We start from the raw sequence: 70,166 nt of genomic DNA, 5'->3' as shown, positions 1-70,166 counted from the left end.
CTCCTCTCTCTCTCTCACTTTTAATGGCCCCGCTGCTCCTCTCTCGCTCTCTCACTATTAATGGCCCCGCTGCTCCTCTCTCTCTCTTACTGATAAAGGCCACGCTGCACTTCGCTCTCTCACTGTCAATTGCCCCGCTGCTCTTCTCTCTCTCTCACTGTTTTTGGCCCCGCTGCTCTTCCCACTCACTCACTGTTAATGGACCCGATGCTACTGACGCTCTCTCACTATTAATGGCCCGACTGCTCCTCTCACACTCTCATGTTAATGTCCGCGCTGCTCCTCTCTCTCTCCTACTGTTAATGTCCCCGCTGCTCCTCTCTCTCTCACTGTTAATGTCCCCGCTGCTCCTCTCTCTCTCTCTCGCTGTTAATGTCCCCGCTGCTCCTCTCTCTCTCTCACTGTTAATGTCCCCGCTGCTCCTCTCACTCTCTCACTGTTAATGTCCCCGCTGCTCGTCTCTCTCTCTCACTGTTAATGTCCCCGCTGCTCCTCTCTCTCTCTCTCACTGTTAATGTCCCCGCTGCTCCCCTCTCTCTCTCTCACTGTTAATGTTCGCGCTGCTCCTCTCACTCTAACCGTTAATGTCCCCGCTACGTCTCTCCCTCTCTCACTGTTAATGTCCCCGCTGCCCCTCTCTCACTCTCATTGTTAATGGCCCCGCTGCTCCTCTCTCTCTCTCATGTAAATGGCCCCTCTGCTCCTATCTCACTCTCACTGTTAATGTACCCGCTGCTCCTCTCTCTCTCTCACTGTTAATGGCCCCGCTGCTCCTCTCTCGCTCTCTCACTGTTAATGTCCCCGCTGCTCCTCTCTCTCTCTCTCACTGTTAATAGCCCCGCTGATCCTCTCTCTCTGTCTAACTGATAAAGGCCCCGCTGCACCTCTCTCTCTCACTGTCAATTGCCCCGCTGCTCTTCACAGTCTCTCACTGTTAATGTCCCCGCTGCCCCTCTCTCTCTCTCACTGTATATGGCCCCGCTGCTCCTCTCACTCACTCACTGTTAATGGACCCGCTGCTACTGACGCTCTCTCACTATTAATGGCCCGACTGCTCCTCTCACACTCTCATGTTAATGTCCGCGCTGCTCCTCTCTCTCTCCTACTGTTAATGTCCCCGCTGCTCCTCTCTCTCTCTCTCACTGTTCATGTCCCCGCTGCTCCTCTCTCTCTCTCTCTCACTGTTAATGTCCTCGCTGCTGCTCACTCTCTCTCTCACTGTTAATGTCCCCGCTGCTCCTCTCTCTATCTCACTGTTAATGTCCCCGCTGCTCCTCTCTCTCTCTCACTGTATATGGCCCCGCTGCTCTTCTCACTCACTCACGGTTAATGGACCGGCTGCTACTGACGCTCTCTCACTGTTAATGTCCCTGCTGCTCCTCTCTCTCTCTCTAACTGTTAATGTCCCCGCTGCTCCTCTCTCTCTCTCTCACTGTTAATGTCCCCGCTGCTCCTCTCTCTCTCTCACTGTTAATGTCCCCGCTGCTCCTCCCTCTCTCTCACTGTTAATGTCCCTGCTGCTCCTCTCTCTCTGTCTCACTGTTAATGTCCCCGCTGCTCCTCTCTCTCTCTCACTGCTAATGTTCCCGCTGCTCCTCTCTCTCTCTCACTGTTAATGACCCCGCTGCTCCTCTCTCTCTCTCACTGTTAATGTCCCTGCTGCTCCTCTCTCTCTGTCTCACTGTTAATGTCCCCGCTGCTCCTCTCTCTCTCTCACTGCTAATGTTCGCGCTGCTCCTCTCACTTTAACCGTTAATGTCCCCGCTACGCCTCTCCCTCTCTCACTGTGAATGTCCCCGCTGCGCCTCTCTCACTCTCCTTGTTAATGGCCCCGCTGCTCCTCTCTCTCTCTCACTGTTATAGGCCCCGACGCTCCTATCTCACTCTCACTGTTAATGTCCCCGCTGCTCCTCTATCTCTCTCTCTGTTAATGTCCCCCCTGCTCCTCTCACGCTCACCGTTAATGTACCCGCTGCTCCTTTCTCTCTCTCTCACTGTTAATGTCCCCGCTGCTCCTCTCTCTCTCTCACTTTTAATGGCCCCGCTGCTCCTCTCTCGCTCTCTCACTGTTAATGTCCCCGCTGCTCCTCTCTCTCTCTCACTTTTAATGGCCCCGCTGCTCCTCTCTCGCTCTCTCACTGTAAATGGCCCCGCTGCTCCTCTCTCTCTCTTACTGATAAAGGCCACGCTGCACGTCTCTCTCTCACTGTCAATTGCCCCGCTGCTCTTCTCTCTCTCTCACTGTTTATGGCCCCGCTGCTCTTCTCACTCACTCACTGTTAATGGACCCGCTGCTACTGACGCTCTCTCACTATTAATGGCCCGACTGCTCCTCTCACACTCTCATGTTAATGTCCGCGCTGCTCCTCTCTCTCTCCTACTGTTAATGTCCCCGCTGCTCCTCTCACGCTCACTGTTAATGCCCCCGCTGCTCCTCTCTCTCTCACTGTTAATGTCCCCGCTGCTCCTCTCTCTCTCTCTCGCTGTTAAAATCCCCGCTGCTCCTCTCTCTCTCTCTCACTGTTAATGTCCCCGCTGCTCCTCTCACTCTCTCACTGTTAATGTCCCCGCTGCTCCTCTCTCTCTCTCACTGTTAATGTCCCCGCTGCTCCTCTCTCTCTCTCTCACTGTTAATGTCCCCGCTGCTCCTCTCTCTCTCACTGTTAATGTTCGCGCTGCTCCTCTCACTCTAACCGTTAATGTCCCCGATACGCCTCTCCCTCTCTCACTGTTAATGTCCCCGCTGCGCCTCTCTCACACTCATTGTTAATGGCCCCGCTGCTCCTCTCTCTCTCTCATGTAAATGGCCCCGCTGCTCCTATCTCACTCTCACTGTTAATGTCCCCGCTGCTCCTCTCTCTCTCTCACTGTTAATGGCCCCGCTGCTCCTCTCTCGCTCTCTCACTGTTAATGTCCCCGCTGCTCCTCACTCTCTCTCACTGTTAACGGCCCCACTGCTCCTCTCACTTTCTCACTGTTAATGTCCCCGCTGCTCCTCTCGCACTCTCACTGTTAATGTCACCGCTGCTCCTCTCTCTCTCTCACTGTTAATGGCGCCACTGCTCCTCTCACTCTCTCACTGTTAATGTCCCCACTGCTCCTCTCTCTCTCTCACTCATAATGGCCCCGCTGTTCCTCTATCTCTCTCTCTGTTAATGTCCCCCCTGCTCCTCTCACGCTCACCGTTAATGTACCCGCTGCTCCTTTCTCTCTCCAGCTGTTAATGGCCCCGCTGCTCCTCTCTCGCTATCTCACTGTTAATGTCCCCGCTGCTCCTCTCTCTCTCTCACTTTTAATGGCCCCGCTGCTCCTCTCTCGCTCTCTCACTATTAATGGCCCCGCTGCTCCTCTCTCTCTCTTACTGATAAAGGCCACGCTGCACTTCGCTCTCTCACTGTCAATTGCCCCGCTGCTCTTCTCTCTCTCTCACTGTTTTTGGCCCCGCTGCTCTTCCCACTCACTCACTGTTAATGGACCCGATGCTACTGACGCTCTCTCACTATTAATGGCCCGACTGCTCCTCTCACACTCTCATGTTAATGTCCGCGCTGCTCCTCTCTCTCTCCTACTGTTAATGTCCCCGCTGCTCCTCTCTCTCTCACTGTTAATGTCCCCGCTGCTCCTCTCTCTCTCTCTCGCTGTTAATGTCCCCGCTGCTCCTCTCTCTCTCTCACTGTTAATGTCCCCGCTGCTCCTCTCACTCTCTCACTGTTAATGTCCCCGCTGCTCGTCTCTCTCTCTCACTGTTAATGTCCCCGCTGCTCCTCTCTCTCTCTCTCACTGTTAATGTCCCCGCTGCTCCCCTCTCTCTCTCTCACTGTTAATGTTCGCGCTGCTCCTCTCACTCTAACCGTTAATGTCCCCGCTACGTCTCTCCCTCTCTCACTGTTAATGTCCCCGCTGCCCCTCTCTCACTCTCATTGTTAATGGCCCCGCTGCTCCTCTCTCTCTCTCATGTAAATGGCCCCGCTGCTCCTCTCTCGCTCTCTCACTGTTAATGTCCCCGCTGCTCCTCTCTCTCTCTCTCACTGTTAATAGCCCCGCTGATCCTCTCTCTCTGTCTAACTGATAAAGGCCCCGCTGCACCTCTCTCTCTCACTGTCAATTGCCCCGCTGCTCTTCACAGTCTCTCACTGTTAATGTCCCCGCTGCTCCTCTCTCTCTCTCACTGTATATGGCCCCGCTGCTCCTCTCACTCACTCACTGTTAATGGACCCGCTGCTACTGACGCTCTCTCACTATTAATGGCCCGACTGCTCCTCTCACACTCTCATGTTAATGTCCGCGCTGCTCCTCTCTCTCTCCTACTGTTAATGTCCCCGCTGCTCCTCTCTCTCTCTCTCACTGTTCATGTCCCCGCTGCTCCTCTCTCTCTCTCTCTCACTGTTAATGTCCTCGCTGCTGCTCACTCTCTCTCTCACTGTTAATGTCCCCGCTGCTCCTCTCTCTATCTCACTGTTAATGTCCCCGCTGCTCCTCTCTCTCTCTCACTGTATATGGCCCCGCTGCTCTTCTCACTCACTCACGGTTAATGGACCGGCTGCTACTGACGCTCTCTCACTGTTAATGTCCCTGCTGCTCCTCTCTCTCTCTCTAACTGTTAATGTCCCGCTGCTCCTCTCTCTCTCTCTCACTGTTAATGTCCCGCTGCTCCTCTCTCTCTCTCACTGTTAATGTCCCCGCTGCTCCTCCCTCTCTCTCACTGTTAATGTCCCTGCTGCTCCTCTCTCTCTGTCTCACTGTTAATGTCCCCGCTGCTCCTCTCTCTCTCTCACTGCTAATGTTCCCGCTGCTCCTCTCTCTCTCTCACTGTTAATGACCCCGCTGCTCCTCTCTCTCTCTCACTGTTAATGTCCCTGCTGCTCCTCTCTCTCTGTCTCACTGTTAATGTCCCCGCTGCTCCTCTCTCTCTCTCACTGCTAATGTTCGCGCTGCTCCTCTCACTTTAACCGTTAATGTCCCCGCTACGCCTCTCCCTCTCTCACTGTTAATGTCCCCGCTGCGCCTCTCTCACTCTCCTTGTTAATGGCCCCGCTGCTCCTCTCTCTCTCTCACTGTTATAGGCCCCGACGCTCCTATCTCACTCTCACTGTTAATGTCCCCGCTGCTCCTCTATCTCTCTCTCTGTTAATGTCTCCCCCCTGCTCCTCTCACGCTCACCGTTAATGTACCCGCTGCTCCTTTCTCTCTCTCTCACTGTTAATGTCCCCGCTGCTCCTCTCTCTCTCTCACTTTTAATGGCCCCGCTGCTCCTCTCTCGCTCTCTCACTGTTAATGTCCCCGCTGCTCCTCTCTCTCTCTCACTTTTAATGGCCCCGCTGCTCCTCTCTCGCTCTCTCACTGTTAATGGCCCCGCTGCTCCTCTCTCTCTCTTACTGATAAAGGCCACGCTGCACGTCTCTCTCTCACTGTCAATTGCCCCGCTGCTCTTCTCTCTCTCTCACTGTTTATGGCCCCGCTGCTCTTCTCACTCACTCACTGTTAATGGACCCGCTGCTACTGACGCTCTCTCACTATTACTGGCCCGACTGCTCCTCTCACACTCTCATGTTAATGTCCGCGCTGCTCCTCTCTCTCTCCTACTGTTAATGTCCCCGCTGCTCCTCTCACGCTCACTGTTAATGCCCCCGCTGCTCCTCTCTCTCTCACTGTTAATGTCCCCGCTGCTCCTCTCTCTCTCTCTCGCTGTTAAAATCCCCGCTGCTCCTCTCTCTCTCTCTCACTGTTAATGTCCCCGCTGCTCCTCTCACTCTCTCACTGTTAATGTCCCCGCTGCTCCTCTCTCTCTCTCACTGTTAATGTCCCCGCTGCTCCTCTCTCTCTCTCTCACTGTTAATGTTCGCGCTGCTCCTCTCACTCTAACCGTTAATGTCCCCGCTACGCCTCTCCCTCTCTCACTGTTAATGTCCCCGCTGCGCCTCTCTCACACTCATTGTTAATGGCCCCGCTGCTCCTCTCTCTCTCTCATGTAAATGGCCCCGCTGCTCCTATCTCACTCTCACTGTTAATGTCCCCGCTGCTCCTCTCTCTCTCTCACTGTTAATGGCCCCGCTGCTCCTCTCTCGCTCTCTCACTGTTAATGTCCCCACAGCTCCTCTCTCTCTCTCTCACTGTTAATAGCCCCGCTGCTCCTCTCTCTCTCTCTTACTGATAAAGGCCCCGCTGCACCTCTCTCTCTCACTGTCAATTGCCCCGCTGCTCTTCACAGTCTCTCACTGTTAATGTCCCCGCTGCTCCACTCTCTCTCTCACTGTATATAGCCCCGCTGCACTTCTCACTCACTCACTGTTAATGGGCCCGCTGCTACTGACGCTCTCTCACTATTAATGGCCCGACTGCTCCTCTCACACTCTCATGTTAATGTCCGCGCTGCTCCTCTCTCTCTCCCACTGTTAATGGCCCCGCTGGACTTCTCAGTCTCTCACTGTTAATGGACCCGCTGCTCCTCTCGCTCTCTCAATGTTAATGGCCCCACTTCTCCACTCACACTCTCACTGTTAATGTCCCCGCTGCTCCTCTCTCTCTCCTACATCTAATGTCCCGGCTGCACCTCTCTCTCTCTCACTGTTAATGGCCCCGCTGCTCCACACTCTCTCTCACTGTTAATGTCCCGGCTGCTCCTCTCTCTCTCACTGCAAATGTGACCGCAGCTTCTCTCTCTCTCTCACTGTTAATGTACCCGCTGCTCCTCTCTCTCACTGTTAATGTCCCCGCTGCTCCTCTCTCTCTCTCTCACTGTTAATGTCACCACTGCTCCTCTCTCTTTCTCACTGTAAATGTCCCAGCTGCTCCTCCCTCTCCCTCACTGTTAATGGCCCCGCTGCTCCTCTCTCCCTCTCACTGTTATTGGCCCCGCTGCTACTCTCTCTCTCTCACTGTTAATGTACCCGCTGATCCTCTCTCACTCTCACTCATAATGGCCCCGCTGCTCCTCACACACTCTCATTGTTAATGTCCCCGCTGCTCCTCTCTCTCTCTCACTGTTAATGTCCCCGCTTCTCCTCTCACTCTCTCACTGTTATGGCCCCGCTGCTCCTCTCACTCTCTCACTGTTAATGTCCCCACTGCTCCTCTCTCTCTCTCACTGTTAATGTGCCCGCTGCTCCTCTCACTCTCTCACTGTTTACGGCCCCGCTGCTACTCTCTCCCTCTCACTTTTATGGCCACGCTGCTCCTCTCTCTCTCTCACTGTTAATGTACCCGCTGCTCCTCTCTCACTCTCACTCTTAATGGCCCCGCTGCTCCTCTCACACTCTCATTGTTAATGTCCCCGCTGCTCCTCTCTCTCTCTCACTGTTAATGTCCCCACTGCTCCTCTCACTCTCTCATTGTTAATGTCCCCGCTGCTCCTCTCACTCTCTCACTGATAATGTCCCCACTGCTCCTCTCTCTCTCTCACTGTTAATCTCCCCGCTGCTCCTCTCTCTCTCTCACTGATATGGCCCCGCTGCTCCTCTCACTCTCTCACTGTTAATGTCCCCACTGCTCCTCTCTCTCTCTCACTGTTAATGTCCCCGCTGCTCCTCTCACTCTCTCACTGTTAATGGCCCCGCTGCTCCTCTCTCCCTCTCACTGTTAATGGCCCCGCTGCTCCTCTCTCTCTCTCACTGTTAATGTACCCGCTGCTCCTCTCTCACTCTCACTCTTAATGGCCCCGCTGCTCCTCTCACACTCTCATTGTTAATGTCCCCGCTGCTCCTCTCTCTCTCTCACTGTTAATGTCCCCGCTGCTCCTCTCTCTCTCTCACTGTAAATGTCCCAGCTGCTCCTCTCTCTCCCTCACTGTTAAAGGCCCCGCTGCTCCTCTCTCTCTCCCTCTCACTGTTAATGGCCCTTCTACTCCTCTCTCTCTCTCACTGTTAATGTACCCGCTGCTCCTCTCTCACTCTCACTCTTAATGACCCCGCTGCTCCTCGCTCACTCTCACTGTTAATGGCCCCGCTGCTACTCTCTCTCTCCCACTGTTATTGGCCCCGCTGCTACTCTCTCTCTCTCTCTGTTAATGGCCCGGCTACTCCTCGCTCTTTCTCTCACTGTTACTGGCCCCACTCCTCCTCTCACAACCTCATTGTTAATGTCCCCGCTGCTCCTCTAACTCTCTCACTGTTAATGTCCCCACTGCTCCTCTCTTTCTTTCACTGTTAATGTCCCCGCTGCTACTCTCACTCTCTCACTGTTAATTTCCCCGCTGCTTCTCTCACTCTCTCACTGTTAATGGCCCCGCTGCTCCTCTCTCTCTCTCGCTGATAATGTCCCCGCAGCTCCTCAATATCACTCTCACTGTTAATGGCTCCGCTGCTCCTCTCTCTCTCTCACTGTTAATGGCCCCGCTGCTCCTCTCTCTCTCTCACTGTTAATGGCCCGGCTGCTCCTCTCTCTCTCTCTCACTGTAAATGTCCCCGCTGCTCCTGTCTCTCTCTCTCACTGTTAATGGCCCCGCTGCTCCTCTCTCTCTCTCACTGTTAATGGCCCCGCTGCTCCTCTCACTCTCTCACTATTAATCGCCGCGCTGCTACGCTCACTCTCTCGATATTAATGGCCCCGCTGCTCCTCTCAGTCTCTCACTGTTAATGTCCCCGCTGCTCCTCTCTCTCTCTCACTGTTAATGGCCCCACTGCTCCTCTCACATTCCCACTGTTAATGTCCCCGCTGCTCCTCTCTCTCTCTCACTGTTAATGGCCCCGCTGCTCCTCTTACATTCTCACTGTTAATGTCCCCGCTGCGCCTCTCTCACTCTCACACTGTTAATGTCCCCCTGCTCCTCTCTCTCTCTCACTCTTAATGTCCCCGCTGCACCTCTCTCTATCTCACTGTTAATGTCCCCGCTGCTCCTCTCACTCTCTCTCTCTCACTGTTAATGGCCCCGCTGCTCCTCTCTCTCTCTCTCTCACCGTTAATGGCCCCGCTGGTCCTCTCTCACTCTGTCTGTTAATGGCCCCACTGCTCCTCTGTCTCTCAGTGTTATTGGCCTCGCTGCTCCTATCTCTCTCACTGTTAATGGCCCCACTGCTCCTCTGTCTCACAGTTTTAATGGCCGCGCTGCTCTTCTCTCTCTCTCACTGTTAATGGCCCCGCTGCTCCTCTCTCTCACTGTTAATATCCCCGCTGCTCCTTCTCTCTCACTGTTAATGGCCCCACTAATTCTCTCTCTCTCTCACTGTTAATGTCGCCGATGCTCCTCTCTCTCTCTCACTGTTAATGGCTCCGCTGCTCCTCTCTCTCACTGTTAATGTCCCCGATGCCCATCTCTCTCTCTCAATGTTAATGGCCCCGCTGCTCCTCTCTCTCTGTCTCTCACTGTTAATGGCACAACTGCTCCTCTCTCTCTCTCACTGTTAATGGCCCCGCTGCTCCTCTCTCTCTCTCTCACTGTTAATGTCCCCGCTGCTCCTATCTCTCTCTCACTGTTAATGGCCCCACTGGTCCTCTCAATCTCTCACTGTTAATAGCCCGGCTGCTCCTCTCTCTCTCTCACACTGTTAATGGACCCGCTGCTCCTCTCTCTCTCTCCCACTCACTGTTAATGGCCCCGCGGCTCCTCTCTCCCTCTCACTGTCAATGGCCCCGCTGCTCATTTCTCTCTCTCACTGTTAATGGCCCCGCTGCTCCTCTCTCTCTCTAACTGTTAATGGCCCAACTGCCCCTCTCACTCTCTCACTGTTAGTGGCCCCGCTGCTCGTCTCTCTCTCTCACTGTTAATGGCCCCGCTGCTCCTCTCTCTCTCTCGCAGTTACTGGCCCTGCTGCTGCTCTCTCTCTCTCACTGTTAATGGCCCCGCTGCTCCTCTCTCTCTTTCAGTGTTAATGTCCCCGCTGCTCCTCTCACTCTCTCACTGTTAATGGCCCCGCTGCTCCTCTCTCTCCCTCACTGTTAATGGCCCCGCTGCTCCTCTCTCTCTCTCACTGTTAGTGGCCCCGATGTTCCTCCCTCTCTCTCACTGTTAATGTCCCCGCTGCTCCTCTCTCTCTCTCACTGTTAATGGCCCTGGTTCTCCTCTGTGCCTCACTGTGAATGGTCCCGCTGCTCTCTCTCTCTCTCTGACTGTTAACGGCCCCACTGCTCCTCTCTCTATCTCGCTGTTAATGGCCCCGCTGCTCCTCTCTCTCTCTCTCTCACTGTTAATGGCCCCGCTGCTCCTCTCTGTCTCTCTCTCTGTTAATGGCCCCGCTGCTCCTCTCTCCCTCTCACTGTTAATGGCCCCACTGCTCCTCTCTCTCTCTCACTGTTAATGGCGACGCTACTCCTCTCTCTCACTGTTAATATCCCCGCTGCTCCTCTCTCTCTCACTGTTAATGGCCCCACTAATTCTCTCTCTCTCTCACTGTTAATGGCCCCTCTGCTCCTCTCTCTCTCTCTCACTGTTAATGTCCCCGCTGCTCCTATCTCTCTCTCACTGTTAATGGCCCCACTAATTCTCTCTATCTCTCACTGTTAATGGCACAACTGCTCCTCTCTCTCTCTCACTGTTAATGGCCCCGCTGCTCCTCTCTCTCTCTCTCACTGTTAATGGCCCCGCTGCTCCTCTCTCTCTCTCTCACTGTTAATGTCCCCGCTGCTCCTATCTCTCTCTCACTGTTAATGGCCCCACTGATCCTCTCAATCTCTCACTGTAAATGGCCCGGCTGCTCCTCTCTCTCTCTCACACTGTTAATGGACCCGCTGCTCCTCTCTCTCTCTCCCACTCACTGTTAATGGCCCCGCTGCTCCTCTCTCTCTCTCACTGTCAATGGCCCCGCTGCTCATTTCTCTCTCTCACTGTTAATGGCCCCGCTGCTCGTCTCTCTCTCTCACTGTTAATGGCCCCGCTGCTCCTCTCTCTCTCTCGCAGTTACTGGCCCTGCTGCTGCTCTCTCTCTCTCACTGTTAATGTCCCCGCATCTCCTCTTACTCTCACTGTTAATTGCACCGCTGCTCCTCACTTTCTCTCTGTTATTGACCCCGCTACTACTCTCTCTCACTTACTGTTAGTGGCCACCCTGCTCCTCTCTCTCTCTCACTGTTAATGGCCCCGCTGCTCCTCTCTCTCTTTCAGTGTTAATGTCCCCGATGCTCCTCTCACTCTCTCACTGTTAATGGCCCCGCTGCTCCTCTCTCTGCCTCACTGTTAATGGCCCCGCTGCTCCTCTCTCTCTCTCACTGTTCGTGGCCCCGATGCTCCTCTCTCTCTCTCACTGTTAATGTCCCCGCTGCTCCTCTCTCTCTATCACTGTTAATGGCCCTGGTTCTCCTCTGTGCCTCACTGTGAATGGTCCCGCTTCTCCTCTCTCTCTCTCTGACTGTTAACGGCCCCACTGCTCCACTCTCTATCTCGCTGTTAATGGCCCCGCTGCTCCTCTCTCTCTCTCTCTCACTGTTAATGGCCCCGCTGCTCCTCTCTGTCTCTCTCTCTGTTAATGGCCCCGCTCTCCTCTCTCTCTCTCACTGTTAATGGCCCCACTGCTCCTCTCTCTCTCTCACTGTTAATGGACCCGCTGCTCCTCTCTCTCTATCTCACTGTTAATGGCCCCACTGCTCCTCTCCCTCTCTCTCTCTGTTAATGGCCCCACTGCTCCTCTCTCTCTCTCACTGTTAATGGACCCGCTGCTCCTCTCTCTCTATCTCACTGTTAATGGCCCTAGTGCTCCTCTCCCTCTCTCTCTCTGTTAATGGCCCCGCTGCTCCTCTCTCTCTCTCACTGTTAATGGCCCCGCTGCACCTCTCTCTCTCACTGTTAATGGCCCCTCTGCTCCTCTGTCTCACTCACACTGTTAATGGCCCCGCTGCACCTCTCTCTTTCTCACTGTTAATGGCCCCTCTGCTCCTCTCTATCTCTCTCACTGTTAATGGACCCGCTGCTCCTCTCTCTCTCTCACTGTTTATGTCCCCACTGCTCCTCTCTCTCTCACTGTAAATGTCCCCGCTGCTCCTCTCTCTCTCCCACTGTTAATGGCCCCACTGCTCGACTCTCTTTCTCTCGCTGTTAATGGCCCCGCTGCTCCTCTGTCTCTCTCAGTGTTAATGGCCCCGCTGCTCCTCTCTCTCTCTCTCTGTTAATGTCCACGCTGCTCCTCGCTCTCTCTTTCACTGTTAATGGCCCCGATGCTCCTCTCTCTCACTCTCACTGTTAATGGCCCCGAAATCCTATCTCTCTCTCACTGTTAATGTCCACGCTGCTCCTCTCTCTCTCTCACTGTTAATGCCCCCGCTGCTCCTCTCTCACTCCCACTGTTAATGGCCCCGCTGCACTTCTCAGTTTCTCACTGATAATGGACCCGCTGCTACTCTCGCTCTCTCAATGTTAATGTCCCCACTTCTCCTCTCACACTCTCACTGTTAATGTCCCCGCTGCTCCTCTCTCTCTCCTACAGTTAATGTCCCAGATGCTCCTCTCTCTCTCACTGTTAATGGCCCCGCTGCTCCTCTCTCTCTCTCACTGTTAATGTCCGCGATGCTCCTCTCTCTCTCTCACTGTTATTGTCCCCGCTGCTCCTCTCACTCTCTCACTGTTAATGTCCCCACTGTTCCTCTCTCTCTCTCTCACTGTTAAAGTCCCGGCTGCTCCTCTCTCTCTCTCACTGTAAATGTCCCCGCTGCTTCTCTCTCTCTCTCACTGTTAATGTACCCGCTGCTCCTCTCTCACTCTCACTCTTAATAGCCCCAATGCTCCTCTCTCTCTGTCCCTGTTAATGGCCCAGCTGCTCTTCTCACTCTCTCACTGTTAATAGCCCCGCTGCTCATCACGCTCTCTAACAGTTAATGTCCCCGCTGCAACTCTCTCTCTCTCAACGTTAAGGGCCCCGCTGCTCCTCCCTCTCTCTCACTGTTAATGTCCCCGCTGCTCCTCTCGCTGTCTCACTGTTAATGTCCCCGCTGCTCCTATCTCTCTCTCACTGTTAATGGCCCCACTGCTCCTCTCACATTCTCACTGTTAATGTCGCCGCTGCTCCCCTCGCACTCTCACTGTTAATGTCCCCGCTGCTCCTCTCTCTCTCTCAAAGTTAATGGCCCCACTGCTACTCTCACATTCTCACTGTTAATTTCCCCGCTGCTCCTCTCTCTCTCTCACTCTTAATGGCCCCGCTGTTCCTCTCTCTCTCTCTCTGTAAATGTCCCCCCTGCTCCTCTCACGCTCACCGTTAATGTACCCGCTGCTCCTTTATCTCTCTAGCTGTTAATGGCCCCGCTGCTCCTTTCTCTCTCTCTCACTGTTAATGGTCCCGCTGCTCCTCTCTCTCTCCCTCACTGTTAATGCCCCCGCTGCTCCGCCCTCTCTCTCACTGTTAATGTTCGCGCTGCTCCTCTCACTCTAACCGTTAATGTCCCCGCTACGCTTCTCCCTCTCTCACGGTTAACGTCCCCGCTGCGCCTATATCACTCTCATTGTTAATGGCCACGCTGCTCCTCTCTCTCTCTCACTGTTAATGGCCCCGCTGCTCCAACTCACTCTCACTGTTAATGTCCCCGCTGCTCCTATCTCACTCTCACTGTGAATGGCCCCGCTGCTCCTCTCTCTCTCTCTCACTTTTAATGGCCCCGCTGCTCCTTTCTCGCTCTCTCACTGTTAATGGCCGCGCTGCTCCTCTCTCTCTCTCACTGTCAATTGCCCCGCTGCTCTTCTCAGTCTCTCACTGTTAATGTCCCCGCTGTACCTCTCTCCCTCCTACTGTTAATGTCCACGCTGCTCCTCTCACGCTCACTGTTAATGCCCCCGCTGCTCCTCTCTCTCTCTCACTGTTAATTTCCCCGCTGCTCTTCTCAGTCTCTCACTGTTAATGTCCCCGCTGTACCTCTCTCCCTCCTACTGTTAATGTCCACGCTGCTCCTCTCACGCTCACTGTTAATGCCCCCGCTGCTCCTCTCTCTCTCTCACTGTCAATTGCCCCGCTGCTCTTCTCAGTCTCTCACTGTTAATGTCCCCGCTGTACCTCTCTCCCTCCTACTGTTAATGTCCACGCTGCTCCTCTCACGCTCACTGTTAATGCCCCCGCTGCTCCTCTCTCTCTCTCACTGTTAATTTCCCCGCTGCTCCTCTCTCTCTCTCACTGTTAATGCCACGCTGCTCCTCTCTCTCTCTCACTGTTAATGGCCCCGCTGCTCCTCTCTCCCTCTCACTGTTAATGGCCCCGCTGCTCCTCTTTCTCTCTCACTGTTAATGTACCCGCTGCTCCTCTCTCACTCTCACACTTAATTGCCCCGCTGCTTCTTGCTCACACTCACTGTTAATAGCCCCGCTGTTCCTCCCTCTCTCTCACTGTTAATGTTCGCGCTGCTCCTCTCACTCTAACCGTTAATGTCCCCGCTACGCTTCTCCCTCTCTCACGGTTAACGTCCCCGCTGCGCCTATATCACTCTCATTGTTAATGGCCACGCTGCTCCTCTCTCTCTCTCACTGTTAATGGCCCCGCTGCTCCTATCTCACTCTCACTGTTAATGTCCCCGCTGCTCCTATCTCACTCTCACTGTGAATGGCCCCGCTGCTCCTCTCTCGCTCTCTCACTGTTAATGTCCCCGCTGCTCCTCTCTCTCTCACTTTTAATGGTCCCGCTGCTCCTTTCTCGCTCTCTCACTGTTAATGGCCGCGCTGCTCCTCTCTCTCTCTTACTGATAAGGGCCCCGCTGCACCTCTCTCTCTCATTGTCAATTGCCCCGCTGCTCCTCTCTCTCACTCACTGTTAATTTCCCCGCTGCTCCTCTGTCTCTCTCTCACTGTTAATGCCCCGCTGCTCCTCTCTCTCTCTCACTGTAAATGTCCCAGCTGCTCCTCTCTCTCCCTCACTTTTAATGGCCCCGCTGATCCTCTCTCCCTCTCACTGTTAATGGCCCCGCTGCTCCTCTTTCTCTCTCACTGTTAATGTACCCGCTGCTCCTCTCTCACTCTCACACTTAATTGCCCCGCTGCTTCTTGCTCACACTCACTGTTAATGGCCCCGCTGCTCCACACGCTGACTCACTGTTAATGGCCCCGCTGCTCCTCTCGCTCTCTCACTGTTACTGGCCCCACTGCTCCTCTCACACTCTCATTGTTAATGTCCCCGCTGCTCCTCTCACTCTCTCACTGTTAATGTCCCGAATGCTCCTCTCTCTCTCTCACTGTTAATGTCCCCGCTGCTCCTCTCACTCTAACTGTTACTGGCCCCGCTGCTCCTCTCTCTCTCTCACTGTTAATTTCCCCGCTGCACCTCTCATTCTCTCACTGTTAATGGCCCCGCTGCTCCTCTCATTCTCTCTCTGTTAATGGCCCCGCTGCGCCTCTCTCTCTTTCACTGATAAAGGCCCCGCTAAACCTCTCTCTCTTTCACTGATAAAGGCCCCGCTGCACCTCTCTCTCTCACTGTCAATTGCCCCGCTGCTCTTCTCAGTCACTCACTGTTAATGGCCCCGATGCTCCTCTCTCTCTCTCACTGTTAATGGCCCCGATGCTCCTTTCTCTCTCACTGTTAATGGCCCCGCTGCTCCTCTCTCTCTCTCTCACTGTTAATGGCCCCGCTGCTCCTTCTCTCTCTCACTGTATATGGCCCCGCTGCTCTTCTCAGTCTCTCACTGTTAATGGACACCCTGCTACTGTCGCTCTCTCACTATTAATGGCCTGACTGCTCCTCTCATAATCTCACTGTAAATGTCCCCGCAGCTCCTCTCTCTCTCTCACTGTTAATGGCCCCGCTGCTCCTCTCACTCTCTCACTGTTAATGTCCCCGCTGCTCCTCTCTCTCTCTCTCACTGTTAATGCCCCCGCTGCTCCTCTCTCACTCCCACTGTTAATGGCCCCGCTGTACTTCTCAGTCTCTCACTGTTAATGGACCCGCTGCTCCTTTCGCTCTCTCAATGTTAATGGCCCCACTTCTCCACTCACACTCCCACTGTTAATGTCCCCGCTGCTCCTCTCTCTCTCCTACATTTAATGTCCCGGCTGCTCCTCTCTCTCTCTCACTGTTAATGGCCCCGCTGCTCCTCTCTCTCTCTCACTGTTAATGTCCCGGCTGCTCCTCTCTCTCTCTCACTGTTAATGTCCCCGCTGCTCCTCTCTCACTCACACTCTTAATAGCCCCAATGCTCCACTCTCTCTGTTCCTGTTAATGGCCCAGCTGCTCTTCTCAATCTCTCACTGTTAATGGCCCCGCTGCTCCTCTCTCTCTCTCACTGTTAATGTCCCCGCTGCTCCTCTCGCTCTCTCACTGTTAATGTCCCCTCTGCTCCTCACTCTCTCTCACTGTTAATGGCCCCACTGCTCCTCTCACTTTCTCACTGTTAATGTGCCCGCTGATCCTCTCGCACTCTCACTGTTAATGTACCCGCTGCTCCTCTCTCTCTCTCTCACTGTTAATGGCGCCACTGCTCCTCTCAATCTCTCACTGTTAATGTCCCCACTGCTCCTCTCTCTCTCTCACTCATAATGGCCCCGCTGTTCCTCTATCTCTCTCTCTGTTAATGTCCCCCCTGCTCCTCTCACGCTCACCGTTAATGTACCCGCTGCTCCTTTCTCTCTCTAGCTGTTAATGGCCCCGCTGCTCCTCTCTCGCTCTCTCACTGTTAATGTCCCCGCTGCTCCTCTCTCTCTCTCACTTTTAATGGCCCCGCTGCTCCTCTCTCGCTCTCTCACTGTTAATGGCCCCGCTGCTCCTCTCTCTCTTGCTGATAAAGGCCACGCTGCACCTCTCTCTCTCACTGTCAATTGCCCCGCTGCTCTTCTCTCTCTCTCACTGTTTATGGCCCCGCTGCTCTTCTCACTCACTCACTGTTAATGGACCCGCTGCTACTGACGCTCTCTCACTATTAATGGCCCGACTGCTCCTCTCACACTCTCATGTTAATGTCCGCGCTGCCCCTCTCTCTCTCCTACTGTTAATGTCCCCGCTGCTCCTCTCACGCTCACTGTTAATGCCCCCGCTGCTCCTCTCTCTCTCACTGTTAATGTCCCCGCTGCTCCTCTCTCTCTCTCAATATTAATCTCCCCGCTGCTCCTCTCTCTCTCTCACTGTTAATGTCCCCGCTGCTCCTCTCACTCTCTCACTGTTAATGTCCCCGCTGCTCCTCTCTCTCTCTCACTGTTAATGTCCCCGCTGCTCCTCTCTCTATCTCACTGTTAATGTCCCCGCTGCTCCTCACTCTCTCTCACTGTTTATGGCCCCGCTGCTATTCTCACTCACTCACTGTTAATGGACCGGCTGCTACTGACGCTCTCTCACTGTTAATGTCCCTGCTGCTCCTCTCTCTCTCTCACTGTTAATGTCCCCGCTGCTCCTCTCTCTCTCTCACTGTTAATGGACCCGCTGCTACTGACGGTCTCTCACTATTAATTGCCCGACTGCTCCTCTCACACTCTCATGTTAATGTCCCCGCTGCTCCTCTCACGCTCACTGCTAATGCCCCAGCTGCTCCTCTCTCTCTCTCACTATTAATCTCCCCGCTGCTCCTCTCTCTCTCTCTCACTGTTAATGTCCCCGCTGATCCTCTCTCTCTCTCACTGTTAATGTCCCCGCTGCTCCTCTCTCTCTCTCACTGTAAATGTCCCAGCTGCTCCTCTCTCTCCCTCACTGTTAATGGCCCCGCTGCTCCTCTCTCCCTCTCACTGTTAATGGCCCCGTTGCTCCTCTCTCTCTCTCACTGTTAATGTACCCGCTGCTCATCTCTCATTCTTAATGGCCCCGCTGCTCCTCGCTCAAAATCACTGTTAATGGCCCCGCTGCTCCCCTCTCTCTCTCACTGTTAACGGCCCCGCTGCTCCTCTCTCTCTCTCACTTGTAATGGCCCGACTGCTCCTCTCACACTCTCATGTTAATGTCCGCGCTGCTCCTCTCTCTCTCTCCTACTGTTAATGTCCCCGCTGCTCCTCTCTCTCTCTCTCTCACTGTGAATGTACCCGCTGCTCATCTCTCACTCTCACTCTTAATGGCCCCGTTGCTCCTCGCTCAAAATCACTGTTAATGGCCCCGCTGCTCCCCTCTCTCTCTCACTGATAACGGCCCCGCTGAAGATCTCTCTCTCTCACTGTTAATGTCCCCGCTGCTCCTCTCGCTCTCTCACTGTTAATGGCCCCACTGCTCCTCTCACACGCTCATTGTTAATGTCCCTGCTGCTCCTCTCTCTCTCTTACTGATAAAGGCCCCACTGCACCTCTCTCTCTCACTGTCAATTGCCCCGCTGCTACTTTCTCTCTCTAGCTGTTAATGGCCCCGCTGCTGATCTCTCTCTCTCACTGTTAATGTCCCCGCTGCTCCTCTCTCTCTCTCACTGTTTATCGCCCCGCTGCTCTTCTCAGTCTCTCACTATTAATGGACCCGCTGCTACTGACGCTCTCTCACTATTAATGGCCCGACTGCTCCTCTCACACTCTGACTGTTAATGTCCCCGCTGCTCCTCTCTCTCTCCTACTGTTAATGTCCCCGCTGCTCCTCTCTCTCTCCTACTGTTAATGTCCCCCCTGCTCCTCTCACGCTCACCGTTAATGTACCCGCTGCTCCTTTCTCTCTCTCACTGTTAATGGCCCCGCTGCTCCTCTCTCTCTCTCTCTCACTGTTAATGGTCCCGCTGCTCCTCTCTCTCTCCCTCACTGTTAATGTCCCCGCTGCTCCTCTCTCTCACTATTAATGTTCGCGCTGCTCCTCTCACTCTAACCGTAAATGTCCCCGCTACGCATCTCCCTCTCTCACTGTTAATGTCCCCGCTGCGCCTCTGACACTCTCATTGTTAATGGCCCCGCTTGCTCCTTCTCTCTCTCTCACTGTTAATGGCCCCGCTGCTCCTATCTGACTCTCACTGTTAATGTCATCGCTGCTCCTCTCTCACTCTAAATGTCAATTGCCCCGCTGCTCTTCACAGTCTCTCACTGTTAATGGCACCGATGCTCCACCCTCTCTCTCACTGTTAATGTCTCCGCTGCTCTCTATCTCTCTCACTGTTAATGGCCCTGCTGCTCTTCTCACTCTCTCACTGTTAATGGACCCGCTGCTACTGACGCTCTCTCACTATTAATGGCCCGACTGCTCCTCTCACACTCTCATGTTAATGTCCGCGCTGCTCCTCTCTCTCTCTCTCACTGTTAATGTCCCCGCTGCTCCTCTCACGCTCACTGTTAATGCCCCAGCTGCTCCTATCTCTCTCTCACTATTAATCACCCCGCTGTTCCTCTCTCTCTCTCACTGTTAATGTTCCCGCTGATCCTCTCTCTCTCTCACTGTTAGTGTCCCCGCTGCTTCTCGCTCTCTCTCTCACTGTTAATGTCCCCGCTGCTCCTCTCTCTCTCTCACTGTAAATGTCCCAGCTGCTCCTCTCTCTCCCTCACTGTTATTGGCCCCGCTGCTCCTCTCTCCCTCTCACTGTTAATGGCCCCGCTGCTCCTCTCTCTCTCTCACTGTTAATGTACCCGCTGCTCATCTCTCACTCTTAATGGCCCCGCTGCTCCTCGCTCAAAATCACTGTTAATGGCCCCGCTGCTCCCCTCTCTCTCTCACTGTTAACGGCCCCGCTGCTCCTCTCTCTCTCTCACTATTAATGGCCCGACTGCTCCTCTCACACTCTCATGTTAATGTCCGCGCTGCTCCTCTCTCTCTCCTACTGTTAATGTCCCCGCTGCTCCTCTCACGCTCACTGTTAATGTCCCCGCTGCTCCTCTCTCTCTCTCACTGTAAATGTACCCGCTGCTCATCTCTCACTCTTAATGGCCCCGCTGCTCCTCGCTCAAAATCACTGTTAATGGCCCAGCTGCTCCCCTCTCTCTCTCACTGATAACGGCCCCGCTGAAGCTCTCTCTCTCTCACTGTTAATGTCCCCGCTGCTCCTCTCGCTCTCTCACTGCTAATGGCCCCACTGCTCCTCTCACACGCTCATTGTTAATGGCCCCGCTGCTCCTTTCTCGCTCTCTCGCTGTTAATGGCCGCGCTGCTCCTCTCTCTCTCTTACTGATAAAGGCCCCGCTGCACCTCTCTCTCTCTCATTGTTTATCGCCCCGCTGCTCTTCTCAGTCTCTCACTATTAATGGACCCGCTGCTACTGACGCTCTCTCACTATTAATGTACCCGATGCTCCTCTCTCCCTCTCACTGTTAATGTCCCCGCTGCTCCTCTCTCTATCTCACTGTTAATGTCCCCGCTGCTCTTCTCACTCTCTCACTGTTAATGTCCCCGCTGCACCTCTCTCTCTCACTGTTAATGTCCCCGCTGCTCCTCTCGCTCTCTCACTGTTAATGTCCCCGCTGCTCCTCTCTCTCTCTCACTGTTAATGGCCCCACTGCTCCTCTCACATTCTCACTGTAATTGTCCCCGCTGCTCCTCTCACTCTCTCACTGTTAATGTCCCCACTGCTACTCTCTCTCTCTCACTCTTAATGCCCCCGCTGTTCCTCTAGCTCTCGCTCTGTTAATGTCCCCCCTGCTCCTCTCACGCTCACCGTTAATGTAGCCGCTGCTCCTTTCTCTCTCTCACTGTTAATGGCCCCGCTGCTCCTCTCTCTCTCTCTCACTGTTAATGTCCTCGCTGCTGCTCACTCTCTCTCTCACTGTTAATGTCCCCGCTGCTCCTCTCTCTATCTCACTGTTAATGTCCCCGCTGCTCCTCACTCTCTCTCACTGATTATGGCCCCGCTGCTATTCTCACTCACTCACTGTTAATGGACCGGCTGCTACTGACGCTCTCTCACTGTTAATGTCCCTGCTGCTCCTCTCTCTCTCACTGTTAATGTCCCCGCTGCTCCTCTCTCTCTCTCACTGTTAATGGACCCGCTGCTACTGACGGTCTCTCAATATTAATTGCCCGACTGCTCCTTTCACACTCTCATGTTAATGTCCCCGCTGCTCCTCTCACGCTCACTGTTAATGCCCCAGCTGCTCCTCTCTCTCTCTCACTATTAATCTCCCCGCTGCTCCTCTCTCTCTCTCACTGTTAATGTCCCCGCTGATCCTCTCTCTCTCTCACTGTTAATGTCCCCGCTGCTTCTCGCTCTCTCTCTCACTGTTAATGTCCCCGCTGCTCCTCTCTCTCTCTCACTGTAAATGTCCCAGCTGCTCCTCTCTCTCCCTCACTGTTAATGGCCCCGCTGCTCCTCTCTCCCTCTCACTGTTAATGGCCCCGTTGCTCCTCTCTCTCTCTCACTGTTAATGTACCCGCTGCTCATCTCTCACTCTTAATGGCCCCGCTGCTCCTCGCTCAAAATCACTGTTAATGGCCCCGCTGCTCCCCTCTCTCTCTCACTGTTAACGGCCCCGCTGCTCCTCTCTCTCTCTCACTAGTAATGGCCCGACTGCTCCTCTCACACTCTCATGTTAATGTCCGCGCTGCTCCTCTCTCTCTCCTACTGTTAATGTCCCCGCTGCTCCTCTCTCTCTCTCTCACTGTGAATGTACCCGCTGCTCATCTCTCACTCTCACTCTTAATGGCCCCGTTGCTCCTCGCTCAAAATCACTGTTAATGGCCCCGCTGCTCCCCTCTCTCTCTCACTGATAACGGCCCCGCTGAAGCTCTCTCTCTCTCACTGTTAATGTCCCCGCTGCTCCTCTCGCTCTCTCATTGTTAATGGCCCCACTGCTCCTCTCACACGCTCATTGTTAATGTCCCTGCTGCTCCTCTCACTCTCTTACTGATAAAGGCCCCGCTGCACCTCTCTCTCTCACTGTCAATTGCCCCGCTGCTCCTTTCTCTCTCTCTCACTGTTAATGTCCCCGATGCTCCTCCCTCTCTCTCACTGTTAATGGCCCCGCTGCTCCTCTCTCTCTCTCTCACTGTTAATGTCCCCGATGCTCCTCCCTCTCTCTCACTGTTAATGTCCCCGCTGCTCCTCTCTCTCTCTCACTGTTTATCGCCCCGCTGCTCTTCTCAGTCTCTCACTATTAATGGACCCGCTGCTACTGACGCTCTCTCACTATTAATGGCCCGACTGCTCCTCTCACACTCTGACTGTTAATGTCCCCGCTGCTCCTCTCTCTCTCCTACTGTTAATGTCCCCGCTGCTCCTCTCTCTCTCCTACTGTTAATGTCCCCCCTGCTCCTCTCACGCTCACCGTTAATGTACCCGCTGCTCCTTTCTCTCTCTCACTGTTAATGGCCCCGCTGCTCCTCTCTCTCTCTCTCTCACTGTTAATGGTCCCGCTGCTCCTCTCTCTCTCCCTCACTGTTAATGTCCCCGCTGCTCCTCTCTCTCACTATTAATGTTCGCGCTGCTCCTCTCACTCTAACCGTAAATGTCCCCGCTACGCATCTCCCTCTCTCACTGTTAATGTCCCCGCTGCGCCTCTGACACTCTCATTGTTAATGGCCCCGCTTGCTCCTTCTCTCTCTCTCACTGTTAATGGCCCCGCTGCTCCTATCTGACTCTCACTGTTAATGTCATCGCTGCTCCTCTCTCACTCTAAATGTCAATTGCCCCGCTGCTCTTCACAGTCTCTCACTGTTAATGGCACCGATGCTCCACCCTCTCTCTCACTGTTAATGTCTCCGCTGCTCTCTATCTCTCTCACTGTTAATGGCCCTGCTGCTCTTCTCACTCTCTCACTGTTAATGGACCCGCTGCTACTGACGCTCTCTCACTATTAATGGCCCGACTGCTCCTCTCACACTCTCATGTTAATGTCCGCGCTGCTCCTCTCTCTCTCTCTCACTGTTAATGTCCCCGCTGCTCCTCTCACGCTCACTGTTAATGCCCCAGCTGCTCCTATCTCTCTCTCACTATTAATCTCCCCGCTGTTCCTCTCTCTCTCTCACTGTTAATGTTCCCGCTGATCCTCTCTCTCTCTCACTGTTAGTGTCCCCGCTGCTTCTCGCTCTCTCTCTCACTGTTAATGTCCCCGCTGCTCCTCTCTCTCTCTCACTGTAAATGTCCCAGCTGCTCCTCTCTCTCCCTCACTGTTATTGGCCCCGCTGCTCCTCTCTCCCTCTCACTGTTAATGGCCCCGCTGCTCCTCTCTCTCTCTCACTGTTAATGTACCCGCTGCTCATCTCTCACTCTTAATGGCCCCGCTGCTCCTCGCTCAAAATCACTGTTAATGGCCCCGCTGCTCCCCTCTCTCTCTCACTGTTAACGGCCCCGCTGCTCCTCTCTCTCTCTCACTATTAATGGCCCGACTGCTCCTCTCACACTCTCATGTTAATGTCCGCGCTGCTCCTCTCTCTCTCCTACTGTTAATGTCCCCGCTGCTCCTCTCACGCTCACTGTTAATGTCCCCGCTGCTCCTCTCTCTCTCTCACTGTAAATGTACCCGCTGCTCATCTCTCACTCTTAATGGCCCCGCTGCTCCTCGCTCAAAATCACTGTTAATGGCCCAGCTGCTCCCCTCTCTCTCTCACTGATAACGGCCCCGCTGAAGCTCTCTCTCTCTCACTGTTAATGTCCCCGCTGCTCCTCTCGCTCTCTCACTGCTAATGGCCCCACTGCTCCTCTCACACGCTCATTGTTAATGGCCCCGCTGCTCCTTTCTCGCTCTCTCGCTGTTAATGGCCGCGCTGCTCCTCTCTCTCTCTTACTGATAAAGGCCCCGCTGCACCTCTCTCTCTCTCATTGTTTATCGCCCCGCTGCTCTTCTCAGTCTCTCACTATTAATGGACCCGCTGCTACTGACGCTCTCTCACTATTAATGTACCCGATGCTCCTCTCTCCCTCTCACTGTTAATGTCCCCGCTGCTCCTCTCTCTATCTCACTGTTAATGTCCCCGCTGCTCTTCTCACTCTCTCACTGTTAATGTCCCCGCTGCACCTCTCTCTCTCACTGTTAATGTCCCCGCTGCTCCTCTCGCTCTCTCACTGTTAATGTCCCCGCTGCTCCTCTCTCTCTCTCACTGTTAATGGCCCCACTGCTCCTCTCACATTCTCACTGTAATTGTCCCCGCTGCTCCTCTCACTCTCTCACTGTTAATGTCCCCACTGCTACTCTCTCTCTCTCACTCTTAATGCCCCCGCTGTTCCTCTAGCTCTCGCTCTGTTAATGTCCCCCCTGCTCCTCTCACGCTCACCGTTAATGTAGCCGCTGCTCCTTTCTCTCTCTCACTGTTAATGGCCCCGCTGCTCCTCTCTCTCTCTCTCACTGTTAATGTCCTCGCTGCTGCTCACTCTCTCTCTCACTGTTAATGTCCCCGCTGCTCCTCTCTCTATCTCACTGTTAATGTCCCCGCTGCTCCTCACTCTCTCTCACTGATTATGGCCCCGCTGCTATTCTCACTCACTCACTGTTAATGGACCGGCTGCTACTGACGCTCTCTCACTGTTAATGTCCCTGCTGCTCCTCTCTCTCTCACTGTTAATGTCCCCGCTGCTCCTCTCTCTCTCTCACTGTTAATGGACCCGCTGCTACTGACGGTCTCTCAATATTAATTGCCCGACTGCTCCTTTCACACTCTCATGTTAATGTCCCCGCTGCTCCTCTCACGCTCACTGTTAATGCCCCAGCTGCTCCTCTCTCTCTCTCACTATTAATCTCCCCGCTGCTCCTCTCTCTCTCTCACTGTTAATGTCCCCGCTGATCCTCTCTCTCTCTCACTGTTAATGTCCCCGCTGCTTCTCGCTCTCTCTCTCACTGTTAATGTCCCCGCTGCTCCTCTCTCTCTCTCACTGTAAATGTCCCAGCTGCTCCTCTCTCTCCCTCACTGTTAATGGCCCCGCTGCTCCTCTCTCCCTCTCACTGTTAATGGCCCCGTTGCTCCTCTCTCTCTCTCACTGTTAATGTACCCGCTGCTCATCTCTCACTCTTAATGGCCCCGCTGCTCCTCGCTCAAAATCACTGTTAATGGCCCCGCTGCTCCCCTCTCTCTCTCACTGTTAACGGCCCCGCTGCTCCTCTCTCTCTCTCACTAGTAATGGCCCGACTGCTCCTCTCACACTCTCATGTTAATGTCCGCGCTGCTCCTCTCTCTCTCCTACTGTTAATGTCCCCGCTGCTCCTCTCTCTCTCTCTCACTGTGAATGTACCCGCTGCTCATCTCTCACTCTCACTCTTAATGGCCCCGTTGCTCCTCGCTCAAAATCACTGTTAATGGCCCTGCTGCTCCCCTCTCTCTCTCACTGATAACGGCCCCGCTGAAGCTCTCTCTCTCTCACTGTTAATGTCCCCGCTGCTCCTCTCGCTCTCTCATTGTTAATGGCCCCACTGCTCCTCTCACACGCTCATTGTTAATGTCCCTGCTGCTCCTCTCACTCTCTTACTGATAAAGGCCCCGCTGCACCTCTCTCTCTCACTGTCAATTGCCCCGCTGCTCCTTTCTCTCTCTCTCACTGTTAATGTCCCCGATGCTCCTCCCTCTCTCTCACTGTTAATGGCCCCGCTGCTCCTCTCTCTCTCTCTCACTGTTAATGTCCCCGATGCTCCTCCCTCTCTCTCACTGTTAATGTCCCCGCTGCTCCTCTCTCTCTCTCACTGTTTATCGCCCCGCTGCTCTTCTCAGTCTCTCACTATTAATGGACCCGCTGCTACTGACGCTCTCTCACTATTAATGGCCCGACTGCTCCTCTCACACTCTGACTGTTAATGTCCCCGCTGCTCCTCTCTCTCTCCTACTGTTAATGTCCCCGCTGCTCCTCTCTCTCTCCTACTGTTAATGTCCCCCCTGCTCCTCTCACGCTCACCGTTAATGTACCCGCTGCTCCTTTCTCTCTCTCACTGTTAATGGCCCCGCTGCTCCTCTCTCTCTCTCTCTCACTGTTAATGGTCCCGCTGCTCCTCTCTCTCTCCCTCACTGTTAATGTCCCCGCTGCTCCTCTCTCTCACTATTAATGTTCGCGCTGCTCCTCTCACTCTAACCGTAAATGTCCCCGCTACGCATCTCCCTCTCTCACTGTTAATGTCCCCGCTGCGCCTCTGACACTCTCATTGTTAATGGCCCCGCTTGCTCCTCTCTCTCTCTCTCACTGTTAATGGCCCCGCTGCTCCTCTCTCACTCTAAATGTCAATTGCCCCGCTGCTCTTCACAGTCTCTCACTGTTAATGGCACCGATGCTCCACCCTCTCTCTCACTGCTAATGTCTCCGCTGCTCTCTACCTCTCTCACTGTTAATGGCCCCGCTGCTCTTCTCACTCTCTCACTGTTAATGGACCCGCTGCTACTGACGCTCTCTCACTATTAATGGCCCGACTGCTCCTCTCACACTCTCATGTTAATGTCCGCGCTGCTCCTCTCTCTCTCTCTCACTGTTAATGTCCCCGCTGCTCCTCTCACGCTCACTGTTAATGCCCCAGCTGCTCCTATCTCTCTCTCACTATTAATCTCCCCGCTGTTCCTCTCTCTCTCTCACTGTTAATGTTCCCGCTGATCCTCTCTCTCTCTCACTGTTAGTGTCCCCGCTGCTTCTCGCTCTCTCTCTCACTGTTAATGTCCCCGCTGCTCCTCTCTCCCTCTCACTGTTAATGGCCCCGCTGCTCCTCTCTCTCTCTCACTGTTAATGTACCCGCTGCTCATCTCTCACTCTTAATGGCCCCGCTGCTCCTCGCTCAAAATCACTGTTAATGGCCCCGCTGCTCCCCTCTCTCTCTCACTGTTAACGGCCCCGCTGCTCCTCTCTCTCTCTCACTATTAATGGCCCGACTGCTCCTCTCACACTCTCATGTTAATGTCCGCGCTGCTCCTCTCTCTCTCCTACTGTTAATGTCCCCGCTGCTCCTCTCACGCTCACTGTTAATGTCCCCGCTGCTCCTCTCTCTCTCTCACTGTAAATGTACTCGCTGCTCATCTCTCACTCTCACTCTTAATGGCCCCGCTGCTCCTCGCTCAAAATCACTGTTAATGGCCCAGCTGCTCCCCTCTCTCTCTCACTGATAACGGCCCCGCTGAAGCTCTCTCTCTCTCACTGTTAATGTCCCCGCTGCTCCTCTCGCTCTCTCACTGTTAATGGCCCCACTGCTCCTCTCACACGCTCATTGTTAATGGCCCCGCTGCTCCTTTCTCGCTCTCTCGCTGTTAATGGCCGCGCTGCTCCTCTCTCTCTCTTACTGATAAAGGCCCCGCTGCACCTCTCTCTCTCTCACTGTTTATCGCCCCGCTGCTCTTCTCAGTCTCTCACTATTAATGGACCCGCTGCTACTGACGCTCTCTCACTGTTAATGTCCCCGATGCTGCTCTCTCCCTCTCACTGTTAATGTCCCCGCTGCTCCTCTCTCTATCTCACTGTTAATGTCCCCGCTGCTCTTCTCACTCTCTCACTGTTAATGTCCCCGCTGCACCTCTCTCTCTCACTGTTAATGTCCCCGCTGCTCCTCTCGCTCGCTCACTGTTAATGTCCCCGCTGCTCCTCTCTCTCTCTCACTGTTAATGGCCCCACTGCTCCTCTCACATTCTCACTGTAATTGTCCCCACTGCTACTCTCTCTCTCTCACTCTTAATGCCCCCGCTGTTCCTCTAGCTCTCGCTCTGTTAATGTCCCCCCTGCTCCTCTCACGCTCACCGTTAATGTAGCCGCTGCTCCTTTCTCTCTCTCACTGTTAATGGCCCCGCTGCTCCTCTCTCTCTCTCTCACTGTTAATGGTCCCGCTGCTCCTCTCTCTCTCCCTCACTGTTAATGTCCCCGCTGCTCCTCTCTCTCACTATTAATGTTCGCGCTGCTCCTCTCACTCTAACCGTAAATGTCCCCGCTACGCATCTCCCTCTCTCACTGTTAATGTCCCCGCTGCGCCTCTGACACTCTCATTGTTAATGGCCCCGCTTGCTCCTCTCTCTCTCTCTCACTGTTAATGGCCCCGCTGCTCCTATCTGACTCTCACTGTTAATGTCATCGCTGCTCCTCTCTCACTCTAAATGTCAATTGCCCCGCTGCTCTTCACAGTCTCTCACTGTTAATGGCACCGATGCTCCACCCTCTCTCTCAATGTTAATGTCTCCGCTGCTCTCTATCTCTCTCACTGTTTATGGCCCCGCTGCTCTTCTCACTCTCTCACTGTTAATGGACCCGCTGCTACTGACGCTCTCTCACTATTAATGGCCCGACTGCTCCTCTCACACTCTCATGTTAATGTCCGCGCTGCTCCTCTCTCTCTCTCTCACTGTTAATGTCCCCGCTGCTCCACTCACGCTCACTGTTAATGCCCCCGCTGCTCCTCTCTCTCTCTCACTATTAATCTCCCCGCTGCTCCTCTCTCTCTCTCACTGTTAATGTCCCCGCTTCACCTCTCTCTCTCTCACTGTTAATGTCCCCGCTGCTCCTCTCTCTCTCTCAATGTTAATGTCCCCATTGCTCCTCTCTCTCTCTCACTGTTAATGGCCCCGCTGCTCTTCTCTCTCTCTCACTGTTAATGGCCCCGCTGATCCTCTCTCTCTCTCATTGTTAATGGACCCGCTGCTCCACTCTCAGTCTCACTGTTAATGGCCCCGCTGCTCCTCTCTCTCTCACTGTTACTGGCCCCGCTGCTCCTCTCTCTCTCACTGTTAATGCCCCCATTGCTCCTCTGTCTCTCACTGTTAATGTCCCCGCTGCTCCTCTCACTCTCTCACTGTTAATGGCCCCGCTGCTCCTCTCACTCTGTCGATGTTAATGGCCAAGCTGCTCCTCTCACTCTCTCACTGATAATGGCCCCGCTGCTCCTCTCTCTCTCTCACTGTTAATGTACGCGATGCACCTCTCACTCTTTCACTGTTAATGGCCCCGCTGCTCCTCTCACTCTCTCGATGTTAATGGCCCCGCTGCTCCTCTCACTCTCTCGAAGTTAATGGCCCCGGTGCTCCTCTCTCTCTCTCACTGTTAATGGCCCCACTGCTCCTCTCACATTCTCATTGTTAATGTCCCCGCTGCTGCTCTCGCACTCTCACTGTTAATTTCCCCGCTTCTCCTCTCTCTCTCTCACTCTTAATGGCCCCGCTGTTCCTCTCTCTCTCTCTCTGTTAATGTCCCCCCTGCTCCTCTCACGCTCACCGTTAATGTACCCGCTGCTCCTCTCACTCTCTCTAGCTGTTAATGGCCCCGCTGCTCCTCTCGCTCTCTCTCACTGTTAATGTCCCCGCTGCTCCTCTCTCTCTCACTGTTAATGTTCGCGCTGCTCCTCTCACTCTAACCGTTAATGTCCCCGCTACGCCTCTCCCTCTCTCACTGTTAATGTCCCCGCTGCTCCTCTCTCTCTCTCACTGTTAATGTACCCGCTGCTCCTCTCTCATTCTCACTCTTATTGGCCCCGCTTCTCCTCGCTCACTCTCACTGTTAATGGCCCCGCTGCTACTCTCTCTCTCTCACTGTTACTGGCCCCACTGCTCCTCTCACACTCTCATTGTTAATGTCCCCGCTGCTCCTCTCACTCTCTCACTGTTAATGTCCCCACTGCACCTCTCTCTCTATCACTGTTAATGTCCCCGCTGCACCTCTCACTCTCTCACTGTTAATTTTCCCGCTGCACCACTCATTCTCTCACTGTTAATGGCCCCGCTGCTCCTCTCTCTCTCTCTCACTGTTAATGGTCCCGCTGCTCCTCTCTCTCTCCCTCACTGTTAATGTCCCCGCTGCTCCTCTCTCTCACTATTAATGTTCGCGCTGCTCCTCTCACTCTAACCGTAAATGTCCCCGCTACGCATCTCCCTCTCTCACTGTTAATGTCCCCGCTGCGCCTCTGACACTCTCATTGTTAATGGCCCCGCTTGCTCCTCTCTCTCTCTCTCACTGTTAATGGCCCCGCTGCTCCTATCTGACTCTCACTGTTAATGTCATCGCTGCTCCTCTCTCACTCTAAATGTCAATTGCCCCGCTGCTCTTCACAGTCTCTCACTGTTAATGGCACCGATGCTCCACCCTCTCTCTCAATGTTAATGTCTCCGCTGCTCTCTATCTCTCTCACTGTTTATGGCCCCGCTGCTCTTCTCACTCTCTCACTGTTAATGGACCCGCTGCTACTGACGCTCTCTCACTATTAATGGCCCGACTGCTCCTCTCACACTCTCATGTTAATGTCCGCGCTGCTCCTCTCTCTCTCTCTCACTGTTAATGTCCCCGCTGCTCCACTCACGCTCACTGTTAATGCCCCCGCTGCTCCTCTCTCTCTCTCACTATTAATCTCCCCGCTGCTCCTCTCTCTCTCTCACTGTTAATGTCCCCGCTTCACCTCTCTCTCTCTCACTGTTAATGTCCCCGCTGCTCCTCTCTCTCTCTCAATGTTAATGTCCCCATTGCTCCTCTCTCTCTCTCACTGTTAATGGCCCCGCTGCTCTTCTCTCTCTCTCACTGTTAATGGCCCCGCTGATCCTCTCTCTCTCTCATTGTTAATGGACCCGCTGCTCCACTCTCAGTCTCACTGTTAATGGCCCCGCTGCTCCTCTCTCTCTCACTGTTACTGGCCCCGCTGCTCCTCTCTCTCTCACTGTTAATGCCCCCATTGCTCCTCTGTCTCTCACTGTTAATGTCCCCGCTGCTCCTCTCACTCTCTCACTGTTAATGGCCCCGCTGCTCCTCTCACTCTGTCGATGTTAATGGCCAAGCTGCTCCTCTCACTCTCTCACTGATAATGGCCCCGCTGCTCCTCTCTCTCTCTCACTGTTAATGTACGCGATGCACCTCTCACTCTTTCACTGTTAATGGCCCCGCTGCTCCTCTCACTCTCTCGATGTTAATGGCCCCGCTGCTCCTCTCACTCTCTCGAAGTTAATGGCCCCGGTGCTCCTCTCTCTCTCTCTCACTGTTAATGGCCCCGCTGTTCCTCTCTCTCTCTCTCTGTTAATGTCCCCCCTGCTCCTCTCACGCTCACCGTTAATGTACCCGCTGCTCCTCTCACTCTCTCTAGCTGTTAATGGCCCCGCTGCTCCTCTCGCTCTCTCTCACTGTTAATGTCCCCGCTGCTCCTCTCTCTCTCACTGTTAATGTTCGCGCTGCTCCTCTCACTCTAACCGTTAATGTCCCCGCTACGCCTCTCCCTCTCTCACTGTTAATGTCCCCGCTGCTCCTCTCTCTCTCTCACTGTTAATGTACCCGCTGCTCCTCTCTCATTCTCACTCTTATTGGCCCCGCTTCTCCTCGCTCACTCTCACTGTTAATGGCCCCGCTGCTACTCTCTCTCTCTCACTGTTACTGGCCCCACTGCTCCTCTCACACTCTCATTGTTAATGTCCCCGCTGCTCCTCTCACTCTCTCACTGTTAATGTCCCCACTGCACCTCTCTCTCTATCACTGTTAATGTCCCCGCTGCACCTCTCACTCTCTCACTGTTAATTTTCCCGCTGCACCACTCATTCTCTCACTGTTAATGGCCCCTCTGGTCCTCTCTCTTTCTCACTGTTAATGTCCCCGCTGCTCCTCTCACTCTAACTGTTAATGGCCCCGCTGCACCTCTCACTCTCTCACTGTTAATGGCCCCGCTGCTCCTCTCTCTCTCTCACTGTTAATGGACCCGCTGCTCCTCTCTCTCTCTCACTTTTAATTTTCCCGCTGCTCCTCTCTCTCTCTCACTGTTAATGGCCCCGCTGCTCCTCTCTCTCTCTAACTGTTAATGGACCCGCTGCTCCACTCTCTCTCTCTCACTGTTAATGTCCCCGCTGCTCCTGTCTCTCTCTCTCACTGTTAATGGCCCCGCTGCTCCTCTCTCTCTCACGGTTAATGCCCCCATTGCTCCTCTGTCTCTCACTGTTAATGGACCCTCTGCGGCTCTCTCTCTCTCTCACTGTTAATGGCCCCGCTGCTCCTCTCTCTCTCTCAATGTTAATGTACGCGATGCTCCTCTCTCTCCCTCACTGTTAATGGCCCCGCTGCTCCTCTCTCCCTCTCACTGTTATTGGCCCTACTGCTACTCTCTCTCTCTCACTGTTAATGTACCCGCTGATCCTCTCAAACTCTCACTCATAATGGCCCCGCTGCTCCTCTCACACTCTCATTGTTAATGTCCCCGCTGCTCCTCTCACTCTCTCACTGTTAATGTCCCCACTGCTCATCTCTCTCTCTCACTGTTAATTTCCCCGCTGCTCCTCTCACTCGCTCATTGTTAATGTCCCCGCTGCTCCTCTCACTCTCTCACTGTTAATGTCCCCAATGCTCCTCTCTCTCTCTCACTGTTAATGTCCCCGCTTCTCCTCTCACTCTCTCACTGTTATGGCCCCGCTGCTCCGCACACTCTCTCACTGTTAATGACCCCACTGCTCCTCTCTCTCTCTCACTGTTAATGTGCCCGCTGCTCCTCTCACTCTCTCACTGTTTATGGCCCCGCTGCTCCTCTCTCCCTCTCACTTTTATGGCCCCGCTGCTCCTCTCTCTCTCTCACTGTTAATGTACCCGCTGCTCCTCTCTCACTCTCACTCTTAATGGCCCCGCTGCTCCTCTCACACTCTCATTGTTAATGTCCCCGCTGCTCCTCTCTCTCTCTCACTGTTAATGGCCCCGCTGCTCCTCTCTCCCTCTCACTGTTAATGTCCCCGCTTCTCCTCTCTCTCTCCCTCAATGTTAATGTCGCCGCTGCTCCTCTCTCTCTCACTGTTAATGTTCGCGCTGCTCCTCTCACTCTAACCGTTAATGTCTCCGCTACGCCTCTCCCTCTCTCACTGTTAATGTCCCCGCTGCTCCTCTCTCTCTCTCACTGTTAATGTACCCGCTGCTCCTCTCTCATTCTCACTCTTATTGGCCCCGCTGCTCCTCGCTCACTCTCACTGTTAATGGCCCCGCTGCTACTCTCTCTCTCTCACTGTTAATGGCCCCGCTGCTCCTCGTTCACTATCACTGTTAATGCCCCCGTTGCTCCTCTCGCTCTCTCACTGTTACTGGCCCCACTGCTCCTCTCACACTCTCATTGTTAATGTCCCCGCTGCTCCTCTCACTCTCTCACAGTTAATGTCCCCACTGCACCTCTCTCTCTATCACTGTTAATGTCCCCGCTGCACCTCTCACTCTCTCACTGTTAATTTTCCCGCTGCACCACTCACTCTCTCACTGTTAATGGCCCCTCTGGTCCTCTCTCTTTCTCACTGTTAATGTCCCCGCTGCTCCTCTCACTCAAACTGTTAATGGCCCCGCTGCACCTCTCACTCTCTCACTGTTAATGGCCCCGCTGCTCCTCTCTCTCTCTCACTGTTAATGGACCCGCTGCTCCTCTCTCTCTCTCACTGTTAATTTTCCTGCTGCTCCTCTCTCTCTCTCACTGTTAATGGCCCCGCTGCTCCTCTCTCTCTCTCACTGTTAATGGACCCGCTGCTCCTCTCTCTCTCTCACTGTTAATGGCCCCGCTGCTCCACTCTCTCTCTCTCACTGTTAATGTCCCCTCTGCTCCTCTCTCTCTCTCTCACTGATAATGGCCCCGCTGATCCTCTCTCTCTCACTGTTAATGCCCCCATTGCTCCTCTGTCTCTCACTGTTAATGGACCCTCTGCGGCTCTCTCTCTCTCTCTTACTGTTAATGGCCCCGCTGCTCCTCTCTCTCTCTCAATGTTAATGTACGCGATGCACCTCTCACTCTCTCACTGTTAATGGCCCCGCTGTTCCTCTCACTCTCTCACTATTAATCTCCCCGCTGCCCCTCTCTCTCTCTCACTGTTAATGTCCCCGCTGCTCCTCTCTCTCTCTCACTGTTAATATCCCCGGTTCTCCTCTCTCTCTCTCTCACTGTTAATGTCACCACTGCTCCTCTCTCTCTCTCACTGTAAATGTCCCAGATGCTCCTCTCTCTCCCTCACTGTTAATGGCCCCGCTGCTCCTCTCTCCCTCTCACTGTTATTGGCCCTGCTGCTACTCTCTCTCTCTCACTGTTAATGTACCCGCTGATCCTCTCACACTCTCACTCATAATGGCCCCGCTGCTCCTCTCACACTCTCATTGTTAATGTCCCCGCTGCTCCTCTCACTCTCTCACTGTTAATGTCCCCACTGCTCATCTCTCTCTCTCACTGTTAATTTCCCCGCTGCTCCTCTCACTCGCTCATTGTTAATGTCCCCGCTTCTCCTCTCACTCTCTCACTGTTAATGTCCCCAATGCTCCTCTCTCTCTCTCACTGTTAATGTCCCCGCTTCTCCTCTCACTCTCTCACTGTTATGGCCCCGCTGCTCTCTCACTCTCTCGCTGTTAATGTCCCCACTGCTCCTCTCTCTCTCTCACTGTTAATGTGCCCGCTGCTCCTCTAACTCTCTCACTGTTTATGGCCCCGCTGCTCCTCTCTCCCTCTCACTTTTATGGCCCCGCTGCTCCTCTCTCTCTCTCACTGTTAATGTACCCGCTGCTCCTCTCTCACTCTCACTCTTAATGGCCCCGCTGCTCCTCTCACACTCTCATTGTTAACGTCCCCGCTGATCCTCTCTCTCTCTCACTGTTAATGTCCCCACTGCTCCTCTCACTCTCTCATTGTTAATGTCCCCGCTGCTCCTCTCACTCTCTCACTGAGAATGTCCCCACTGCTCCTCTCTCTCTCTCACTGTTAATGTCCCCGCTGCTCCTCTCACTCTCTCACTGTTAATGTCCCCGCTTATCCTCTCAATCTAACTGTTAATGGACACGCTGCTGCTCTCACTCTTTCTCTGTTAATGTCCCCACTGCTCCTCTCTCTCTCTCACTGTTAATGTCCCCGCTGCTCCTCTCTCTCTCTCACTGTTATGGCCCCGCTGCTCCTCTCACTCTCTCACTGTTAATGTCCCCACTGCTCCTCTCTCTCTCTCACTGTTAATGTCCCCGCTGCTCCTCTCACTCTCTCACTGTTAATGGCCCCGCTGCTCCTCTCTCCCTCTCACTGTTAATGGCCCCGCTGCTCCTCTCTCTCTCTCACTGTTAATGTACCCGCTGCTCCTCTCTCACGCTCACTCTTAATGGCCCCGCTGCTCCTCTCACACTCTCATTGTTAATGTCCCCGCTGCTACTCTCTCTCTCTCACTGTTAATGGCCCCGCTGCTCCTCTCTCCCTCTCACTGTTAATGGCCCCGCTGCTCCTCTCTCTCTCTCACTGTTAATGGACCCGCTGCTCCTCTCTCACTCTCACTCTTAATGTCCCCGCTGCTCTTCTCACTCTCTCATTGTTAATGTCCCCGCTTCTCCTCTCAATCTAACTGTTAATGGACACGCTGCTGCTCTCACTCGTTCTCTGTTAATGTCCCCACTGCTCCTCTCTCTCTCTCACTGTTAATGGACCCGCTGCTCCTCTCTCTCTCTCACTGTTATGGCCCCGCTGCTCCTCTCACTCTCTCACTGTTAATGTCCCCACTGCTCCTCTCTCTCTCTCACTGTTAATGTCCCCGCTGCTCCTCTCACTCTCTCACTGTTAATGGCCCCGCTGCTCCTCTCTCCCTCTCACTGTTAATGGCCCCGCTGCTCCTCTCTCTCTCTCACTGTTCATGTACCCGCTGCTCCTCTCACACTCTCATTGTTAATGTCCCCGCTGCTCCTCTCTCTCTCTCACTGTTAATGTCCCCGCTGCTCCTCTCTCTCTCTCACTGTAAATGTCCCAGCTGCTCCTCTCTCTCCCTCACTGTTAAAGGCCCCGCTGCTCCTCTCTCTCTCCCTCTCACTGTTAATGGCCCCGCTACTCCTCTCTCTCTCACTGTTAATGTACCCGCTGCTCCTCTCTCACTCTCACTCTTAATGACCCCGCTGCTCCTCGCTCACTCTCACTGTTAATGGCCCCGCTGCTCCTCTCTCTCTCTCACTGTTATTGGCCCCGCTGCTACTCTCTCTCTCTCTCTGTTAATGGCCCCGCTTCTCCTCTCTCTTTCTCTCACTGTTACTGGCCCCACTCCTCCTCTCACAACCTCATTGTTAATGTCCCCGCTGCTCCTCTAACTCTCTCACTGTTAATGTCCCCGCTGCTCCTCTCTTTCTCTCACTGTTAATGTCCCCGCTGCTACTCTCACTCTCTCAATGTTAATTTCCCCGCTGCTTCTCTCACTCTCTCACTGTTAATGGCCCCGCTGCTCCTCTCTCTCTCTCGCTGATAATGTCCCCGCAGCTCCTCAAAATCTCTCTCACTGTTAATGGCTCCAGCTGCTCCTCTCTCTCTCTCACTGTTAATGGCCCCGCTGCTCCTCTCTCTCTTTCACTGTTAATGGCCCCGCTGGTCCTCTCTCTCTATCACTGTTAATGGCCCCGCTGCTCCTCTCCCTCTCTCACTGTTAATCGCCGCGCTGCTCCTCTCACTCTCTCGATATTAATGGCCCCGCTGCTCCTCTCAGTCTCTCACTGTTAATGTCCCCGCTGCTCCTCTCTCTCTCTCACTGTTAATGGCCCCACTGCTCCTCTCACAATCCCACTGTTAATGTCCCCGCTGCTCCTCTCTCTCTCTCACTGTTAATGGCCCCACTGCTCCTCTAACATTCTCACTGTTAATGTCCCCGCTGCTCCTCTCACTCTCACACTGTTAATGTCCCCACTGCTCCTCTCTCTCTCTCACTCTTTTTGTCCCCGCTGCACCTCTCTCTATCTCACTGTTAATGTCCCCGCTGCTCCTCTCACTCTCTCTCTCTCACAGTTAATGGCCCCGCTGCTCCTCTCTCTCTCTCTCTCACCGTTAGTGGCCCCGCTGGTCCTCTCTCACTCTGTCTGTTAATGGCCCCACTGCTCCTCTGTCTCTCAGTGTTAATGGCCGCGCTGCTCCTCTCTCTCTCTCACTGTTAATGGCCCCGCTTCTCCTCTCTCTCTCTCACTGTTAATGTCCCCTATCCTCCTCTGTCTCTCTCACTGTTAATATCCCCGCTGCTCCTCTCTCTCTCTCACTGTTAATGGCCCCACTGCTCCTCTGTCTCTCAGTGTTAATGGCCGCGCTGCTCCTCTCTCTCTCTCACTGTTAATGGCCCCGCTGCTCCTCTCTCTCTCACTTATAATGTCCCCGCTGCACCTCTCTTTCTCTCACTGTTAATTGCCCCGCGGCTCCTCTCTCTCTCTCACTGTTAAAGGCCCCGCTGCTCCTCTAGCTCTCTCACTGTTAATGGCCTGACTGTTCCTCTCACACTCTCACTGTTAATGTCCCCGCTGCTCCTCTCTATCTCCTTCTGTTACTGTCCCCGCTGCTTTTCTCACTCTCACTGTTAATGGCCCTGCTGCTCCTCTCTCTCTCACACTATTAGTCTCCCCGCTGCTCCTCACTCTATCTCACTGTTAATGTCCCCGCTGCTCCTCTCACTCTCTCTCTCTCACTGTTAATGGCCCCGCTGCTCCTCTCTCTCTCTCTCTCTCTCTCTCACCGTTAATGGCCCCGCTGCTCCTCTCTCTCTCTCCCTGTTAATAGCCCCACTGCTCCTCTGTCTCTCAGTGTTAATGGCCGCGCTGCTCCTCTCTCTCTCTCACTGTTAATGTCCCCGCTGCTCCTTTCTCTCTCTCTCTCACTGTTAATGGCCCCGCTGCTCCTCTCTCTCACACTGTTAATGCCCCCATTGCTCCTCTGTCTCTCACTGTTAATGGCCCCGCTGCTCCTCTCTCTCTCTCAATGTTAATGTACGCGATGCACCTCTCACTCTCTCACTGTTAATGGCCCCACTGCTCCTCTCACTCTCTCACTGTTAATGTCCCCACTGCTCCTCTCACTCTCTCACTGTTAATGGCCCCACTGCTCCTCTCACTCTCTCACTGTTAATGTCCCCACTGCTCCTCTCTCTCTCTCACTCTTAATGGCCCCGCTGTTCCTCTGTCTCTATCTCTGTTAATGTCCCCCTTGCTCCTCTCACGCTCACCATTAATGTACCCGCTGCTCCTTTCTCTCTCTAGCTGTTAATGGCCCCGCTGCTCCTCTCTCTCTCTCACTGTTAATGTTCCCGCTGCTCCTCTCTCGATTCCTCACTGCTAATGTCCCCGCTGCTCCTCTCTCTCTCTCACTGTTAATGTTCGCGCTGCTCCTGTCTCTCTCTCACTCAGTTAATGGCCCCCCTGCTCCTCTCTCTCTCACTGCTAATGCACCCATGGCTCCTCTGTCACTCACTGTTAATGGCCCCGCTGCTGCTCTCTCTCTCTCTCACTGTTAATGGCCCCGCTGCTCCTCTCTCTCTCTCTCACTGTTAATGTACGCGATGCCCCTCTCACTCTCTCACTGTTAATGGCCCCACTGCTCCTCTCACTCTCTCACTGTTAATGGCCCCGCTGCTCCTCTCTCTCTCTCTCACTGTTAATGGCCCCACTCCTCCTATCTCTCTTTTACTGTTAAAGACGCCGCTGCTCATCTCTCTCTCTGACTGTTAATGGCCCCGCTGCTCCTCTCTTTCTCTCACTGTTAATGGCCCCGCTGCTCCTCTCACTCTCTCACTGTTAATGGCCCCGCTGCTCCTCTCTCTCTCTCACTGTTAATGGCTCCGCTGCTCCTCTCTCTCTCTCACTGTTAATGGCCCCGCTGATCCTCTCTCGCTCTCACTGTTAATGGCCCCGCTGCTCCTCTCACTCTCTCACTGTTAATTTCCCCGCTGCACATCTTTGTCTCTCACTGTTAATGGCCCCGCTGCTCCTCTCTCTCTCTCTCACTGTTAATGTCCCCGCTGCTCCTCTCACTCGAACTGTTAATTGCCCGCTGCTCCTCTCTCTCTCTCACTGTTAATAGCCCCGCTGCTCCTGTCTCTCTCTCTCTCACTGTTAATGGCCCCGCTGCTCCTCAATATCTCTCTCACTGTTAATGATCCCGCTGCTCCCATCTCTCTCTCACTGTTAATGTCCACGCTTATCCTCTCTCACTCTCACTGTTAATGGCCCAACTGCCCCTCTCTCTCTCTCACTGTTAATGTCCCCGCTGCTCCTCTCACTCTCACACTGTTAATGTCCCCACTGCTCCTCTCTCTCTCTCACTCTTTTTGTCCCCGCTGCACCTCTCTCTATCTCACTGTTAATGTCCCCGCTGCTCCTCTCACTCTCTCTCTCTCACAGTTAATGGCCCCGCTGCTCCTCTCTCTCTCTCTCTCACCGTTAGTGGCCCCGCTGGTCCTCTCTCACTCTGTCTGTTAATGGCCCCACTGCTCCTCTGTCTCTCAGTGTTAATGGCCGCGCTGCTCCTCTCTCTCTCTCACTGTTAATGGCCCCGCTTCTCCTCTCTCTCTCTCACTGTTAATGTCCCCTATCCTCCTCTGTCTCTCTCACTGTTAATATCCCCGCTGCTCCTCTCTCTCTCTCACTGTTAATGGCCCCACTGCTCCTCTGTCTCTCAGTGTTAATGGCCGCGCTGCTCCTCTCTCTCTCTCACTGTTAATGGCCCCGCTGCTCCTCTCTCTCTCACTTATAATGTCCCCGCTGCACCTCTCTTTCTCTCACTGTTAATTGCCCCGCGGCTCCTCTCTCTCTCTCACTGTTAAAGGCCCCGCTGCTCCTCTAGCTCTCTCACTGTTAATGGCCTGACTGTTCCTCTCACACTCTCACTGTTAATGTCCCCGCTGCTCCTCTCTATCTCCTTCTGTTACTGTCCCCGCTGCTTTTCTCACTCTCACTGTTAATGGCCCTGCTGCTCCTCTCTCTCTCACACTATTAGTCTCCCCGCTGCTCCTCACTCTATCTCACTGTTAATGTCCCCGCTGCTCCTCTCACTCTCTCTCTCTCACTGTTAATGGCCCCGCTGCTCCTCTCTCTCTCTCTCTCTCTCTCTCACCGTTAATGGCCCCGCTGCTCCTCTCTCTCTCTCCCTGTTAATAGCCCCACTGCTCCTCTGTCTCTCAGTGTTAATGGCCGCGCTGCTCCTCTCTCTCTCTCACTGTTAATGTCCCCGCTGCTCCTTTCTCTCTCTCTCTCACTGTTAATGGCCCCGCTGCTCCTCTCTCTCACACTGTTAATGCCCCCATTGCTCCTCTGTCTCTCACTGTTAATGGCCCCGCTGCTCCTCTCTCTCTCTCAATGTTAATGTACGCGATGCACCTCTCACTCTCTCACTGTTAATGGCCCCACTGCTCCTCTCACTCTCTCACTGTTAATGTCCCCACTGCTCCTCTCACTCTCTCACTGTTAATGGCCCCACTGCTCCTCTCACTCTCTCACTGTTAATGTCCCCACTGCTCCTCTCTCTCTCTCACTCTTAATGGCCCCGCTGTTCCTCTGTCTCTATCTCTGTTAATGTCCCCCTTGCTCCTCTCACGCTCACCATTAATGTACCCGCTGCTCCTTTCTCTCTCTAGCTGTTAATGGCCCCGCTGCTCCTCTCTCTCTCTCACTGTTAATGTTCCCGCTGCTCCTCTCTCGATTCCTCACTGCTAATGTCCCCGCTGCTCCTCTCTCTCTCTCACTGTTAATGTTCGCGCTGCTCCTGTCTCTCTCTCACTCAGTTAATGGCCCCCCTGCTCCTCTCTCTCTCACTGCTAATGCACCCATGGCTCCTCTGTCACTCACTGTTAATGGCCCCGCTGCTGCTCTCTCTCTCTCTCACTGTTAATGGCCCCGCTGCTCCTCTCTCTCTCTCTCACTGTTAATGTACGCGATGCCCCTCTCACTCTCTCACTGTTAATGGCCCCACTGCTCCTCTCACTCTCTCACTGTTAATGGCCCCGCTGCTCCTCTCTCTCTCTCTCACTGTTAATGGCCCCACTCCTCCTATCTCTCTTTTACTGTTAAAGACGCCGCTGCTCATCTCTCTCTCTGACTGTTAATGGCCCCGCTGCTCCTCTCTTTCTCTCACTGTTAATGGCCCCGCTGCTCCTCTCACTCTCTCACTGTTAATGGCCCCGCTGCTCCTCTCTCTCTCTCACTGTTAATGGCTCCGCTGCTCCTCTCTCTCTCTCACTGTTAATGGCCCCGCTGATCCTCTCTCGCTCTCACTGTTAATGGCCCCGCTGCTCCTCTCACTCTCTCACTGTTAATTTCCCCGCTGCACATCTTTGTCTCTCACTGTTAATGGCCCCGCTGCTCCTCTCTCTCTCTCTCACTGTTAATGTCCCCGCTGCTCCTCTCACTCGAACTGTTAATTGCCCGCTGCTCCTCTCTCTCTCTCACTGTTAATAGCCCCGCTGCTCCTGTCTCTCTCTCTCTCACTGTTAATGGCCCCGCTGCTCCTCAATATCTCTCTCACTGTTAATGATCCCGCTGCTCCCATCTCTCTCTCACTGTTAATGTCCACGCTTATCCTCTCTCACTCTCACTGTTAATGGCCCAACTGCCCCTCTCTCTCTCTCACTGTTAATGTCCCCGCTGCTCTTCTCTCTCTCTCACTGTTAATGTCCCCTTTGCTCCTCTCTCTCTCTCACTGTTAATGGCCCCGCTGCTCCTCTCTCTCTCTCACTGTTATTTTCCCCGATGCTCCTCTCTCTCTCACTGTTAAAGGCGCCGCTGCTCCTCTCACTCTCTCACTGTTAATTTCCCCTCTTTACCTTTCTCTCTCTCACTGTTATTTTCCACCCCCGGTGATCCTCTCACTCTCTCACTGTTAATGGCCCCTCTGCGCCTATCAATGTTATTTTCGCCGCTGCCCCTCTCTCTCTCTCACTGTTAATGGCCCCGCTGCTCCTTTCTCTCTCTCACTTTTAACAGCCCCGCTGCTCCCCTCTCTCTCTCTCACTGTTAATTTCTCCGCTGCTCCACTGTCTCTCTCAATGTTAATGGCCCCGCTGCTCCTCTCACTCATTCACTGTTAATGGCCTCCCTGCTCCTCTCTCTCTCTCACTGTTAATGGCCCCGCTGCTCCTCTATCTCTCTCACTTTTAATGGCCCCTTTGCTTCTCTCTCTCTCTCACTGTTAATGGCGCCGCTGCTACTCTCTCTCTCTCTCTCTGTTAATGGCTCCGAAGCTCTTCTCAGTCTCTCACTGTTAATGTCCGCGCTGCTCCTCTCTCTCTCACTGTTAATGTCCCAGCTGCTACTCTCGCTGACTCACTGTTAATGTCCCCGCTGCTCCTCTCTCTCTCTCATTTTTAATGGCCCCGATGCTCCTCTCTCTCTCTCACTGTTTATGGCCCCGCTGCTCTTCTCAGTCATTCACTGTTAATGGACCCGCTGCTCCTGTCGCTCTCTCACTGTTACTATACCCGCTGCTCCTCTCACTCTCTCAATGTTAATGTCCCCGCTGCTCTTCTCTCTCTCACTGTTAATGAACCCGCTGCTCCTCTCGCTCTCTCACTGTTAATGTCCCCGCTGCTCCTCTCACTCTCACTGTTAATGGCCCCGCTGCTGCTCTCTCTCTCCTACTGTTAATGTCCCCGCTGCTCCTCTCTCTCTCACCCTTAATGTCCCCGCTGCTCCTCTATCTCTCTCACTGTAAATGTCCCAGATGCTCCTCTCTCTCTCTCACTGTTAATGGCCCCGCTGCTCCTCTCTCCCTCTCTCTGTTATTGGCCCCTCTGCACCTCTCTCTCTCTCACTGTTAATGAACCCGCTGCTCCTCTCTCACTATCACTGTTAATGTCCCCGCTGCTCCTCTCTCTCTAACTGTTATTTGCCCCGCTGCTCCTCTCTCTCTCTCACTGTTAATGGCCCCGCTGCTCCTGTCTCTCTCTCTCTCACTGTTAATGGCCCCGCTGCTCCTCAATATCTCTCTCACTGTTAATGATCCCGCTGCTCCCATCTCTCTCTCACTGTTAATGTCCACACTTATCCTCTCTCACTCTCACTATTAATGGTCCCACTGCTCCTCTCTCTCTCTCACTGTTAATGTCCCCGCTGCTCCTCTCTCTCTCTCACTGTTAATGTCCCCGCTGCTCCTCTCTCTCTCTCTCTTATAATGGCCCCTTTGCTCCTCTCACTCTCTCTCACTGTAATGGTCCCGCTGCTCCTCTCACTCTCTCACTTTTATTTTCCCCGATGCTCCTCTCTCTCTCACTGTTAAAGGCGCCGCTGCTCCTCTCACTCTCTCACTGTTAATGTCCCCGCTTTACCTTTCTCTCTCTCACTGTTATTTTCCACCCCCGGTGATCCACTCACTCTCTCACTGTTAATGGCCCCTCTGCGCCTATCAATGTTATTTTCCCCGCTGCTCCTCTCTCTCTCTCTCACTGTTAATGGACCCGCTGCTCCCCTCTCTCTCTCTCACTGTTAATTTCCCCGCTGCTCCACTGTCTCTCTCAATGTTAATGGCCCCGCTGCTCCTCTCACTCAGTCACTGTTAATGGCCTCCCTGCTCCTCTCTCTCTCTCACTGTTAATGGCCCCCCTGCTCCTCTCTCTCTCTCACTGTTAAAGACCCCGCTGCTGCTCTCACTCTCTCACTGTTAATATCCCCGCTGCTCCTCTCTCTCTGTCTCTGTTAATGCCCCCGCTGCATCTCCCTCGCTCTCACTGTTAAAGGCCCCGCTGCTCCTTTTTCTCTCTCACGGTTTATGGCCCCGCTGCTCCTTTCTCTCTCTCACTGTTAATGTCCCCTCTGCAACTCTCTCTATCTCACGGTTAATGTCCCCGTTGCTCCTCTCTCACTCTCACTGTCAATGGCCCCGCTGCTCCTCTCTCTCTCTCACTGTTAATGCCCCGCTGCTCCACTCTCTCTCTCACTGTTAATGTCCCCGCTGCTCGTCTCTCTCTCTCAATGTTAATGTCCCCGCTGCTCTTCTCACTCTCTCACTGTCAATGGCCCCGCTGCTCCTCTCTCTCTCTCTCACTGTTAATGTCCCAGCTGCTCCTCTCTCTCTCCCATGTTAATGGCCCCTCTGCTCCTCTCTCTCTCTCACTGTTAATGGCCCCGCTGCTCCTCTCTCTCTCTCACTGTTAATGTCCCCGCTGCTCCTCTCTCTCTCTCACTGTTAACGTCCCCGCTGCTCCTCTCAGTCTCTCACTGCTAATGGTCCCACTGCTCCACTCTCTCTCTCACTATTAATGTCCCCGCTGCTCCTCTCACACTCTCACTGTTAATGGCCCCACTGCTCCTCTCACTATTTCACCGTTAATGGCCCCGCTGCTCCTCTCTCTCTCTCTCACTGTTAATAACCCGCTTCTCGTCTCTCTCTCTCACTGTTAATGGCCCCGCTGCTCCTCTCTCTCTCTCTCTCACTGTTAATGGCCCCGCTGCTCCTCTCTCTATCTCACTGTTAATGGTCCTGCTGCTCCTCTCTCTCTCTCTCACTGTTAATGGTCCCGCTGCTCCTCTCTCTCTCTCACTGATAAAGGCCCCGCTGCTCCTCGCTCTCTCACTGTTAATGGCCCCGCTGCCCCTCTCTCTCTCTCCCTGTTAATGGCCCCACTGCTCCTCTCTCACTTTTACTGTTAAAGACGCCGCTGCTCATCTCTCTCTCTCACTGTTAATGGCCCCGCTGCTCCTCTCTTTCTCTCACTGTTAATGGCCCCGCTTCTCCTCTCACTCTCTCACTGTTAATGGCCCCGCTGCCCCTCTCTCTCTCTCACTGTTAATGGCCCCGCTGCTCCTCTCTCTCTCTCACTGTAAATGTCCCCGCTGCTCCTCTCTCTCTCTCACTGTTAATGGCTCCGCTGCTCCACTCTCTCTCTCACTGATAATTGCCCCGCTGCGCCTCTGTCTCTCTCACTGTGAATGGCCCCACTGCTGCTCTGTCACTCACTGTTAATGGCCCCGCTGCTCCTCTCTCTCTCTCACTGTTAATGGACCCGCTGCTCCTCTCACTCTCTCACTGTTAATGTCCCCGCTGCTATTCTCTCTCTCTCTCACTGTTAATGGCCCCGCTGCTCCTCTCTCTCTCTCACTGTTAATGTCCCTGCTGCTCCTCTCTCTCTCTCACTGTTAATGGCCCCACTGCCCCACTCACTCTCTCACTGTTAATGTCCCCGCTGCTCATTTCTCTCTCTCACTGTTAATGGCCCCACTGCTCCTCTCACATTCTCACTGTTAATGTCCCCGCTGCTCCTCTCACTCTCTCACTGTTAATGTCCCCACTGCTCCTCTCTCTCTCTCTCTGTTAATGTCCCCCCTTCTCCTCTCACGCTCACCGTTAATGTACCCGCTGCTCCTTTCTCTCTCTATAGCTGTTAATGGCCCCGCTTCTCCTCTCTCTCTCTCTCACTGTGAATGGTCCCGCTGCTCCTCTCTCTCTCCCTCACAGTTAATGTCCCCGCTGCTCCTCTCTCTCTCTCTCACTGTTAATGGCCCCGCTGCTCCTCCCACTCTCTCGATGTTAATGGTCCCGCTGCTCCTCGCTCTCTCACTGTTAATGGCCCCGCTGCCCCTCTCTCTCTCTCCCTGTTAATGGCCCCACTGCTCCTCTTTCTCTTTTACTGTTAAAGACGCCGCTGCTCATCTCTCTCTCTCACTGTTAATGGACCCACTGCTCCTCTCTCTCTTTTGCTGTTAAAGACGCCGCGGCATATCTCTCTCTCTCACTGTTAATGGCCCCGCTGCCCCTCTCTTTCTCTCACTGTTAATGGCCCCGCTGCTCTTTTCACTCTCTCACTGTTAATGGCCCCGCTGCTCCTCTCCCTCACTGTTAATGTCCCCGCTGCTCCTCTCTCTCTCACTGTTAATGTCCCCGCTGCTCCTCTTTCTCTCCCACTGGTAATGGCCACACTGCTGCTCTGTCACTCACTGTTAATGGCCCCGCTGCTCGTCTCACTCTCTCTCTCTCACTGTTAATGGCCCCGCTGCTTCTCTCTCTCTCTCTCTGACTGTTAATGACCCCGCTGCTCCACTCTCTCTCTCTCTCTCACTGTTAATGGCCCCGCTGCTTCTCTCTCTCTCTCTCTGACTGTTAATGGTCCCGATGCTCCTCTCTCTCTCTCTCTCTCTCACTGTTAATGGCCCCGCTGCTCCTCTCTCTCTCTCTCTCACTGTTAATCTCGCCGCTACTCCTCGCTCTCTCTCACTGTTAATGACCCCGCTGTCCCTCTCTCTCTCTCTCACTGTTAATGTCCCCGCTGCTCCTCTCCCTATCTCACTCTTAAAGTCCCTTCTGCTCCTCTCTCTCTCTCACTGTTAATGGCCCCACTGCTCCTCTCTCTCTCTCACTGTTAATGTCCCCGCATCTGCTCTCACTCTCTCACAATCAATGGCCCCGCTACTCCTCTCTCGCTCTCAATGTTAATGTCCCCGCTGCTCCTCTCTCTCTCTCACTGTAAATGTCCCCGCTGCTCCTCTCTCTCTCTCACTGTAAATGTCCCCGCTGCTCCTCTCTCTCTCTCACTGTTAATGGCCCCACTGCTCCTCTGTCTCTCAGTGTTAATGGCCCCACTGCTCCTCTCTCTCTCTCTCACTGGTAATGGCCCCGCTGCTCCTCACTCTCTCGCTGTTAATGTCCGCGCTGTTGCTCTCTCTCACTGTTAATGTCCCCGCTGCTCCTCTCTCTCTCTCACTGTTAATGTCCCCGCTGCTCCTCTCTCTCTCTCACTCTTAAAGGACCCGCTGCTCCTCTCTCTCTCTCTCACTGTTAATGGCCCCGCTGCAACTCTCTCTCCCTCTCACTGTTAATGGACCCACTGCTCCTCTCTCTCTCACTGTTAATGGTCCCGCTGCTCCTCTCTCTCTCTCACTGTTAACGTCCACGAATTTCCTCGCTCACTCTCACTGTTAATGGCCCCACTGCTCCTCTCTCTCTCTCTCACTGTTAATGTCCCCGCTGCCCCTCTCTCTCTCTCACTGTTAATAGCCCCGCAGACTTCTCTCTCTCTCACTGTTAATGGCCCCGCTGCTGCGCTCTCTCTCTCACTGTTAATGGCCCCTGCTGCTCCACTCTCTCTGTCTCCGTTAATGCCAACGCTTCTCCTCCCTCGCTCTCACTGTTAAAGGCCCCGCTGCTCCTTTCTCTCTCTCACGGTTAATGGCCCCGCTGCTCCTTTCTCTATCTCACTGTTAAAGTCCCCTCTGCACCTCTCTCTATCTCACGGTTAATGTCCCCGTTGCTCCTCTCTCACTCTCACTGTCAATGGCCCCGCTGCTCCTCTCTCTCTCTCACTGTTAATGCCCCGCTACTCCACTCTCTCTCTCACTGTTAATGTCCCCGCTGCTCCCTCTCTCTCTCAATGTTAATGTCCCCGCTGCTCTTCTCACTCTCTCACTGTCAATGGCCCCGCTGCTCCTCTCTCTCTCTCTCACTGTTAGTGTCCCAGCTGCTCCTCTCTCTCTCCCATGTTAATGGCTCCTCTGCTCCTCTCTCTCTCTCACTGTTAATGGCCCCGCTGCTCCTCTCTCTCTCTCACTGTTAATGTCCCCGCTGCTCCTCTCTCTCTCTCACTGTTAACGTCCCCGCTGCTCCTCTCAGTCTCTCACTGTTAATGGTCCCACTGCTTCACTCTCTCTCTTACTATTAATGTCCCCGCTGCTCCTCTCACACTCTCACTGTTAATGGCCCCACTGCTCCTCTCACTATTTCAACGTTAATGGCCCCGCTGCTCCTCTCTCTCTCTCTCACTGTTAATAACCCGCTGCTCCTCTCTCTCTCTCTTTGTTAATGGCCCCAATGCTCATCTCTCTCTCACTGTTAATGTCCCCGCTGCTCGTCTCTCTCTCTCACTGTTAATGGCCCCGCTGCTCCTCTCTCTCTCTCTCACTGTTAATGGCCCCCTCACTGCTCCTCTCTCTCTCTCACTGTTAATGGTCCCGCTGCTCCTCTCTCTCTCTCTCCCTGTTAATGGCCCCACTGCTCCTCTCTCACTTTTACTGTTAAAGACGCCGCTGCTCATCTCTCTCTCTCACTGTTAATGGCCCCGCTGCTCCTCTCTCTCTCTCACTGTTAATGGCCCCGCTTCTCCTCTCACTCTCTCACTGTTAATGGCCCCGCTGCTCCTCTCTCTCTCTCACTGTTAATGTCCCCGTTGCTCCTCTCTCTCTCTCACTGTAAAAGTCCCCGCTGCTCCTCTCTCTCTCTCACTGTTAATGGCCCCGCTGCTCCACTCTCTCTCTCACTGTTAATGGTCACGCTGCTCCTCTCTCACTCTCACTGTTAATGCCCCCGCTGCTCCTCTTTCTCTCTCACTGTTAATGGCCCCACTGCTGCTCTGTCACTCACTGTTAATTGCCCCGCTGCTCCTCTCTCTCTCTCACTGTTAATGGACCCGCTGCTCCTCTCACTCTCTCACTGTTAATGTCCACGCTTCTATTGTCTCTCTCTCTCACTGTTAATGGCCCCGCTGCTGCTCTCACTCTCTCACTGTTAATGTCCCTGCTGCTCCTCTCTCTCTCTCACTGTTAATGGCCCCACTGCTCCTCTCTCTCTCTCTCTCTGTTAATGTCCCCCCTGCTCCACTCACGCTCACCGTTAATGTACCCGCTGCTCCTTTCTCTCTCTCTAGCTGTTAATGGCCCCGCTGCTCCTCTCTCTCTCTCTCACTGTGAATGGTCCCGCTGCTCCTCTCTCTCTCCCTCACTGTTAATGTCCCCGCTGCTCCTCTCTCACTCTCACGGTTAATGTTCGCGCTGCTCCTCTCACTCTAACCGTTAATGTCCCCGCTACGCCTCTCCCTCTCTCACTGTTAATGTCCCCGCTGCGCCTCTCTCACTCTCACCGTTAAAGGCCCCGCTGCTCGTATCTCACTCTCACTGTTAAAGGCCCCGCTGCTCGTATCTCACTCTCACTGTTAATGGCCACGCTGCTCCTATCTCACTCTCACTGTTAATGTCCCCGTTGCTTCTCTCTCTCTCTCACTGTTAATGGCCACGCTGCTCCTATCTCATTCTCACTGTTAATGGCCCCGCTGCTCCTCTCTCGCTCTCTCACTGTTAATGTCCCCGCGGCTACTCTATCTCTATCATTGTTAATGGCCCCGCCGCTCCTCTCTCTCTCACTGATAATGCCCCCAAAGCTACTCTGTCTCTCACTGTTAATGTCCCCGCTGCTCCTCTCTCTCTCTCTCACTGTTAATGGCCCCGCTGCGCCTCCCACTCTCTCGATGTTAATGGTCCCGCTGCTCCTCGCTCTCTCACTGTTAATGGCCCCGCTGCCCCTCTCTCTCACTCCCTGTTAATGGCCCCACTGCTCCTCTTTCTCTTTTACTGTTAAAGACGCCGCTGCTCATCTCTCTCTCTCACTGTTAATGGACCCACTGCTCCTCTCTCTCTTTTGCTGTTAAAGACCCCGCTGCTCATCTCTCTCTCTCACTGTTAATGGCCCCGCTGCTACTCTCTTTCTCTCACTGTTAATGGCCCCGCTGCTCTTCTCACTCTCTCACTGTTAATGGCCCCGCTGCTCCTCTCCCTCACTGTTAATGTCCCCGCTGCTCCTCTCTCTCTCTCACTGTTAATGGCTCCGCTGCTCCTCTCTCTCACTCACTGTTAATGGCCCCGCTTCTCCTCTCTCTCTCACTGTTAATGTCCCCGCTGCTCCTCTTTCTCTCCCACTGTTAATGGCCACACTGCTGCTCTGTCACTCACTGTTAATGGCCCCGCTGCTCGTCTCTCTCTCTCTCACTGTTAATGTCCCCGCTGCACCTCTCTCTATTTCACTGTTAATGTCCCCGCTGCTCCTCTCACTCTCTCTCACTCACTGTTAATGGCCCCGCTGCTTCTCTCTCTCTCTCTCTGACTGTTAATGGCCCCGCTGCTCCTCTCTCTCTCTCTCTCTCACTGTTAATGGCCCCGCTGCTCCTCTCTCTCTCTCTCACTGTTAATCTCCCCGCTACTCCTCTCTCTGTCTCACTGTTAATGACCCCGCTGCCCCTCTCTCTCTCTCTCACTGTTAATGTCCCCGCTGCTCCTCTCCCTATCTCACTCTTAAAGACCCCTCTGCTCCTCTCTCTCTCTCACTGTTAATGGCCCCACTGCTCCTCTCTCTCTCTCACTGTTAATGTCCCCGCTGCTGCTCTCACTCTCTCACCATCAATGGCCCCGCTACTCCTTTCTCGCCCTCAATGTTAATGTCCCCGCTGCTCCACTCTCTCTCTCACTTTTAATGTCCCCGCTGCTCCTCTCTCTCTCTCACTGATAATGACCCCGCTGCACATCTCTCTATATCACTGTTAATGTCACCGCTGCTCCTCTCTCTCTCTCACTTTTAATGTCCCCGCTGCTCCTCTCTCTCTCTCACTAATAATGACCCCGCTGCACATCTCTCTATATCACTGTTAATGTCACCGCTGCTCCTCTCTCTCTCTCACTGTTACTGTCCACGCTGCTCCTCTCTCTCTCTCACTGGTAATGGCCCCGCTGCTCCTCACTCTCTCGCTGTTAATGTCCGCGCTGCTCCTCTCTCTCACTGTTAATGTCCCCGCTGCTCCTCTCTCTCTCTCACTGTTAATGTCCCCGCTGCTCCTCTCTCTCTCTCGCTCTTAAAGGACCCGCTGGTCCTCTCTCTCTCTCTCACTCACTATTAATGGCCCCACTGCAACTCTCTCTCCCTCTCACTGTTAATGGACCCACTGCTCCTCTCTCTCTCACTGTTAATGGCCCCGCTGCTCCTCTCTCTCTCTCACTGTTAACGTCCACGATTTTCCTCGCTCACTCTCACTGTTAATGGCCCCACTGCTCCTCTCTCTCTCTCTCACTGTTAATGTCCCCGCTGCCCCTCTCTCTCTCTCACTGTTAATGGCCCCGCTGCTCCTCTCTCTCTCTCACTTTTAATGGCCCCTTTGCTACTCTCTCTCTCTCACTGTTAATAGCCCCGCAGACTCCTCTCTCTCTCACTGTTAATGGCCCCGCTGCTGCGCTCTCTCTCTCACTGTTAATGGCCCCGCTGCTCCTCTCTCTCTGTCTCTGTTAATGCCCCCGCTTCTCCTCCCTCGCTCTCACTGTTAAAGGCACCGCTGCTCCTTTCTCTCTCTCACGGTTAATGGCCCCGCTGCTCCTTTCTCTCTCTCACTGATAATGTCCCCTCTGCACCTCACTCTATCTCACGGTTAATGTCCCCGTTGCTCCTCTCTCTTTCTCACTGTTAATGGCCACGCTGCTCCACTCTCGCTCTCTCACTGTTAATGTCCCCGCTGCTACTCTCTCTCTCTCACTGTTAATGGCCCCGCTGCTCCTCTCACTCTCTCGATGTTAATGGTCCCGCTGCTCCTCGCACTCTCACTGTTAATGGCCCCGCTGCCCCTCTCTCTCTCTCCCTGTTAATGGACCCACTGCTCCTCTCTCTCTTTTGCTGTTAAAGACGCCGCTGCTCATCTCTCTCTCTCACTGTTAATGGCCCCGCTGCTCTTCTCACTCTCTCACTGTCAATGGCCCCGCTGCTCCTCTCTCTCACTCACTGTTAATGGCCCCGCTGCTCCACTCTCTCTCACTGTTAATGTCTCCGCTGCTCCTCTTTCTCTCCCACTGTTAATGGCCACACTGCTGCTCTGTCACTCACTGTCAATGGCCCCGCTGCTCGTCTCTCTCTCTCTCACTGTTATTTTCCCCGATGATCTTCTCTCTCTCTAACTATTATTTTACCCACTGCTCCTCTCTCTCACTGTTATTTTACCCGCTGCTCCTCTCTCTCTCTCACTGTTAATGTCACCGTGCAACTCTCTCTCTCTCACTGATAATGGCCCCGCTGCTGCTTTCTCTCTCTCGCTGTTAATGGCCGCGCTGCTCCCCTCTCACTCTCACTGTTAATGGCCCCGCTGCTCCTCGCTCTCTCTCCCTGTTAATGGCCCCGCTGCTCCCCTCTCACTCTCACTGTTAATGGCCCCGCTGTCCTCGCTCTCTCTCACTGTTAATGGCCCCGCTGCTCCTTTCTCTCTCACTGTTAATGGCCCCGCTGCTCCTCTCTCTTTCTCATTGTTAATGGCGCCGCTGCTCCTCTCTCTCTCTCTCACTGTTAATGACCCCGCTGCTCATCTCTCTCTCTCACTGCTAATGTCACCGCTGCTCCTCTCTCTCTCTCTCACTGTTAATGCCCCCGCTGCTCCTCCCTCGCTCTCACTGTTAAAGGCCCCGCTGCTCCTTTCTCTCTCTCACGGTTAATGGCCCCGCTGCTCCTCTCTCTCTCTCACTGTTAATGGCCCCGCTGCTCCAATCTCACTCTCATTGTTAATGGCCCCGCTGCTCCTCTCTCTCTTTCACTGTTAAAGACGCCGCTGCTCATCTCTCTCTCTCACTGTTAATGGCCGTACTGCTCCTCTCTCTCTCTCACTGTTAATGTCCCCGCTGCTGCTCTCACTCTCTCACAATCAATGGCCCCGCTACTCCTCTCTCGCTCTCAATGTTAATGTCCCCGCTGCTCCTCTCTCTCTCTCACTGTTAATGTCCCCGCTGCTCCTCTCTCTCTCTTACTGATAATGTCCCCGCTGCACCTCTCTCTATATCACTGTTAATGTCACCGCTTTCCGCTCTCTCTCTCAATGTTAACGTCCCCGATTTTCCTCGCTCACTCTCACTGTTAATGGCCCCACTGCTCCTCTCTCTCTCTCAGTGTTAATGGCCGCGCTGCTCCTCTCTCCCTCTCACTGTTAATGGCCCCACTGCTCCTCTGTCTCTCAGTGTTAATGGCCGCACTGCTCCTCTCTCTCCCTCACTGCTAATGGCCCCGCTGCTCCTCACTCTCTCTCTGTTAATATCCGCGCTGCTCCTCTCTCTCACTGTTAATGTCCCCGCTTCTCCTCTCTCTCTCTCACTCTTAAAAGACCCGCTGCTCCTCTCTCTCTCTCACTGTTAATGGCCCCGCTGCTACTCTCTCTCTCTCACTGTTAATGGCCCCATTGCTCCTCTCTCTCTCTCTCACTGTTAATGTCCCCGCTGCCCCTCTCTCTCTCTCACTGTTAATGGCCCCGCGGCTCCTCTCTCTCTCTCACTTTTAATGGCCCCTTTGCTCCTCTCTCTCTCTCACTGTTAATAGCCCCGCTGCTCCTCTCTCTCTCACTGTTAATGTCCCCACTGCTACTCTCTCTCTCTCACTGTTAATGGCCCCGCTGCTGCGCTCTCTCTCTCACTGTTAATGGCCCCGCTGCTCCTCTCTCTCTCTCACTGTTAATGGCCCCGCTGCTCCTGTCTCTCTCTCTCTCATTGTTAATGGCCCCGCTGCTCCTGTCTCTCTCTCTCTCACTGATAATGATCCCGCTGCTCCCATCTCTCTCTCACTGTTAATGTCGCCGCTTTTCCTCTCTCACTCTCACTGTTAATGGCCCCACTGCTCCTCTCTCTCTCTCACTGTTAATGTCCCCGCTGCTCCTCTCTCTCTCTCACTGTTAATGTCCACGCTGCTCCTCTCTCTCTCTCTCTCACACTTATAATGGCCCCTTTGCTCCTCTCTCTCTCTCTCACTGTTAATGGTCCCGCTGCTCCTCTCACTCTTTCACTGTTATTTTCCCCGATGCTCTCTCTCTCTCTCACTGTTAAAGGCGCCGCTGCTCCTCTCGCTCTCTCACTGATAATGATCCCGCTGCTCCCATCTCTCTCTCACTGTTAATGTCGCCGCTTTTCCTCTCTCACTCTCACTGTTAATGGCCCCACTGCTCCTCTCTCTCTCTCACTGTTAATGTCCCCGCTGCTCCTCCCTCTCTCTCACTGTTAATGTCCACGCTGCTCCTCTCTCTCTCTCTCTCTCACTTATAATGGCCCCTTTGCTCCTCTCTCTCTCTCTCACTGTTAATGGTCCCGCTGCTCCTCTCACTCTTTCACTGTTATTTTCCCCGATGATCCTCTCTCTCTCTCACTGTTAAAGGCGCCGCTGCTCCTCTCGCTCTCTCACAGTTAATGGCCCCGCTGCTCCTATCAATGTTATTTTCGCCGCTGCCCCTCTCTCTCTCTCACTGTTAATGGCCCCGCTGCTCCTCACTCTCTCTCACTTTTAATGGCCCCGCTGCTCCTCTCTCTCTCTCTCACTGTTAATTTCCCCGCTGCTCGTCTCTCTCTCTCACTGTTAATGGCCCCGCTGCTCCTCTCACTCACTCACTGTTAATGGCCTCGCTGCTCCTCACTCTCTCTCACTGTTAATCGCCCCCCTGCTCCTCTCTCTCTCTCACTGTTAAAGACCCCGCTGCTCCTATCTCTCTCTCACTGTTAAATACCCCGCTGCTCCTCTCTCTCTCTCTCACTGTTAATGTTCCCTCTGCTCCTCTCTCTCTCAAACTGTTAATGGCCCCGCTGCTCCTCTGTCTCTCTCACTGTTAATGTCTCCGCTGCACCTCTCTCTCTCTCACTCTTGATGTCCCCGCTGCAACTCTCTCTCTCTCTCACTGTTAATGTCCCCGCTGCTCCTTTCTCTCTCTCCCTTTTAATAGCCCCGCTGCTCCTCTCTCTCTCTCACTGTTAATGGCCCCGCTGCTCCTCTCTCTCTCTCGCTCTTAATGGCCCCGCTGCTCCTCTCTCTCTCTCAATGTTAACGTGCCCGCTGCTCCTCTCAGTCTCTCACTGTTAATGGTCCCACTGCTCCACTCTCCCTCTCACTATTATTGTCCCCGCTGCTCCTCACAATCTCTCACTGTTAATGGCCCCACTGCTCCTCACTCTCTCTGACTGTTAATTGCCCCGCTGCTCCTCTCTCTATCTCACTGTTAATGGCCCCGCTGCTCCTCTCTCTCTCTCTGACTGTTACAGTCCCCGCTGCTCCTCTCTCTCTCTCTCACTGTTAATGTTCCCACTGCTCCTCTCTCTCTCTCTCTGTTAATAATACCGCTGCTCCTCTCTCTCTCTCACTATTATTGTCCCCGCTGCTCCTCACACTCTCTCACTGTTAATGGCCCCACTGCTCCTCTCTCAATTTCATCGTTAATGGCCCCGCTGCTCCTCTCTCTCTCTTTCAATGTTAATAACCCGCTGCTCCACTCTCTCTCTCTCTCTGTTAATGGCCCCACTGCTCATCTCTCTCTCCCTGTTAATGGCACCACTGCTACTCTCTCTCTCTCACTTTTAATGTCCCCGCTGCTCGTCTCTCTCTCTTACTGTTAATGGCCCCGATGCTCCTCTCTCTCTCTCTCATTGTTAATGGCCCCCTCACTGCTCCTCTCTCGCTCTCCCTGTTAATGGCCCCGCTTCTCCTCTCTCTCTCTCACTTTTAATGTCCCCGCTGATCCTCTCTCTCTCTCTCACTGTTAATGGCCCCGCTGCTCGTCTCTCTCTCTCACTGTTAATGTCTCCGCTGCTCCTCTCTCTCTCTCTCACTGTTAATGGCCCCGCTGCTCCTCTCACACTGTGAATGGCCCCTTTCCTCCTCTCTCTCTCTCACTGTTAATGTCCCCGCTGCTCCTCTCTCCCTCTCACTGTTAATGGCCACGCTGCTCCTCTATCTCTCTCACTGATAAAGGCCCCGCTGCACCTCTCTCTCTCACTGTCAATTGCCCCGCTGCTCTTCTCAGTCTCTCACTGTTAATGTACCCGCTGCTCCTCCCTCGCTCTGACTGTTAAAGGCCCCGCTGCTCCTTTCTCTCTCTCACGGTTAATGGCCCCGCTGATCCTTTCTCTCTCTAACGGTTAATGGCCCCGCTGCTCCTCTCTCTCTCTCACAGTTAATGGCCCCGCTGCTCCTCTCTCTCTCACTGTTAATGGCACCGCTGCTGCTCGCTCTCTCTCACTGTTAATGGCCCCACTGCTACTCTCTCACTCTCACTGATAATGGCCCCGCTGCTCCAATCTCACTCTCATTGTTAATGGCCCCGCTGCTGCTCTCTCTCTTTCACTGTTAATGGCCCCGCTGCTTTTCTCCCGCTCTCACTGTTAATGCCACAACTGCTCCTCTCTCGCTCTCACTGTTAATGGCCCCCCTGCTCCTTTCTCTCTCTCACTGTTAATGGCCGCGCTACTCCTTTCTCTCATCACGGTTAATGGACCCGCTGCTCCACTCTCTCTCTCACTGTTAATGCCCCGCTGCTCCTCTCTCTCTCTCACTGTTAAAGGCCCAGCTGCTTTTCACTCTCTCACTATTATTGTCCCCGCTGCACCTCTCTCTCTCCCTCACTGTTAATGGCCCCGCTGCTACTTTCTCTCTCTCGCCGTTAATGGTCCCGCTGCTCCTCTCTCTCTCTCACTCTTAATAACCTAACTGCTCCTCTCTCTCTCTCATGTTTAATGGCCCCGCTGCTCCTCTCTCTCTCTCACTGTTAATGGCCCAGCTGCTCCTTTCTCTCTATCACGATTAATGTCCCCGCTGCTCCTCTCTTTCTCTCACTGTTAATTGCCCCGCTGCTCCTCTCTCTCTCTCACTGTTAATGGCCACGCTGCTCCTCTCACTCTCTCACTGTTAATGGCCCCGCTGCTCCTCTCTCTCTCTCACTGTGAATGGCCACGCTGCTCCTCTCTCCATCTCACGGTTAATGGCCCGGCTGCTCCACTCTCTCACTCACTGTGAATGTCCCCGCTGCTCCTCTCTCTCTCTCACTGTTAATAGCGCCGCTGCTACTCTCTCTCCCTCACTGTTAATGGCCCCGCTGATCCAATCTCACCCTCATTGTTAATGGCCCCGCTGCTCCTCTCTCTATCTCACTGTTAATGGCCCCGCAGCTTTTCTGTCTCTCACTGTAATGGTCCCCGCTGCACCTCTCTCTCTCCCTCACTGTTAATGGCCCCGCTGCTCCTTTCTCTCTCTCCCTGTTAATGGCCCCGTTGCTCCTCTCTCTCTCTCACTGTTAATAACCTAACTGCTCCACTCTCTCTCTCATTTTTAATGGCCCCGCTGCTCCTCTCTCTCTCTCACTGTTAATGGCCCCGCTGCTCCTCTCTCTCTCTCACTGTTAATGGCCCCGCTGCTCCTCTCTCTATCTCACGGTTAATGTCCCCGCTGCTCCACTCTCTCTCTCACTGTTAATGGCCCCGCTGCTCCTCTCTCTCTCACACTGTTAATGGCCCCGTTGCTACTGTCTCTCTCTCTCACTTTTAATGGCCCCGCTGCTCCTCTCTCTCTCACACTGTTAATGGCCCCGCTGCTACTCTCTCTCTCTCTCACTGTTAATGGCCCCGCTGCTCCTCTCTCTCTCACACTGTTCATGGCCTCGCTGCTACTCTCTCTCACTCTCACTGTTAATGGCCCCTCTGCTCCTCTCTCTCTCTCACTGTTAATGGCCCCTCTGCTCCAATCTCACTCTCATTGTTAATGGCCCCGCTGCTGCTCTCTCTCTTTCACTGTTAATGGCCCCGCTGCTTTTCTCTCTCTCTCACTGCTAATGTCCCCGCTGCACCTCTCTCGCTCTCACTGTTAATGGCCACCCTGCTCCTTTCTCTCTCTCACTGTTAACGGCCGCGCAACTCCTTTCTCTCATGACGGTTAATGGCCCCGCTGCTCCTCACTCTCTCTCACTGTTAATGGCCCCGCTGCTCCTCTCTCTCTCTCTCACTGTTAAAGGCACCGCTGCTTTTCACTCTCTCACTGTTATTGTCCCCGCTGCACCTCTCTCTCTCCCTCACTGTTAATGGCCCCGCTGCTCCTTTCTCTCTCTCCCTGTTAGTGGCCCCGCTGCTCCTCTCTCTCTCTCACTGTTAATAACCTAACTGCTCCTCTCTCTCTCTCATGTTTAATGGCCCAGCTGCTCCTCTCTCTCTCTCACTGTTAATGGCCCCGCTGCTCCTCTCTCTGTCACTGTTAATGGCCCCGCTGCTCCTCTCACTCTCTCACTGTAAATGTCCCCGCTGCTCCTCTCTATCTCTCACTGTTAATGGCCCCGCTGCTCCACTCTCTCTCTCACTGTTAATGTCCCCGCTGCTCCTCTCACTCTCTCACTGTTAATGGCCCCGCTGCCCCTCTCTCTAACTCACTGTTAATATCCGCGATGCTCCTCTCTCTCTCTCACTGTTAATGGCCCCGCTGCTCCGCTCTCTCTCTCACTGTTAATGGCCCCACTGCTCCTCTCTCTCTCTCTCTGTTAAGGGCCCCCCAACTGTTCCTCTCTATCTCTCACTTTTAATGGCCCCGCTGCTCCTCTCTCTATCTCACTGTTAATGGCCCCGTGCTCCTCTCTCTCTCTCACTGTTAATGGTCCCGCTGCTCCTCTCTCTCTCTCACTGTTAATGGCCCCGCTGCTTCTCTCTCTCTCACTGTTAATGGCCCCGCTGCTCCACTCTCTCACTGTTAATGGCCTAAATACTCCTCTCTCTCTCTCACTGTAAATGGCCATGTTGCCCCTCTCTCTCTCTCACGGTTAATGGCCCCTCTGCTCCTCTCTCTCTCTCACTGTTATTGGCCCCGATGTTCCTCTCACTCTCAGTGTTAATGTACTCGCTTCTCCTCTCTCTCTCTCTCACTGTTAATGTACCCTTTGCTCCTTTCTCGCTCTCGCTTTTAATGTCCCCGCTGCTCCAATCATTCTCTCGCTGTTAATGGCCCCGCTGCTCCTCTCACTCTCTCACTGTTATTGGCCCCGCTGCACCTTTCTCTCTCTCCCTGTTAATCGCCCCTCTGCACCTCTCCCTCTCTCTCACTGTTAATGGCCCCGCTGCTCCATTCTCTCTCTCCCTGTTAATGTCCCCACTGCTACTCTCTCTCTCTCACTGTTAATGACACCGTTGCTCCTCTCTCTCTCTCTCACTTTTAATATCCCCGCTGCTCCTCTCTCTCTCACTGTTTAAGGCCCAGCTGCTCCTTTCTCTCTCTCACTGTTAATGGCTCCGCTGCTCCTCTCTCTCTCTCTCACTGTTAATGGCCCGGCTGCTCCTCTCTCTCTCTCTCACTGTTAATGGCCCGGCTGCTCCTCTCTCTCTCTCTCTCACTGTTAATGGCTCCGCTGCTCCTCTCTCTCTCTCACTGTTAATGGCCCCGCTGCTCCTCTCTCTCTCTCTCCCTGTTAATGCACCCCCCACAGACCCCACACCTCCTCTCTCTCTCTCACTGTTAATGACCCCTCTGCTCCTCTCTTGCTCTCCCTGTTAATGGCCCCGCGGCTCCTCTCTCTCTCTCACTGTTAATGGCCCCGCTGCTCCTCTCTCTCTCTCACTGTTAATGGCCCCGCTGCTCCTCTCTCTCTCACTGTTAATGGCCCCGCTGCTCCTCTCTCTCTCACTGTTAATGGCCAAGTTGCCCCTCTCTCTCTATCACTGTTAATGGCCCCGCTGCTCCTCTCACTCTCACTTTTAAAGTTCCCGCTTCTCCTCTCTCTCTCTCACTTAACATGGCCCCGCTGCTCCTCTCACTCTCGCTTTTAAAGTTCCCGCTTCTCCTCTCTCTCTCTCACTTAATATGGCCCCGCTGCTCCTCTCTCTCTCTCACTGTTAATGGCCCCGCTGCTCCTCTCTCTCTCTCTCACTGTTAATGCCCCCGCTGCCCCTCTCTCACTCTCACTGTTAATGGCCCCGCTGCTCCTCCCTCTCTCTCACTGTTAATGGCCCCGCTCCTCCTCTCTCTCTCTCACTGTTAATGGCCTAACTGGTCCTCTCGCTCTCTCAATGTTAATGTCCATTTTGCCCCTCTCTGTCTCTCACTGTTAATGACACCGCTGCTCCTCTCTCTCTCTCACTGTTAATGTCCCCGCTGCACCTCTCACTCACTCTCACTGTTAATGGCCCCGCTGCTCCTTTCTCTCTCTCCCTATTAATGGCCCCGCTGCTCCTTTCTCTCTCTCCCTGTTAATCGCCCCATTGCACCTCTCTCTCTCTCTCTCACTGATAATGGCCCAGCTGCTCCTCTCTCTCTCTGATAATGACTCCGCTGCTCCTCTCTCTCTCTCTCTCTCACTGTTAATAGCCCCGCTGCTCCTCTCTCTCTCTCACTGTTAATGGCCCCACTGCTCCTCTCTCTCACTGTTAATGGCCACACTGCTCCTCTCTCACTCACTGTTAATGTCCACGCTGCTCCTCTCTACCTCTCACTGTTAATGGCCCCGCTGCTCCACTCTCTCTCTCACTGTTAATGTCCCGGCTGCTCCTCTCACTCTCTCACTGTTAATGGCCCCGCTGCTCCTCTCTCTCTCTCACTGTTAATGTCCCAGCTGCTCCTCTGTCTCTCACTGTTAATGGCACCGTTGCTCCTCTCTCTCTCACTGTTAATGACCCCGCTGCTCCTCTCTCTCTCGCACTGTTAATGTCCCCGCTGCTCCTCTCTCTCTCTCTCACTGTTAAAGGCCCCGCTGCTCCTCTCTCTCTCTCTCATTGTTCATGGCCCCGCTAAACCTCTCTCTCTCTCTCACTGTTAATGGCCCCGCTGATCCTGTCACTCTCACTGTTAATGGCCCCACTGCTCCTGTCTCTCTCACTGTTAATGGCCACACTGCTCCTCTCTCACTCACTGTTAATGGCCCCACTGCTCCTCTCTCTCTCACTGTTAATGGCCCCGCTGCTCCTCTCTCTCTCTCACTGTTAATGCCACAGCTGCTCCTCTCTCTCTCTCACTGTAAATGGCGCCCCTGCTCCACTCTCTCTCTCACTGTTAATGGCCCCACTGCTCCTCTCTCTCTCTCACTGTTAATGTACCCGCTGCTCCTCTCTCTCTCTCTCACTGTTAATGGCCCCGCTTCTCCTCTCTCTCCCTCACTGTTAATGGCCACGCTGCTCCACTCTCTCTCTCACTGTTAATGGCCCCGCTGCTCCACTCTCTCTCTCACTGTTAATGTCCCCGCTGCTCCTCTCACTCTCTCACTGTTAATGGCCCCGCTGCCCCTCTCTCTCTCTCACTGTTAATATCCCCGCTGCTCCTCTCTCTCTCTCACTGTTAATGGCCCCGCTGCACCTCTCTTTCTCTCACTGTTAATGCCCCGCTGCTCCTCTCTCTCTCTCTCTCACTGTTAATGGCCCCACTGCTCCTCTCTCTCTCTCTGTTAAGGGCCCCCCCCCACTGTTCCTCTCACTCTCTAACTGTTAATGGCCCCGCTGCTCCTCTCTCTATCTCACTGTTAATGGCCTCGTTCTCCTCTCTCTCTCTCACTGTTAATGGTCTCGCTGCTCCTCTCTCTCTCTCACTGTTAATGGCCCCGCTGCTTCTCTCTCTCTCTCTCACTGTTAATGGCCCCGCTGCTCCACTCTCTCACTGTTAATGGCCTAAATACTCCTCTCTCTCTCTCACTGTAAATGGCCATGTTGCCCCTCTCTCTCTCTCACGGTTAATGGCCCCTCTGCTCCTCTCTCTCTCTCACTGTTATTGGCCCCGATGCTCCTCTCACTCTCAGTGTTAATGTACCCGCTTCTCCTCTCTCTCTCTCTCACTGTTCATGTACCCTTTGCTCCTTTCTCGCTCTCGCTTTTAATGTCCCCGCTGCTCCAATCATTCTCTCGCTGTTAATGGCCCCGCTGCTCCTCTCACTCTCTCACTGTTATTGGCCCCGTTGCTCCTTTCTCTCTCTCCCTGTTAATCGCCCCTCTGCACCTCTCTCTCTCTCTCACTGTTAATGGCCCCGCTGCTCCATTCTCTCTCTCCCTGTTAATGGCCCCGCTGCACCTCTCTCTCTCTCTCACTGTGAATGGCCCCTCTGCACCTCACTCTCTCTCTCACTGTTAAAGGCCAGGCTGCTACTTTCTCTCTCTCACGGTTAATGGCCCCGCTACTCCTCTCTCTCTCTCTTTTAATGTCCCCGCTGCTCCTCTCAATCTCACCGTTAATGTCTCCACTGCTCCTCTCACTCTCACTGTTAATGGCCCCGCTGCTCCTCTCTCTCTCTCTCTCTCTCTTTTAATGTCCCCGCTGCTCCTCTGTCTCTCACTGTTAATGGCACCGCTGCTCCTCTCTCTCTCTCACTGTTAATGGCCCCACTGCTCCTCTCTCTATCTCACTGTTAATGGCCCCACTGCTCCTCTCTCTATCTCACTGTTAATGGCCCCACTGCTCCTCTCTCACTCTCTTAATGTAAATGGCCCCACTGCTCCTCTCTCTCTCACAATTAATGGCCCCACTGCTCCTCTCTCTCTCTCGCACTCTTAATGGCCAAGTTGCCCCTCTCTCTCTCTCACTGTTAATGGCCCCGCTGCTCCTCTCACTCTCACTTTTAAAGTTCCCGCTTCTCCTCTCTCTCTCTCACTTAATATGGCCCCGCTGCTCCTCTCTCTCTCTCACTGTTAATGGCCCCGCTGCTCCTCTCTCTCTCTCTCACTGTTAATGCCCCCGCTGCCCCTCTCTCACTCTCACTGTTAATGGCCCCGCTGCTCCTCCCTCTCTCTCACTGTTAATGGCCCCGCTCCTCCTCTCTCTCTCTCACTGTTAATGGCCTAACTGCTCCTCTCTCTCTCTCAATGTTAATGTCCATTTTGCCCCTCTCTTTGTCTCACTGTTAAAGGCCCCGCTGATCCTCTCTCTCTCTCACTGTTAATGACCCCGCTGCTCCTCTCTCTATCTCACTGTTAATGGCCCCACTGCTCCACTCTCTCTCACTGTTAATGGCCCCACTGCTCCTCTCTCTCTCTCTCACTGTTAATGCCCCCGCTGCTCATCTGTCGATCTCACTGTTAATGGCCCCGCTGCTCCTCTCTCTCTCTCACTGCTAATGCCCCCGCTGCTCCTCTGTCGATCTCACTGTTAATGGCCCCGCTGCTTCTCTCTCTCTCTCCCTGTTAATGGCCCCGCTGCTTCTCTCTCTCTCTCACTGTTAATGCCCCCGCTGCCCCTCTCTCACTCTCACTGTTAATGGCCCCGCTGCTCCTCCCTCTCTCTCACTGTTAATGGCCTAACTGCTCCTCTCTCTCTCTCAATGTTAATGTCCATTTTGCCCCTCTCTGTCTCTCACTGTTAAAGGCCCCGCTGAGCCTCTCTCTCTCTCACTGTTAATGACCTCGCTGCTTCTCTCTCTCTCTCACTTTTAATGGCCCCGCTGCTCCTCTCACTTCAGTGTTAATGTACCCGCTGCTCCTCTCTCTCTCTCCCACTGTTAATGTATCCGCTGCTCCACTCTCACTCTCACTTTTAATGTCCCCGCTACTCCTATCACTCTCTCGCTGCTATTGGCCCCGCTGCTCCTCTCTCTCTCTCACTGTTAATGGCCCCGCTGCTCCTTTCTCTCTCTCCCTATTAATGGCCCCGCTGCTCCTTTCTCTCTCTCCCTGTTAATCGCCCCACTGCACCTCTCTCTCTCTCTCTCACTGTTAATGTCCCCGCTGCTTCTCTCTCTCTCTCCCTGTTAATGGCCCCGCTGCTCCTCTCACTCTCGCTTTTAAAGTTCCCGCTTCTCCTCTCTCTCTCTCACTTAATATGGCCCCGCTGCTCCTCTCTCTCTCTCACTGTTACTATCCCCGCTGCTTCTCTCTCTCTCTCACTGTTAATGCCCCCGCTGCCCCTCTCTCACTCTGACTGTTAATGGCCCCGCTGCTCCTCTCTCTCTCTCACTGTTAATGGCCATTTTGCCCCTCTCTGTCTCTCACTGTTAAAGGCCCCGCTGAGCCTCTCTCTCTCTCACTGATAATGAGCTCGCTGCTTCTCTCTCTCTCTCTCACTTTTAATGGACCCGCTGCTCCTCTCACTCCAGTGTTAATGTACCCGCTGCTCCTCTCTCTCTCTCCCACTGTTAATGTATCCGCTGCTCCACTCTCACTCTCACTTTTAATGTCCCCGCTACTCCTATCACTCTCTCGCTGTTAATGGCCCCGCTGATCCTCTCTCTCTCTCACTGTTAATGTCCCCGCTGCTCCTCTCTCTCACTCTCACTGTTAATGGCCCCGCTGCTCCTTTCTCTCTCTCCCTATTAATGGCCCCGTTGCTCCTTTCTCTCTCTCCCTGTTAATCGCCCCATTGCACCTCTCTCTCTCTCTCTCACTGTTAATGTCACCGCTGCTGTTCTCTCTCTCTCACTGTTAATGGCCCCGCTGCTCCTCTCTCTCTCACTGTTAATGTCGCCGCTGCTCCTCTCTCTCTCACTGTTAATGGCCCCGCTGCTCCTCTCTCTCTCTCTCACTGTTAATGGCCCCGATGCTCCTCTCTCTCTCTCTCTGTTAATGTCCGCGCTGCTCCTCTCTCTCACTGTTAATGTCCCCGCTGCTCCTCTCTCTCTCTCTCTCATTGTTAATGGCCCCGCTAAACCTCTCTCTCTCTCACTTTTAATGGCCCCGCTGATCCTCTCACTCTCACTGTTAATGTCCCCACTGCTCCTCTCTCTCTCTCACTGTTAATGACACCGCTGCTCCTCTCTCTCTCACTGTTTAAGGCCCAGCTGCACCTCTCTCTCTCTCTCACTGTTAATGGCGCGGCTGCTCCTCTCTTTCTCTCACTGTTAATGTCCCCGCTGCTCCTCTCTCGCTCTCACTGTTAATGGCCCCGCTGCTCCTCTCTCTCTCACTGTTAATGGCCCCGCTGCTCTTCCCTCTCTCTCTTAATGTGAATGGCCCTACTGCTGCTCTCTCTCTCTCACTGATAATGGCTCCGCTGCTTCTCTCTCTCTCTCACTCTTAATGGCCCCACTGCTCCTCTCTCACTCTCGTAATGGAAATGGCCCCACTGCTCCTCTCTCTCTGACTGTTAAAGGCCCCACTGCTCCTCTCTCTCTCTCTCTCATTGTTAATGGCCCCGCTAAACCTCTCTCTCTCTCACTGTTAATGGCCCGGCTGCTCCTCTCTCTCTCTCACTGTTAATGTCCCCGCTGCTCCACTCTCTCTCTCACTGTTAATGTCACCTCTGCTCCTCTCTCTCTCTCACTGTTAATGGCCCCGTTGCTCCTCTCTCTCTCACTGTAAATGGCCCCGCTGCTCCTCTGTCGCTCTCACTGATAATGGCTCCGCTGCTTCTCTCTCTCTCTCACTGTTAATGGCCCCACTGCTCCTCTCTCACTCTCTTAATGTAAATGGCCCCACTGCTTCTCTCTCTCTCTCACTGTTAATGGCCAAGTTGCCCCTCTCTCTCTCTCACTGTTAATGGCCCCGCTGCTCCTCTCTCTCTCACTGTTAATGGCCCCGCTGCTCCTCTCTCTCTCACTGTTAATGGCCCCGCTGCTCCTCTCTCTTTCTCACTATTAATGTCCCGGCTGCTCCTCTCTCTCTCTCACTGTTAATGGCCCCGCTGCTCCTCTCTCTTTCTCACTATTAATGTCCCGGCTGCTCCTCTCTCTCTCTCACTGTTAATGGCCCCGCTGCTCCTCTCACTCTCACTTTTAAAGTTCCCGCTTCTCCTCTCTTCTCTCACGGTTAATGTCCCCGCTGCTCCACTCACTCTCTCACTGTTAATGGCCCCGCTGCTCCTCTCTCTCTCTCTCACTGTTAATGCCCCCGCTGCCCCTCTCTCACTCTCACTGTTAATGGCCCCGCTGCTCCTCCCTCTCTCTCACTGTTAATGGCCCCGCTCCTCCTCTCTCTCTCTCACTGTTAATGGCCTAACTGCTCCTCTCTCTCTCTCAATGTTAATGTCCATTTTGCCCCTCACTTTGTCTCACTGTCAATGGCCCCGCTGCTCCTCTCTCTCTCACTGTTAATGGCCCCGCTGCTCCTCTCTCTCACTCACTGTTAATGGCCCCGCTGCTCCTCTCTCTCTCTCACTGTTAATGGCCCCGCTGCTCCTCTCTCTCTCACTGTTAATGTCGACCGCTGATCCTCTCTCTTTCTCACTATTAATGGCCCCACTGCTCCTCTCTCTCTCTCACTGTTAATGGCCCCGCTGCTCCTCTCTCTCTCTCTCTCACTGTTAATGGCCCCGCTGCTCCTCTCTCTCTCTCGTTGTTAATTTCCCCGCTGATACTCTCTCTCTCTCTCAATGTTAATGGCCCCACTGCTCCTCTCTCTCTCACTGTTAATGGCCCCGCTGCTCCTCTATCTCTCTCTCACTGTTAAGGGCCCCGATGCTCCTCTCTCTCTCTCGTTGTTAATGTCCCCGCTGATCCTCTCTCTTTCTCACTATTAATGGCCCCACTGCTCCTCTCTCTCTCTCACTGTTAATGGCCCCGCTGCTCCTCTCTCTCTCTCTCTCACTGTTAATGGCCCCGCTGCTCCTCTCTCTCTCTCGTTGTTAATTTCCCCGCTGATACTCTCTCTCTCTCTCACTGTTAATGGCCCCACTGCTCCTCTCTCTCTCACTGTTAATGGCCCCGCTGCTCCTCTATCTCTCTCTCACTGTTAAGGGCCCCGATGCTCCTCTCTCTCTCTCGTTGTTAATGTCCCCGCTGAGACTCTCTCTCTCTCACTGTTAATGTCCCCGCTGCTCCTTTCTCTCTCTCCCTATTAATGGCCCCGCTGCTCCTTTCTCTCTCTCCCTATTAATGGCCCCGCTGCTCCTTTCTCTCTCTCCCTGTTAATCGCCCCACTGCACCTCTCTCTCTCTCTCTCACTGTTAATGTCCCCGCTGCTTCTCTCTCTCTCTCCCTGTTAATGGCCCCGCTGCTCCTCTCACTCTCGCTTTTAAAGTTCCCGCTTCTCCTCTCTCTCTCTCACTTAATATGGCCCCGCTGCTCCTCTCTCTCTCTCACTGTTACTATCCCCGCTGCTTCTCTCTCTCTCTCACTGTTAATGCCCCCGCTGCCCCTCTCTCACTCTGACTGTTAATGGCCCCGCTGCTCCTCTCTCTCTCTCACTGTTAATGGCCTAACTGCTCCTCTCTCTCTCTCAATGTTAATGTCCATTTTGCCCCACTACTCCTATCACTCTCTCGCTGCTATTGACGCCGCTGCTCCTCTCTGTCTCTCACTGTTAATGGCCCCGCTGCTCCTTTCTCTCTCTCCCTATTAATGGCCCCGCTGCTCCTTTCTCTCTCTCCCTGTTAATCGCCCCATTGCACCTCTCTCTCTCTCTCTCACTGTTAATGTCCCCGCTGCTCTTCTCTCTCTCTCTCACTGTTAATGGCCCCGCTGCTCCTCTCTCTCTCACTGTTAATGTCGCCGCTGCTCCTCTCTCTCTCACTGTTAATGGCCCCGCTGCTCCTCTCTCTCTCTCTCACTTTAATGGCCCCGATGCTCCTCTCTCTCTCTCTCTGTTAATGTCCGCGCTGCTCCTCTCTCTCACTGTTAATGTCCCCGCTGCTCCTCTCTCTCTCTCTCTCATTGTTAATGGCCCCGCTAAACCTCTCTCTCTCTCACTGTTAATGGCCCCGCTGATCCTCTCACTCTCACTGTTAATATCCCCACTGCTCCTCTCTCTCTCTCACTGTTAATGACACCGCTGCTCCTCTCTCTCTCTCTCTCACTTTTAATGTCCCCGCTGCTCCTCTCTCTCTCTCACTGTTTAAGGCCCAGCTGCACCTCTCTCTCTCTCTCACTGTTAATGGCCCGGCTGCTCCTCTCTCTCTCTCACTGTTAATGTCCCCGCTGCTCCTCTCTCACTCTCACTGTTAATGTCCCCACTGCTCCTCTCTCTCTCACTGTTTAAGGCCCAGCTGCACCTCTCTCTCTCTCTCACTGTTAATGGCCCGGCTGCTCCTCTCTCTCTCTCACTGTTAATGTCCCCGCTGCTCCTCTCTCTCTCTCACTGTTAATGTCCCCGCTGCTCCTCTCTCTCTCTCACTGTTAATGGCCCCGTTGCTCCTCTCTCTCTCACTGTTAATGGCCCCGCTGCTCCTCTCTCTCTCTCTTAATGTAAATGGCCCCACTGCTCCTCTCTCTCTCTCACTGTTAATGCCCCCGCTGCTCCTCTGTCGCTCTCACTGATAATGGCTCCGCTGCTTCTCTCTCTCTCTCACTGTTAATGGCCCGCTGCTCCTCTCTCACTCTCTTAATGTAAATGGCCCCACTGCTTCTCTCTCTCTCTCTCTCACTGTTAATGGCCAAGTTGCCCCTCTCTCTCTCTCACTGTTAATGGCCCCGCTGCTCCTCTCTCTTTCTCACTATTAATGTCCCGGCTGCTCCTCTCTCTCTCTCACTGTTAATGGCCAAGTTGCCCCTCTCTCTCTCTCGCTGATAATGGCACCGCGGCTCCTCTCACTCTCACTTTTAAAGTTCCCGCTTCTCCTCTCTCTCTCTCTCACTTAATATGGCCCCGCTGCTCCTCTCTCTCTCTCTCACTGTTAATGGCGCCGCTTCTCCTCTCACTCTCACACGGTTAATGGCCCCGCTGCTCCACTCACTCTCTCACTGTTAATGGCCCCGCTGCTCCTCTCTCTCTCTCACTGTTAATGGTCCCGCTGCTCCTCTCACTCTCTCACTGTTAATGGCCTCACTGCTCCTCTCTCTCTCTCTCACTGTTAATGACTCCGCTGCTCCTCTCTCTCTCTCACTGTTAATGTCGACCGCTGCTCCTCTCACTCTCGCTTTTAAAGTTCCCGCTTCTCCTCTCTCTCTCTCACTTAATATGGCCCCGCTGCTCCTCTCTCTCTCTCACTGTTACTATCCCCGCTGCTTCTCTCTCTCTCTCACTGTTAATGCCCCCGCTGCCCCTCTCTCACTCTGACTGTTAATGGCCCCGCTGCTCCTCTCTCTCTCTCACTGTTAATGGCCTAACTGCTCCTCTCTCTCTCTCAATGTTAATGTCCATTTTGCCCCACTACTCCTATCACTCTCTCGCTGCTATTGACGCCGCTGCTCCTCTCTGTCTCTCACTGTTAATGGCCCCGCTGCTCCTTTCTCTCTCTCCCTATTAATGGCCCCGCTGCTCCTTTCTCTCTCTCCCTGTTAATCGCCCCATTGCACCTCTCTCTCTCTCTCTCACTGTTAATGTCCCCGCTGCTCTTCTCTCTCTCTCTCACTGTTAATGGCCCCGCTGCTCCTCTCTCTCTCACTGTTAATGTCGCCGCTGCTCCTCTCTCTCTCACTGTTAATGGCCCCGCTGCTCCTCTCTCTCTCTCTCACTTTAATGGCCCCGATGCTCCTCTCTCTCTCTCTCTGTTAATGTCCGCGCTGCTCCTCTCTCTCACTGTTAATGTCCCCGCTGCTCCTCTCTCTCTCTCTCTCATTGTTAATGGCCCCGCTAAACCTCTCTCTCTCTCACTGTTAATGGCCCCGCTGATCCTCTCACTCTCACTGTTAATATCCCCACTGCTCCTCTCTCTCTCTCACTGTTAATGACACCGCTGCTCCTCTCTCTCTCTCTCTCACTTTTAATGTCCCCGCTGCTCCTCTCTCTCTCTCACTGTTTAAGGCCCAGCTGCACCTCTCTCTCTCTCTCACTGTTAATGGCCCGGCTGCTCCTCTCTCTCTCTCACTGTTAATGTCCCCGCTGCTCCTCTCTCACTCTAACTGTTAATGTCCCCACTGCTCCTCTCTCTCTCACTGTTTAAGGCCCAGCTGCACCTCTCTCTCTCTCTCACTGTTAATGGCCCGGCTGCTCCTCTCTCTCTCTCACTGTTAATGTCCCCGCTGCTCCTCTCTCTCTCTCACTGTTAATGTCCCCGCTGCTCCTCTCTCTCTCTCACTGTTAATGGCCCCGTTGCTCCTCTCTCTCTCACTGTTAATGGCCCCGCTGCTCCTCTCTCTCTCTCTTAATGTTAATGGCCCCACTGCTCCTCTCTCTCTCTCACTGTTAATGCCCCCGCTGCTCCTCTGTCGCTCTCACTGATAATGGCTCCGCTGCTTCTCTCTCTCTCTCACTGTTAATGGCCCGCTGCTCCTCTCTCACTCTCTTAATGTAAATGGCCCCACTGCTTCTCTCTCTCTCTCTCTCACTGTTAATGGCCAAGTTGCCCCTCTCTCTCTCTCACTGTTAATGGCCCCGCTGCTCCTCTCTCTTTCTCACTATTAATGTCCCGGCTGCTCCACTCTCTCTCTCACTGTTAATGGCCAAGTTGCCCCTCTCTCTCTCTCGCTGATAATGGCACCGCGGCTCCTCTCACTCTCACTTTTAAAGTTCCCGCTTCTCCTCTCTCTCTCTCTCACTTAATATGGCCCCGCTGCTCCTCTCTCTCTCTCTCACTGTTAATGGCGCCGCTTCTCCTCTCACTCTCACACGGTTAATGGCCCCGCTGCTCCACTCACTCTCTCACTGTTAATGGCCCCGCTGCTCCTCTCTCTCTCTCACTGTTAATGGTCCCGCTGCTCCTCTCACTCTCTCACTGTTAATGGCCTCACTGCTCCTCTCTCTCTCTCTCACTGTTAATGACTCCGCTGCTCCTCTCTCTCTCTCACTGTTAATGTCGACCGCTGCTCCTCTCTCTCTCTCACTGTTAATGGCCTAAATGCTCCTCTCTCTCTCTCACTGTTAATGGCCCCGCTGCTCCTCTCTCTTTCTCACTGTTAATGGCCAAGTTGCCCCTCTCTCTCTCACTGTTAATGGCCCCGCTGCACCTCTCTCTTTCTCACTATTAATGTCCCGGCTGCTCCTCTCTCTCTCTCACTGTTAATGGCCAAGTTGCCCCTCTCTCTAGATCACTGTTAATGGCCCCGCTGCTCCTCTCACTCTCACTTTTAAAGTTCCCGCTTCTCCTCTCTCTCTCTCACTTAATATGGCCCCGCTGCTCCTCCCTCTCTCTCACTGTTAATGGCCTAACTTCTCCTCTCTCACTCTCACTGTTAATGGCCCCGCTGCTCCTCCCTCTCTCTCACTGTTAATGGCCCTGCTCCTCTTCTCTCTCTCTCACTGTTAATGGCCTAACTTCTCCTCTCTCTCTCTCACTGTTAATGGCCACGCTGCTCCACTCTCTCTCTCACTGTTAATGGCCCCGCTGCTCCTCTCTCTCTCTCACTGTTAATGGTCACGCTGCTCCTCTCACTCTCTCACTGTTAATGTCGACCGCTGCTCCTCCCTCTCTCACTGTTAATGGCCCCGCTCCTCTTCTCTCTCTCTCACTGTTAATGGCCCCGCTGCTCCTCTCACTCTCTCACTGTTAATGTCGACCGCTGCTCCTCTCTCTCTCTCACTATTAATGGCCCCACTGCTCCTCTCTCTCTCTCACTGTTAATGGCCCCGCTGCTCCTCTCTCTCTCTCACTGTTAATGGCCCCGCTGCTCCTCTCTCTCTCACTGTTAATGGCCCCGCTGCTCCTCTCTCTCTCA

Source organism: Cetorhinus maximus, unplaced genomic scaffold, assembly GCF_964194155.1.
Source record: "Cetorhinus maximus unplaced genomic scaffold, sCetMax3.hap1.1 HAP1_SCAFFOLD_693, whole genome shotgun sequence".
Lineage (NCBI taxonomy): Eukaryota > Metazoa > Chordata > Chondrichthyes > Lamniformes > Cetorhinidae > Cetorhinus > Cetorhinus maximus.
Note: the sequence above shows the minus strand (reverse complement) of the source record.